At 34.9% G+C, this 70,713-nt stretch overlaps 1 protein-coding gene and 1 non-coding gene across 2 annotated transcripts; both read left to right on the top strand.

Moving 5' to 3' along the window:
- The first annotated feature begins 10,869 nt into the window (after positions 1-10,869).
- LOC123317457 lies at positions 10,870-16,057 on the top strand. The gene is made up of 2 exons (XM_044904009.1): positions 10,870-11,151; positions 15,733-16,057. Exons 1-2 carry the CDS (start codon positions 10,975-10,977, stop codon positions 15,946-15,948), a joined length of 393 nt encoding a protein of 130 aa, XP_044759944.1. The 5' UTR covers positions 10,870-10,974; the 3' UTR covers positions 15,949-16,057.
- A 21,242-nt stretch (positions 16,058-37,299) lies between these two features.
- Trnaq-uug lies at positions 37,300-37,371 on the top strand. Its single transcript has one exon. It is a non-coding gene; the product is annotated as a tRNA-Gln (tRNA).
- The last annotated feature ends 33,342 nt before the right edge of the window (positions 37,372-70,713 follow it).

The following is a 70,713-nucleotide window of genomic DNA, read 5'->3' as shown; positions in this document are numbered from 1 at the left end:
AACTATTATTAAAAAGGCTCATCGTTTGTGAAACAATATTAATCAATGAAAGCAATGAAACCAAATAAAACAAATCACCTATTAAACTTTTCAGACGGTGTAACCAACAAAAATTATTCAATTTCTTACATCCTAATAACAAAATCACGTTCAACCCTTTCACTCTTGAAATGTTCTGATGGCGGCCAAAATTAAGCCGCCACTAGTTGTGCCTTGTTACGAGTATGTCGGAAGCTACTTACAGGATGTTTTCTAATTGAATGTCAATATTTATGGGGGTGATTTTTGGGCCCATTTTAAGAAGAAAACTTTATATGAAAATATGTGCTGAACGTCTTACCTTCTAAGATATAGGGTGGTATTAGTTAGACAGTCAGTGGCACGCCACTGACTGTATTCAACTATGAGCAAATTTGATCTCTTGAATTTTTTCAGTCCGACTCACGGATTTCATCTAAAAAAATAAAATCGTCGTATGTCTCTGCATGGTGATAATGTCATATGTAGGTATGTATTAAGGATATTTTTATTATCATGCAGAGAAACGGTTTTTATTTTTTTAAGCGGAAACCGTGAATCGGATTGAAAAAAGTCAAGTGATCAACTTTGGTAAGAAATGATTGGGAATTTCAAAAATAATTTTTAATTCAGGAAAAATCTGTGGCGTACCATCAATGTCTGCCAAAATATGTAGGTCAAATTACGTATGAACGCCACTGGTGGGAATTAAGAAAAAAGTGATAAATTAAAAATGCCTCTTGATTCATAGTATACATGAATGGCAAATTTCATTGAAATATTTGAACTGGTATTGTAGATATTGATAATAAATGATTTATTTTTGAAAACTTTACCACCCTGTATCTCAAAAGGTAAGATGTTTAGGACATATGTTCATATAAAGTTTTTTTCCTAAAATGGGCCCAAAAATCACCCCCATAAATATTGACACTCAGTTGGAAAACACCCTGTATTTACGATACCGGTAGCGCGAAATTTGAATTGAAATATTTGAGGTATTATTGAAAATCAGATGAGATATTGCAGAAGGAATCTTCAAACAACAAACAATAGTGAATAAAGTATAATTTTCTCCTCTTATATTAGGGCCATTATTCACAGGGATAATTTTCAAAATGTGGTGGTTTAATAATATACTTATTCCACGCAAATGAAATTTTCTACTGTTTGTTCCCGACTGTTGGGCTCGTGAATAAAACAATGACGTTCTCTTCAAATTTGTACAACCATCAAGTATTTCCTTCTGAATCCAATTCGAGAAACTCCATCGACATTATCGGCGGAATGAGACTACAATCAGGCCCTCGTTTAATTATGTCTGAAGGAAGCCTATTCGAAAACAAATAGAAGAGATGAAAATTCCTCCGTTTCCCTTTTCTAATTACCCATTTTGTAAGTTCCGTCTACGTTGAAAAAATCTGGCACTGCAGTTGAATACAAAGTATCCATTTGCGTCGAATTGAAGTGGATTCCGAGTCCTAAATATTGCTTGGAATTGGAGTTTCCGCAGTCAGAGGCGTTGATGGGAGAAATGAAGATACCCCACTGGAAAAATAAAAGACGGACAAATTCTAAGTTAGTCTATCTTGGGCGAAAAGTCACTGAAGTTTCTGTTGGAGTTGAAGGAGAAGTCTTTAAATTTTAGAGCGTCGAAGGATGCTGATCCGAGATAAGTATTGTGAATTACATGTTCGAATAGCACAGAACCAACTGAATTTGTTGAACTTAGTATAAAACTTCATAAATCTAAGGATTACCGAGGATTTTCCAAACCGAAAGTGCGATTAGAATTCCTTAGGAGTCGAGAAAGCACTTTACATATTGAAGATTCAACTAATAAATGAGTTATAGAATTGAGTCTATTTATTTTAGAAGTCGCCTGATGTCTCAGTGAACATCAGTGTTGCAAACCGTATCTGCCTTGGAAACTTTCCCAAAACTAAGCAAAGTATACATATATTGAAAAATTCTTAGCCTACTATAGAACCAAATAAAATTTCAATGTGAAATTATTTTATAACTCAACATATTGTCCTCTTAAATGAATACATTTATTACCACTAACCTGCAACCTTTCAAAAAAATGTTTCTTCTTGCTCTGCAAACCAGACCTCCACAGCTTTTATTTCCCCACGTTGGAAGAAAATTTACTACCTTTTAAACTTTTTTTTAGTTGAGGAAAGGGATGACAGTCGAATGGAGCCAAATCTGGTGAATAAGGGGGGTGTTTTATTAATTTAAACCCTAAATCACGGATTTTTTGCATGGCAACATGAGATTTGTGTGCAGGGGCGTTGTCCTGCAAAAACAAAACACCTTTGGGTAGCTTTCCACGTCTTTTCTCTTAATTTTTTTCCAGTAGAGTGGTCAGTAATATTGAATAGTAATCTCTGGTTATTGTTCTACCCTTATCCAAAAAATCAATTATGATTACTCCATAGCAATCCCAAAAAACTGAAGCAAGAACTTTTCCAGCAGATTTTTGGACACGAAACGTCTTAGATTTTGGAGAACCAGAGTGTCGCCATTCCATCGATTGTTCCTTTGCTTCTGTAGGGTAGAAATGTACCCAAGTCTCATCCATAATAGTACCAATTCAGTTTAAGAAGTCTACATCGTTTTCAAGAGCACAAATCGAACGCGATGCATCTATCTACCTTTGCATGCTTTTGGTCAACATTCAAACATTTGGGGATCCATTTTGCAGCAATTGTTCTCATGTCCAAATTGACTAAATGATGATCGCGTTCCTATGAAATATTCAGTACTTCAGATATCCATTTTAGCCCAATTCGACGGTCTGATAAAATCATGTCATGAACTGCATCGATATCCGACTCAGAAACTGGCCTTCCCGATCGGTCATCATCTTCAATGGAAAATTTACCTCTTTTGAAGCTTTCAGTCCAATTTGTCACGGTCGCATAGAATGTACATTTATCACAAAGGGTATTAAGAATATCTTCGTAAATCTGCTTACCTCTTAACCCTTTTAAATACAGGTACTTGATGATGGCTCGATACTCCAATTTTTCGATGTTCACAATTTCGGTTGACATCTTCTTTCTTTTAATTTATTGCGTAACTCTGGTTTACTTTTTTGACCTCAAACTTAACACTGACACTTCTAGTGGGTTATTGTTTGTTGCTATGGTAACGCAATATTTTTTTATGCATGGAACTGGTCTGGGCTAACTAGATATCAATACATCCTCGTACCAGTTATTTTCCTAACAAGTACGGAAAGAGATAATTTTCCTCACGAAACTGTCGTAGAGCAATATTGTTTTTACAAGCGCTTGAAATATAGAAATATATCCATTTTATGAAACAGATCACATTTAATTTGAATAATTCATATAACAGGGCATCTATTCTTAAGGTGCCAAACTTCAAGTGAATAAGTGATAAGACTACAAAGAAAACTGATGTATAATTTATTTTATGGAAATACTTGCAATATTTCGTGAAATCAAGAAATATTAAATTAGAGAATAACCGTCAACATCACGACCATGTGACAAACGACCATATGACCTATCTCAAACGCGCCGCGGGTTTTACGGATTCGTTCGCCAACCAGAACCAAAGTTCACACTTTACGGATAATGAAGTCGGCAGAAATAAAGTTCGATCAAGATGACACAGAAATTCGGCGGTTTACCTCTGGGTGCATTCTTTACCCCGGGTTTACCCCGGGTTTACACACCAGCAGAGATTCCTACTAACAGTAGAGATGAACACTGACAGGTTAGGGGAAAAAAGCAGTCCACCCCTGAGCGCGTTCTGTTCCCCCTCAGGTTTTCACACCAGCAGAGAATCTTGTTAACAGTCGGAATCACTAACTGGAACTGGATTAATCGAAATTGAAATTACTGTACGATCGGAGTGCAAAACTTGGACAGAACACTCTGAGAGATCACTTAAAAATCAGAAGGAAATGATAGAATTCAAATCGCCTTTAGCTCCGCAATCACTACGGCCAAAAATCGGTAAAATTCGTGTCGATGAAAACGCCTTGACTCTGGCTTATCGGTACTAACTGACGAAACTAGGTTATGTCCCAATTCAGGATGTTTTTTACTATGCGACATCGTTCTTCCGAACTCAAAAAGGAATAAAAACGATCTGGAATGTTTACGGTTTCGAACGATGTGGGAATACTGAATTTGAATTAAAAGTATGCGAGTTGAAAATCGAAACAAGAAAATTATTCTGAAATGAGCGTTCATTTTTGTTGAAAAAAAAAATGAAACTTCATTAGAGTCAGGAAATTAACTTTTTGCGATTGAAAAAAGAGTTGAACGCGCACGCTTGTAGAAGAATATTTTTATCTTTTACCCTCAACTTCTTCTCTCTTTCGCCACTGACGAAATATGATATACTCTTTTTTTAATACTTTCTCTACTCCTCTGGCAGTCGATCCAATCTTGCACTATTCGCTAACTCAAAAATATTTGCAGGAAGTTCAAAATTTGGTTTTCTTATCTATGTCCTACATTGAAAAAATTGAATAAATCCATAATCAAGTAGCCATCATCAAGTAACTATTCAACCAAGCGCTTCCATGGGAACTTTTGGTCTCATTTTGAGGTTCTGACCCAACTCCAAATCTAGTTCTGGGACACTGTGCATTCAAGATTCGAACGTGAGCTGTTAAACATTCGTGATATTATTATTCAAATCTCCCTCGTGTTCGATAACAAAGTTTGATCACAGGAAATAATAAGCCGAAATATGACAGCTCCCCTCATGTAACTAGGAGTAAATTCAGCTCATCCACCCTCTAAATAAACGCGTACCTGGCGAAGCGCAACAACCCTTCAAAAAGCTATTCTCCCGTTTGACATCCCCAAAATCGATATCAAACTTTTATTCGCATATTGTATTGTCATGCGTTATTTAGGGATACGAGGGATGTTATTCTCGATATCCCATATTTCTTCATCCCCAACTTGCGAGAATCTCCAGGAGTGCGCCTAGCAACAGCAACCCGTCAAATTGGAACGCTCTTTCCCCGACCAGTTTCATGCGAAAACCGGCGCCTGAAAGGTTAATTCTACCGCAGGAAAAATTGGTAGACAGAACGGAAAATGATGCACTGGGGGGAAGGGGAAACTTTTGCTCCGTCGGAAAAATTTAAATTGCTCTAATTGGCAATTCGATGCGAAGAACGGAGGAGAAACCTCGTCAGCACACCAAATCCTTGGAAATAATAAGAGGAAATATGATATGTGGAGTGAACGATCCACTTTCCCTTGTATGGGGAATTTTTTGAGTTGTTTGAGGTTGAATGTAGCATTTTGTCATTTGGTCTTGTTCTACAGGATGAGTCGTTGACTCGTAGAAATATTTCAATAGTAGATTCTTGAGGTCGACAGAAATACTTTCTTCCTGTACCACTTATACCATTTATTACCTTCAGATTACCAAGATAAAGGAATAAACAGGGTGAGTCTTTGACACATATACATATTTTAACAGTAGATTCTTTAGGTCGAAAGAACACCCCCTTCCATACCAATTTTTCCGATTCGGCCCTGATAAAAAGATATAGCCATTTTTAGTTATCGTAATGAGCTGTGCCACCCCTAGAAAACAAAATTATTTTCAAATAACTAGCTAAAGCCCGTAATATTAATCGTAGTTTAAACTTCCGATTGAGAAATCTCCGATTAAAGTTAATCTATGGTTTAAACCGTTGTGTTAAGATCAACTACGAAATGAGAAGAGATTAACTTATCCTGTGCAGTTGTCAAAATAGTTGGCTATTTGAACTGATTGTGACTCATTGGTTGTCATTTCTTAGGTTTCTGTGTTAAGCAGGCCCTTCACGTACAGTTTTTCTTGACTCCCGATGCGACGCTCCTTCGCTCCATTCCAAAATTCGAACGTGAAGGGTATGTTCACTCCTGGATCGTCTCACATCTGACTCGGCGCGAGACGTTCCAACCAGTCTAAATTCCTGGAGCGAAGGACTCCAGGAGCCATCAAAAACCGAACATATAGGGACGACTCTTGCGCCGCTCCAATTCGAGCGAGAATAGTCATATCGTAAAACATCGAAAGAAACAAGGATAGAATTGCTTTCGTGGTTTTTTTCGCAGTTCGCAAGATATTTTTCAAAGATAGACGCCTTTTTTTTTAATGGCGGAAACTTTTCCACTGAATTCATTGGATTATATAAATTTTTCCATGCTTATAGAAAATTAAATGCAGTAGATATTCCAACAAAAATTTCAGGGAGTTTAAAATTGTTTAATTGATTTCTGCAAAAGCATTCAACTGGATGCATATAAGGCCGCTCCTCATGAAAATATCTGAATTAATGAATTTGGCGTGCTGTATTGGAATGCACGTGTAGTTTCATCTCTACACTTCGCTCCGGGAATCACGCGCCGGGAGCATCGCATCGGGAGTCAAGAAAAACTGTACGTGAAGGGCCCGCTTTAATCTTTGGATCAGTGCTTCTGTCAGACTGCAGCGATCAGTTTATTTATTTATTGTGTTCTGTTGTGATCTTTGTATCAGCATTATTATTGTTATATAATTGAGGTGTGAGGTAAAACCTATGGTTGATACATAGCATTCAGTGCTTCGTTTCTGAAAATATTTATATTTAGTATCTAACGAAAGCCAAATTTCGAAGTGGAAATTGCTTTTGAACATAGCAATTGAGAAGATGGATTGCAAGTAGCAAGTGAGACAAAATATGAAATTGAATGTTGATATTTCATCTTGAGGCTTTTTTTTTTCTCAATCTCACTCAAAATTGCTCTTGCAGAAATTTTGGAGATCGAATGAATTCGATATCATCCCACTTATCCCAATGATTTTCTCGATCACGGATAATATATGGTCTATCATGATACCTATTGAAATCATTCAACTCGTGCAAGATTTCAATATCTGTATCCGAATCACTATTATATTCCAATTCCATGTTCATTTTCAAACATTGAACTCAATAATTCTCTAACCGGGAACGCAAACCTAAACACAATTTCTTGAATCAAAACAAACAAGAAACTCCGAAAAACTTCGTAGAAAATAGTTTCATAGAATATATAGGGTTTAATCCCTTTCGGATGGTTTAAACCTACCGTCCCGAAGGTTTAAACTAATCGATAGTTTAAACCATCTTTGATGGATTAACTATATTTGATCTTAAGAAATAATCGTTATCCAAAGTTTAAACCCTCATTCTTGGTTTTAACTACCATTTATTACGGGCCTTAATCTGTAACACTACACATTTGTGTATCTTTTAAAAAGAGTTTTATTCGGTCAATGTACCCAAGTTTGGAATTTACAGATATTTTTAATTTTTGAACATAAAATTAGTCAAAAACGGTGCATTATAAGAGAAAATAAGAAGATGTTTATTGTACAAAACGTTCAAATATTCATTAGATAGCGTCCAACTTAGTTTCAAGTGTTGGATTCTTTGTATTTTTGGTATTTTTAATTTTAACACGTAATGATTGGTCATAATGAGAAAACTGGAAGACGTGCGTGGGTACTATCTTGTTTTCGAAAAAGATTCATTAAATAAATGAATAATTCGATAAAACCGTTTGTGGAGAAATAAAAGTAAAATTTTTTTAGGGTTTTTCAACAGCCTGTATCTTTTATACCGAGTCGATTCGAAAAAAAAATGGCAAGGGAAAAAAGAATCTACTGTTTAAATATTCATACGAGTCAAAGACTCACTCTGTGTGACAAAAACAAATCAGTTTTTTGAAGCTGGAAAATCAAGTTGAAGAATCGTTTTTTTCAACACATATTTATTAATCGTAAAATTTAATTTTGTACAAAAATTATAGTATAGAGAGTATATCGGGTTTGCATGTTTCACCCCCAAACCAAAAAAATTGAAAAGAATTCTTAGGTAGCCCTTTCAGTGGTGAAACATGCCCACAAAATGTCATTCCTTGAACTGTTTAGCAGTTCCACTGAAAAAATAATAATTCTCCATTATTTTTTTCCATGTTTAAGAAATATCTTTTGTATATTGAACAAGTTTATTTTCAAATTAAATAATTATAACATTGCTTTCGTTTCAGAACGATTCGTTCTTTTTTCAAAAAAGCTAAAATGAAAATTCTAAACAGTTTGGTCTTGTATATTGGAGTGCATCCCGCACTGCGAAAATTGATCCTTTCTTCGACCAAAAGGAAAATCCAGAAAGCCTTCTCCAAGATACCAGAAACTTTCATCTGAAATAGAGAGAAAACAAAAGCAGAGAAAGGTAAAATAAGAAGATTACATGTGTCAGATTGAACTAAATTTGACAACCCAATTAAAAAATGATTCGGAAACTGCATGTATAGCCCTTATAACAACCTGAAATTTATAAATCCGACAATGATTAAGCAGATGATTTATGGTTTCTTCTGGTTCCCCGCATTCACAACTAGGGCTTTCAACTGAATTCTACCTGGAAAGCATACTATTGCAACGTCTGTGACCTGTTCTTACACGATTCAGAATACACCATATTTTCCTGGGATCAAAACCTGGATCTCTATTCGAGGGATCAGTAACTAATTCTTTGTTGAAAATAGTGCACGTATTCCATTCAGACTACCAAAGGTCTTTGTCCCTTATATTCGAATTAAGAAAAGAGTTGGACCATGAAGGTTTACGCCACTTCAGTCTTGGAATCGAATTTTTTGGAATGTAGGAAAGAATTGGGAACGAGTCGGGATAGCATTGGAATTTATTCAAGGAATTCATAACCGCAGTCTGTCTACGAATATGAGGCGGTAAAATGTTTGAAAGAACTGGTAACCATTGAATAGGTGAAGATCTAATAGTTCCAGTTATGGTTCTCATGGAAAGATTCAGCTGTGCATATCAGCACTATTTAAACAAACGGGGCAATAATATGCAGCAGCCGAATAAACCAAAGCTAGGACTATCGTTCGAAGAGTATAGTAGTTGCATCAGCACCCCATGAAGTACCAGCTAGTTCATGAAGGATATTATTCCTAGTTTTCAACTACGCAAATTTTCCAAATGGGCCTTAAAATTCAGCGAGGAGTCCAGCTAACTCCTAGATATTCAGGATTGAAGTTGTGTTCCAAAAAAGAATTACCGAAAAGTACACTCAATTTTATATATTTTTATGATTAGAGTAGATTCGGGTGACTTGGGACGATTGTTGAATTCAACTTGTCATATTTTCAAAACGGTGACCTATTTTTATCTGAAAAATAGGTTCGAATATGCTTAATGACTCAGAATATATCATGCTTCAGAATTCGGATATAAATTTTGAAAAAAATAAAATATACTTGTCCCAAGTCACCTAACAATTGGGGAGGCTTCGGACACAAGATAAAACCTATTGATTTCTCAACTCTTAAATGAAATAGTTGACTTGGGACGGTGCATATATAGTTTTGAAAAATTAGAATTCGTGATTATATAGTTGAAATTCGGTAAGGAAATTAAATGATAAACCCCTATTACAACGAAAGTAAATATATTGCAACTCAAATGTAAAAAACTAAACAAAACAGGGCAACTTTGATTTTTTTCATTCTCTGGTGATTTATTTCTGGAAATAACATAAATAATAATATCCTGCGAAAAATCGGCATATTTTTTGCTGCCAATGCGCCGCTTGTATCTATTCGGCATTGTCCCAAGTTACCCTATGAAACAACAAAATAAATGAATGAGATCCGTGTTGCCGTTTGATTTGTAAACAACCTTGTTTCATGACATATCTAATATCCCACGTATCCAGAAAAAAAAAATCACACATGAACAAAGTGAAACACATGTACAGGACACTAGAAAGTATAAGGGCTATAAACAAAGAATTCGTTAATTCAAAAGCTCTGGTCACGGCAAACTCAAGAGGCATTAATTGTTAAACTAACCGAAAAGACGGTACACAATCTTATAAGTTTGTCCCTTCACTCATAAATGGTAAGAAACAAAGAACTCTGCAAGGGGGGTAATTGTCCCAAGTTACAGGACTGTTCCAAGTCACCCGAATCTACTGGTATTCAAATGGAAACACGAAACCTCGGTTTTATTTGGATTAGGACGTAAACTTTTAGGGTTGTATTCCTCTGTTGAATAAAAATAAGTTCGAAACCATTTTTCGAAGGAAATCCTGAAATATGGACAATATGGTTTGACCAGAACAATTAATACAGAAAAGTTTTTGATAAACATATCAAGGGGTGTGAAATGAATCATGAAAAATTGAATATAAATTCAGCTATTTCGCATAGTCAGAGTTTCATCTATCTCATCTTGAAAAAATTGAGTTCCCCTATTTTTCCTAAACTTGTTTTCCCATTCGCATCCCCAATTCGTATAAAATTTCTGCACCGTCAAAAGACACACCGAAAAAAAGGCGACAAAAAACTGTTTTCGAGGATTTATGTTTTCCTTCGTGGAATCAACGAACATAGTTCAACTCTCAACCCCCAACTGATGAAGACGAATTTCCTAAAAGATTTTCAGATCGCGGAGATCATCCTTCTTCAGCCATTTAGCCTCGCCTTTCATTGTCCGGACCCCGGAATGAAAAATTCATAATGCGTATTCGGGATGTTGAAATCAATCTCTCGCTTGGAAAAAAATCCTCTGAAACGAACCGGGGGAATGAACAAAGAACATCCCAATTTAGTAGATGAATAGCGCCCGATAGAACGGTGAGGGAGGCCTATGATGGTTGTTTTTTTAACAAAATTGAATATAGATAACTCAATCCCAATCGGAATGGGGTCTTTAGATCCAGAATGGACGCTAGCTGTTCTCGACCTTTTCGTTTTCGTGATTCCATGGTTATCACATTGAAGTTTTCCATGAAAATTTGACATCCATCAGAATATTCAATAGTTTTAAGTGTCAATCCAAACAATCAATAATTTAGGCTTCTACATTTGATTCTATAAAGTCGATTAAGTTTCGGACTACACGTTCAACATGAGTGGAATTATAATCAGAAGAAAAAGTTTCCCAACATACTCCTCTGTGAAATGCGAGTTTTCACCAAGTTCCACCAAGTATCTGGGTATAGATACTGTGAAGAAGCACAAGTTTCCGTACCCGCTTCCCCAAATTGCTATTAAGAAAACGAAGGATGGACAAATTGTGGATGGAGTAAGTTAAGAGATCTTTTCTTTGAGAAACTTTGATTTTCCGACACCCTTGCTGATACCAAATTCTGTTACTCATCTTGTCTAATGAGAAAAATTGCATGTTAATGAATTATAGATCTTACTGCAGGCTGAAAACAATATACACATAATGAATTATATGAATTAATTCGTGAAATACGCAATGCCACATTCAATGTCCTTCTCAAGCAATAAGAAAAATTTATTCTACAATAAATTACATGAATATGATACGAATGTGTCATAATATGACACGAATGTGTCATATTCATGTGTATGATAGGCGAGTAAAGCGGTGAACACATATGAGCGGCCGCGGCCACGATCACGATCACGATCGAGAAGCGTCCCATGCAAATGTCATATTCCGCTCATAATATCACGATCTGTTCAGCAATATAGCGGCGTTCAGTCGGGATGTCTCACGATCGTGATCGTGATCGCGGCCGCGGCCGCTCATATGTGTTCACCGCTTAAGGAAAAATATTGCAAATTATATATTTATAATAGAAAGTGATTGAATAGATTTTGCCTCGAATGGCATCACTAATCATTCTGCACTTTATTCTGTCCTCGCTAACATTCAAGTTATATTCATACAGCAAAAAGAGTTTACTAGAACCCTTTTATGCAAGTACATAAATTAGGTCTTTATGGACGAGTCCAAAAGTTTATGGCAGAGCGAGCAAAGCGAGCGAGTCCAATACTTGGGCAAGTCCATAAAGCCTAATTATGTACAAGTTGCATACAAAGCTTTATGTTCGAACGCAATGCAGAAATTTTATTTTCTGAAATGGCTTATTACTGAAAAACATTGAGTGCTTTTGATTTTCTTACCTTAGTAACCAGCGACCTTAGCAACCTTAGTAAACACAGCTGTTTACTTCCTTAATCAAAGATTATAGAGTAGAAAGATAGGAAACGCCCTTATATCGCTAGTACTAAAAACCGACTACATTTTGGCCAGTGAAAACACATTTGACAATGAGATGGCGCTGAAAACGTATTATCAATACAGAAAAACTGTTTAATAACAGTTTTCTCTTTTATAATTGAGGGGCGCGAAATTCGAATTCTATTCCTTGTATTCAATTTCAATATTGACCTTGTTGAGACCAGAAAACAAACATCTTGAGCGACAAAACGAAAGGATGGTTTTGTTTTGTGACCAGGATGTTAGTTTTCATCTGAACATTGTTTGGAATCGATTGGTATCAATGAAATACGCTGTTGGATGTGATAAATTTTTATTTGCAATCTATAAAAAATTTACAAAAATTTGAAATTATGGACAACGAATGGAGCTTTGACTAGGATACAAGAGTACATGGTTATCTGCTATAGTTACGTGAAAGGTGTTTTTTCTGTGAAAAAGTTTCGAATTTATAAACTGAGTTGAATTTTTACAATTTATATCAGAAATAGATATGAACCAATATTCAATTTACCGTCATAGGATACATATTTCCGTTACTTACATATTATTTACCAAATTTTCAGAACCACAATTGAAAAAAACCTTACAGAGGTATACAAGCCTTGTATTCAAGCCCGTCAGTATAATTTCTTCATGGTTTTTCATGATTTCTTCATAGTATGGTCTCTTTATAACACAATATACAAATTGATTGACGAATGAACACTCACAGAAGGTTTCATAAAACTTTGACTTTCCAAACAACAATTTGACAGTCACCCGATTCCCAAATCGAAATCCATAAAACTTTTGCATTTCTGAATATATTGAAGGCAATTGAGAATCTTTGAATGGACGTGTAAAAGTCATAATTTCCCCTAAATGAGCCCTTCATGTGAGGTATGCTTCCTGCATACAACAATTCACGTGGTTAAACAGTTCTCAATCGACTTGCAGTAAAATGTTCATTGCACATGGTGTAGTCAGTAGTGTTTGCAGGCCTTTACGCCCTGAAAATTTTATCCACTTCGTAGCACTGAAAACAAAAATCAATGAATGACCGAGTCACATGTTACCAGTTAATACTTACATTATCATTTTCCTTAGTAAAATTCGTTTTATTTGATCCACAGTTCTTCACCATACAATAATTTTCGAACGATATTCTGAGGTTTTCGCCAAGAAATTAGACAACAATTTCAATAATCAGCAACTAAAACGGGCTCGAAAAACAAAAGGCGATACGAGGTTGTCTATGGATACGAGAATCAAAACATTCAAAACCGGTTTGATCAAAATGGCCATCTGACTCTGACATCTTGCAAAATTTCATATGTCCCTCGAATTAAAATTTTAACCAGTCTCAGGGCCTTAAAAACACATTTGAAACACAGATGGCGCTCACATCACTCTAGTCGCTTCGTTTCCTATCTTTCTACTCTATAATCTTTGTCCTTAATTTTATGACAAACGTCATAATAATACAAAAAGTGGATAGTGCTGGAGAAGAAAGCGTAAAAAATTTAGCCGTAAGCGCCAAAGAATCTGTCTTACCCACTAAATTTAAAAGTGCTTATGAAAATATGGCCAACACGTGGTGTAAAACGAAGAAAATTGTAAAATCGACAGAAGAAAGTATTCTCGCTTATTTCAATAGTGAATTGAAAGCTCAGAAAATTTCTTCGCTATGGACTACATAGATGAATTGGAAAGTACTAGAATAAGTGTTGCCACCAGAATATTGGGCCAGAAAGTAGCTGATGCTACTAGCATCAAGAGTATTGCAGATCAAAAACTGTGCTTCCACTTCGAGCTCGACATCCTCAGGCATGCATTTTTACAATAACAAAGAATGTGTTTTTAATATTCACGACCACACTAAGTCTCAGAATAGTTATTCATAATTTTGTTTTTAGGTCGAAGTTCAATTCTTCTTCCTTGAATAAAGTGTTGTTTGCATCTTTTATATTTACTTGACAGAATTGAATTCCAATAAACTGGTGTCCAATAAAGTAGTCAATTATGGACACTAAACGATTTCATAAATAAAATGTTTATGATTCAGTCGAACATAAAATAGCATATTATCACGATTTCTCAATAAAAATTGAAGACAGTTTTTCACACATTTATTGAAATTACTCATCGGACAGATATTGTTTTCTCATATTAAGTTTCTTTAACAACGATATGAATGAAAATCAAAACGCGTATACTGGCTACAATATTTCAATCAAAATTTTAGGAAATGATATGAAATATTACTTCTGGTTTTGACAATGGCACCAATGCACTAACTCTGTGTGAAATAAGGTGAATTTCTAAAAAATTGTATAATTATCTTATTAGTATATGTCGTGCTCAAGAAAAAAAATGATGCTTTATACAGGGTGAGTCTGACTCGTACACATATTTTTACAGAAGATTCTTGAGTTCAAAAGAAACACTTTTTTCCTGCACCATTTTTTCCGAATCTGCTCGGTTTGAAAGATACAGGCTGTTGAAAAACCATTAAAAAATGTTATTTTCACAAACGGTTTAATCGAATGAAATGAATTTCAGATTATAGTTTTCCATTTATATGATGAATATTTTTCGAATGAAAGATATCACCCACGTCTTCCAGTTTCCTCATCACATGCAGTAGGTACCATAAAAATACCAAAATTCAAAACACCCAATTCTTGAAACTAAGGTGGACGCTTTATCTAATGAATATTTGAACGTTTTGTAAAATAAAAGTATTCCTCATATTTTCTCGTTTAATACGCGGTTTTCGTGTGATTTGATGTTCAAAAATTGAAAAGTCTGTGAAATTTGAAAAATTCAGTACTGAATACAACTCTATTTAAAAGAACCACAGATGTGTGATGTCACAGATTTAGCTGGTTATTCTGAAGGAAATTTTGATTTTCCAGGGGTGGCACAGCTTATTATGAAAATTTAAAATGGCTTTATCTTTTTACCACGGCCGAATCGAAAAAATGGTATCTAATGTTAAAATATTTGTAGGAGTCAAAGACTCAAGCTGTATAAAAGCTCTACATTGGGAATTGGGAATTGAAAGAAGTATAGACTTAATTAGTGTCCTGCAATCAATATGAGTTTGAGCAGTTGGTTCTTTTGAAATTTGGAACCTAAAAATTGTCGACCATTCGGATAATAAATGGTGCAGCCAACATTATCAAAGTTCACAAAGTCCACAAGACTGGCACGCTTAAGCGTGTATGCATGGTTTTAAGTAATTTTTGGAGTTGTTTTTTGTCCCCTTCAAGTGTCCTGGGTGTCAAACCATTCCTTGCATATCCTGATGATAACATATCAAAGTTGTCTCTGAAGACTATAGAGACTTAAGACGTCTATGAACATATTCGGCACGTAGCTTGAGAGTATGAATGTATTTATTGGATGAATAACTGTAGGTAATGAATTCAGTAGGAATTTTGTGCAAATCACAGTCTCCTTTCTATTTTTGGTGTATTATTCTTCAGAATTCACATAATTTAATTCTCAAGAATATCTGAAGAAATTTTACATTCACCGCTATTTTTTCCATGTTTTTGCTCCTTTCGTGTATGCTGAATACTTAAGAGTATAATACACGACTCGTGGAAATAATCGGATATTCTGATTTTTATTTCTTTTCAGCTTCAGATCGCCCTTTTCAATGGATCCTGGGATACTTCAGAGGGAATACCCAGCATTGTTGCTGAAATGCACGGAGCACCAAATTGGACTCTGGAGGGTGAAAAGGGAAAAAATGAAGAAAGTAGCACTGACGGGGATCATGGCAGCGACAGCTTTTCTTGGCTGTTGAACTATAAATTCACAAATCTAATACCAACGCCTGGTATAAAACAATGATGTTCCAAAGAATTGTTGTAGTGTCTTTTCAGTTATAAGAATTACCATTATATGCATTAAGTTCGAATTCGCTGTAAATACTACTGATATTAAATTTATATTGGGTAAACTCAATTATTTTAACTTTTTCACGCATTGTAAGGAGCACCTTCATTTCCTCCGATTATTAAAAGTCTGTTTCTATCCACACAAACCTCCCTGCTTCTCAAACCTTGACAACCCTAAACTAGTTGCTCTTCTATTTTTTTCACGCCTGACTTGAGTATTTATAAGAATTATTTATGTATGTAAATTTAGTAGGAAGTAATCAGTACCTATTTACAAAAAAAATCTTAACTCATTTATTACCTTTAGATTACCAAGATAAGGGAATAAACAAGGTGAGTCTTTGACACATGTAAATATTTCAACCGTAGATCAAAATAAACACCTCTTCAAAAACTAGCCTAATCTGTGATACTGCACATCTGTGGATCTTTTAAGCAGAGTTTTATTCAGCCAAATTACAGAAAATTTTTAATTTTTGAACATCAAATTATTCGAAAACGGCGCATTATACCAGGAAATATAAAGAATACTTTTATTTCACAAAACGTTCAAATATTCATGCGTCCAATTTAGTTTCAAGTCTTGGATTCTTTGAATTTTTAGTATTTTTATGGTACGTAATGGTAATAATGAGAAAACTGGAAGGCGAAGGTGATATCTCGTGTTCGTAAAAGATTCATCAAATAAATGAAAAACTATATTCCGTAATGCATTTTATTCGATGAACCCATGCGTGAGAGAGAGCTACAAATAATTTTTTTATGGTTTTTAAGAGCGTGTATCTTTAAAACCGTGCCGAATCGGAAAAAATAATAAAGGAAAAAAGTGTTTTTTTTTTACCTCAAGAATCTACTGCTGAAATATTTGTAGGAATCAAAGACTCACCCTGTATACATAATATGTGCTTTTATATTTTCGGAAAAAAACATGGGAAGACCCTATAGGTTGATAGGAGCAAGTAAATCGTCTGAATTGAATTTATTGTGATCATCTCATCTCATTTGTGAAATCACACAGAAAGTGAAAATGGACAATTTTAAATTCCCCATACGGATAAGAATCAACTGATGAATGAGGAGTATCCTTCCTCATACAACTAAGAGGTGGACGACCTGCATCAAACGATATCTCTTCAAAAAACATTATACTTTCATCGTCAGTTTGGTCAGGGGCAGGTATCATTTATATTCGGAATAGAATGAATTAGCCAATGCACCATAATGTGTTATATAATAGTTAATTCGAGTCCAGAGGTGAATAACCCTAGACGTCGGTCGTTTGTGAGAGTAATGTTCATAGTAGCATACCTTGTGCGTATTGCATTAGGTGTACGTAAAATATTTCGCAATTCTCCTCGAAGTTTAAATAATCGCCTACTGCTCATTTATTGTCATGAATATGGTCATTGTCCAAGTTTTCTGTTTTCTATAAAATCATCTGATATGCGGATATAACATCGAAAGAATAAATTTTATACTGAGGCTACTTGGAGATTTGGAAAAGAAGAATTTTAAAGAATCCTCAAAACTATGTTGTACTCAGATTTTTCGCGCTGACATATAATTCTTAGCCTACTATAGAACCAAACAAAATTTCAATGTCAAATTATTTTATTACTCAACATATTCTCCTCTTAATTGGATACATTTATTATAGCGACCCTGCAACATCTCTAGACCTTTCAGAAAAAATGTTTTTTTTTGCTCTGCAAACCAGACCTACACAGCGTTCATTACCTACTCGTTGAAAGAAAATTTACGACCTTTCAAAATTGCCAGGGGCAATTTTGTCAAGACCTGAAACAATTCAATTTATGAGAGTGATACTTTCGGCATTGTATAAAGACCACATTGTATAAAGGTGTTTATACAATGCTTTCGACACAGTCATCCCAATATTTGCCTCGCAAGCGGGTACTTCAGCCCTCCAAAGTTAACCATAAAGTTATAAGTGGGTGATACAACTTTGAAAGAATACAAAGAAAAAGAGTACTGTACAGTTCTCTGAGTGCCAAACAACAATTCCGAAACAATGACTAGCTCTCATTATTGGAACGAAAATGATTTCGGAATTGTTGTTTCCATTAATTTTTGTCTTTGAAACAGACTTTTGATTCTATAAAATGCCCCTTTATCTTGAAAATTTAATCTAACTAATCAGGTTTTAAAAGATAGCTTTCACTCTGAAGCCATTTAAGTTGTATTTGCAATTGGTAGCAACTCATTTTTTTGCGTTGGGAGCGAGGGAGACATGACCATGAGTTTGTTTATTTCCAATGACCACGATTGTCCACGTCAAGGTTTTCATCATCAAATGTATCAGCGTATGAAATACAAATTTTCCATTTCAGAGTCAGTCTCACTTATTTCCGAGATGTTTTTTACTTTTTTGAACTTTTGTATAATATATTTTTTTATATTTATTTTTATTATTCAATTTCATTTTTTTTGAAGCAAACTACTTTCTAAGCTCAATACGGGAATCAACCTAACTATAGGTTTCCCCCTCATGAGCTCACATTTTACATTCTGTGCATTGTAATCATTTTCAATTTGGACTGTGTTCTAGTATTCTGGATATGCTAACATTCAAACAGGCAGCAGCCACTCCTCTTCTTTTGATGATAATTCATGTTGCGTGCTAGTTTTTTCCCGGGTTTTTTCCTATTAGCATTTCTTTTAGTCTTTCCTTCATCTAATTCATTCTCAGCTTCGGTTAGTTTCAATTTAGCTTAGCCAAAACATATATCTGCACAACTAATTAAATATCTAGATAGCTCACGCTCTTTTTTCTGGTTGAACAATCGATTGTGAGCCTTATATCCCAATCTCTTGATTCTCATCAGCACCAGCCGCATCTCTTTTAAGTACACATCTAAACAATAAGGAAAAGTAGGTCTATGTTTTTTCTGCCGCCGTTCTCAACGAAGATCCCGACTTTATATCTTCATAAGCATGGGCATAAGTTGATAAACTGTACCGATCGTCATATTGTTTCTTTGGTGTACGCTTAGCATCTAAGAAATGCCTACAAAAATTCAATAAAAATATTGTTTCAACTGTACCCCACCCCCTTCTAGATATAAAACGGTTCAGAGTGAGAATGACAATGTATTTGAATGACAACCAGGATTATATAGAAATATAAAATCACGATTTTTCAAAAAGAAAACTTTGAATGTAGAGTAAAAGATCCGAAGTAAAAACGACAGAAAGAAAATGGATGAATTTCCTGCATTTCAATGCAGACGAGGTATTCTTGATGTTGAAAGTAGCATTTTTTAATGGACTTGGAGTTTCTAAAATGAACGAATAATCAGACTTGTTATTAGACGATACAAACTTATTACTCTTCAGCAGAAAATCCATAGGGAGTTTTCCTTGCGTTAATTGTTAACAGCCTGCATATTGAAAATTATACTGAACGTGGGCGACAAACTTGAAACCTGTTCAGAGTTCAAAGTTCAACAGGTTGTCTGGAGAATAAAATAAGTCCATTCTCAAATGGGATTAGAGCTTCAACGACTTGAGTTGTGGAAAGGAAGCCTAATCTGATTAAGAGCCGTCAAGGTGTACTAGGGTGAATCAGATTCATTGAGCCCATTAGCCTATCGATTTGTCACTTGAAAGAATCGAAAACATTGGAGCGTTACGAAACCTTTGAAAGAAAAGAGATCCTCTTGTTGTAAAGAAGAAGAATGCAGAATTATACTCCATTCACTTTTATAAAATCACTCGGTTGGCCATGAAATATATTTCTTAAGTTTTTCTAACTAGAACGGAGTAAGGTTGGCACTCATGAAGTGTCAACAGGACATTGCTACAGCAAATAAATTGATATAACAAAAGTGACGAGAAAGAGGGAAGACAGAGAGTATCAGTGCTATTTAGAATTGCTCATTTGAAGAATAAATACTAAAATACAGGCTGTTCTCAAAGGTCACGCTTTTTTTTTGACAGAAGAACGCATCAAAATAAGTCGTTTAACCAAAAATTGTCCCTATGAAATGTCCAAGGTGGCTGAGATACAACCCCTAGAAGTTCGGCTGACTCCGGCATCGCAAAAAAGAAACAAAACACAAACATATGGCTGGACAATGAATGGTTCAGTACCAAGTTCATCGGATAAGATGCATCAGGTCACTTTTGAAAGAATCATAATTGCTGAATCGTGCAATTTAGTGTGAAAAAAAATGTAGAAAAACGGGGCAGTTTCCTGAAAGCACTTATGTTAGTTATGTTGAAAAAGTGCAATGATGTACTGACGATTGTTGGAATGTTCGAACAAGAAGATTGTGTTGCCCAAAATTCGTAAATATTTTAGACGAATTTTACTAGTGAGATTTTGAAGTATTATTCTATTTTTTACACTTGTGTCATAAGTCTCTTCTGTCAGTTGGTATCGAAATGAGCTATTTCATAGAATCGTATAAGTTACTAAAAAATAATAAGAACAATTCGGCAATCCTAAGTTTCCATTTTCATTACCACGTAAATATCGAACGAGCCAAAATCCTAAAAGCAACTATATGGTCGAATCAGGAGATAAGTTTTTTCCCAGTGCTTTGCGATAATTTAGCTAACAATCGGTCTAGGGTCGCATAAGGATCTATTTCAGTAATCATTTTCAATTTTTTTTTCAACTTGTCATTTTGAAAGTTTTGTATAGATGAATTTTGGTGAAACGCTTCATTTTGACCAGTTCTACCTTCTGTTGAAAAAAAAGCCTCACCTTCAAATACACCCTGTATATCATACGGTATCGAACATATATTCAATGTAAGTAAATTCTTATTATGTTTCATCATAACTTAATTTAAGCGACTTATAGTTTAGCTGAATATTTCCAAAATAAGATAGATCTTGAATGAATTAAGAGGATGACAAAGAATTTCTTTTATTTGGATAGGTATACCCAAAAAGGTAGTGGCTAGAAAAGCTGCAACAGCAAATTTGAAAGAAGAACATTTCAGTATTGACACAGTACTTAATTATGCTAATGAATGTTGTATAATATACCCAGGAAACCATTCCCTACCACCTTCATCAGATACATTTCATCTTTTGGACTTTTAACCCACAATATTCTCATTCTATTCTATTCTATTCACTCTTCTCAAGCAGCTGCATATTATGTGTCAATAATTTAATTTTCTTCCATATCACAAATAAATATAATTCAAAACTGATCTCTAGTCCTTTCCATGCTAATAAATAGATTAGGAATCCTTTCAATCAGTTTGTATAAAAGTTAATTGTTCATCGCAGATTTGACAAGCGTCATAACCTCACTTCTCGTACTACACATCGTGGAATGTGTCAAATTTCCATGGCCAACTGAACGCGCAAATGCCTTCACGCGACGGGTAATATTCTGATACAAATTTATCGTCGCGCCAAACTTGCTAATCTATATGAAAATCGAAAAGTAGCGGTGTCGTAAAGCTGTCAAAAATTGATGGTATTTCGGTGGCAGGCTCCGAGAACGTCATTCGAGCAGAAGAATATGCCTCGAAACTTCAATTCCCTACAGAATCTCCTTCCCTTTCCGCTGTGGGTTACGTAGTAATGAAAGCCGGTTACGAACTTCACTTTTACGCCTTCAGATAAGTTGAGTCTCGTGTTGAAGTATACTTTCATTATCTCTCCCGCCAGATATCAATGACTTTATGGGCTTTCGAGCCATTTATTCGAATAAGGTCGGTATCATCATCAAAACCACGCAGCGTATTTTTCATGTTTTTCTTGAGTCCGTCAAGTAGGTATGTACTTGCAAAAAGGAAGTTATGAGTAGTAAGCCAAAACGCATCAAAAGTTTTTTTAGCTTTATTATTATAAAGGTGGAAGAGAACGATCCTAACGTACGAACGCCACTGGTTGAAATTAAGAAAATAGTGATACATTAAAAAATGCCCCTTGATTCATAGTATACATGTATGACAAATTTCATTGAAATATTTGAAGTGGTATTGTAGATATTGATAATAAAATGATATCCTACGATACTTCGTTTTTGAATTTGACAATTTCTTAAAGATCTCATTACTTTTTTGTCTTTGAAGTTACAAATCTGAAATTTGAACCTTCTACAGGCACTTCTTTACGTAGAAAAATGACGAGCTCAAAATATTTTTCATTTCGAACTTTCATTTTTTTAAATGCAAACTTTTATTGAATTTGTTATTTTTGAATGGGAAAAAATCTTTTGTCCCCCTTAATCATTCCAATACATAATCTGGATTCTGGTTATTCTAATGAGGAACCTTTTTTGACCTTTGAAGTTTGTATTTTATTGGTAATTCTTGGTGTGAGGTCTTGACATTTCTGGTATCTCCTAATAATGTTCTGGATGGTTTCGTGGTATAGATATAACGACAGCTATCGTCCACCACTGAAGCATTCTTGGCGATATAAACCTTATAGTTCCTTGCTGGATTCAGGATTCACTTGATTCTAGATGGCAATGATGAAGCCTTCCGTCTCGGGAAACAACCTTCCGGAAGTCACTCAGTAGTACGACGCAAAAATGCAAGTGTTTTTCATGCAAAGGTTAAACTGATTGGCAAATCAGTTTATCCATGTTTTTCTACGGTCCAGTCGTACACTTTCAGTTCAAGCTGAGTTTAAGTTTGAACCCAGATCAACTTCGACAATTCAATTCAATTTCGACAGGTTGAACTGGGTTCAATGTTGGACCCGGCTCTGTACCATGGTATCATGGCCTTAGTGATCCTGTTGCAGCTTTCAGGGCGTAGGACTATCAGCATCACAAATTATTTGATGAAGTTCATATGAAACAGCCCTGTTTAGGAAGTATTCTTTATAATTAGTACTAATAACTGATCTATACTGACTTAATTTGACAATCTGACTGATCAGGGCTAACTTGATATGTCGTCGAACACTCTTCCATATATACTCCATTCACTTTCATTTTAGCACTCGGTTGGTCATAAAATAATTTTCTCAAGTTTTTGTAACTAGAACCGGAGTAAGGTTGGCACTCATGAAATGTCGTTAATGTCATAACGCCGTTGCCAAAACTAATAACAATTAATATTACAAAAATGCCGAAATTGATTAAAAAAGAGAGAAGACAGGGTTTCAGGAAGTGCTATTTAGAATTCAGGTCCGCTCATTCAAATAGTTATACCTTGATATTCTAAAATCCACAATATATCAGACGGTAGCGAACATATTCAATATATGTAAGTGAATTAATGTAATGTTTTATCTGAATCTAAATGACCTATATTTTAGCTGAATGTTTCCACAATCAGAAAGATTGTGAATGAGGAGGATGATAAAGAATTTCCTTCTATTGGAAGACCCAAAATACTGATGGCATTTGAGAATTTCATTTTGGATGAACGAATGCGAAAAGATAATATAGGATTTTCGTTGAATGTCATCGTAGAAAAGTTCCAGAAAATTAATTTTTCTATTTTTCATTTGACTTGTCCTAAACATTGTGAATGCATTAAAGGATCAATAAATATCTATAATTATTATTATCATATCAAAGTATTGAAAATAAACAGCCATAAATACGAGCCAATTGTCCTGTTAATTATTAATTCATGTAAAATTTTTGTTTAAGGGTAATGAAGTACATACCTCTTGTCTTGAAATTTCCTCTGATTCTTCTGACTTCCATTGATGCAATATGATTTTGGTTGAAGAATTTAACATTTTTTTAATTATCTGTTCATTCTTTCGGGAGATACCCATTCTCAACCACTGCAACATATGCCTTTCATCTTTGGGATGATTTTTTTGAATACAACAACTAATGTAACGTCATCAACCTTTAGTCAAAGAAGATAACCAACATTAACTCTCCCCAAGCTACTGATTATTATGTGTCAATAACTCAATTTTCTTCCATAGCAAATCAAGCACTGCGTTTAGAGAAAGAAGAGATATTGTACGGCATGTTTCAAGTTACAAACATAAAAAATGGCTAATGCAGCTGCGTTTTTCGCCCTGATCAAATATTTCAGACATTCAAATTTTGAGGATAAAGAAGCTTCTCTAGCAACGCCTTAATTTCATTGTTCAGTGTAATGCACAACCATTGTATTTATATTATAATATTCTCGTTTTACTATTTCTCTGTTTTCAATAAATTATTCAATAATTATTTTTCAACACCATACGCATATACACCATAGCATATACAGGGTGAGTCTTTGACTCGTTCAAATATTTTACCTTAGATTCTTGAGGTCAAAAGAAATACTTTCTTCCTATACCACTTTTTTCCCTTACCACTTTTTTCGAATCGGCTCGGTTTAAAAGATACAGGTTGTTGAAAAATATAAAAAATGTAATTTTTATAGTTCTCCCAAAGGGTTTTATCGAAAGAAATGAATTTTGAAATATAGTTCCCGAGTAATTTGACGTTCAAAAATAAAAAATATGTATTAAATTCGGAAAATTTGGTACTTTGACCGAATGCAACTCTGTCTGAAAAATCCACAGATGTGTAGTATCACAGAATTAGCTAGTTATTCTGAAGGTTATTTTGTTTTATCAGGGGTGGCACTGCTCATTATGAAACCTAAAATGTCTATATCTTTTTATCAGGGCTAAATCGGAAAAAAAGGTACAGGAAAAAAGTGTTTCTTTTTACCTCAAGAATCTACTGTTAAAATATTTTTAGGTTTCAAAAACTTGCCCTGTATACAACGTGTCCCAAAATTCAACGATAAGCCGGCGCCGTAGGGTGTACATGGTCGTGACTACTTCAGAAAAAATAAGAAAAAAAAATCCAGCTCACTTTGTTATTTAATTACAAAATAACTTAGAAATTCTACGAAAATTAACACCCTTCATGACATTTTAAGTTACCACGGCCACAGTTTTTCAAAAATTTTTGTAATTTATGGGAAAAACATATTTTGATTATTTTTTGTGCAAAAACTATAAGTATTCTAGGAGAATAAGGAATCGTGGTGGGCAGCAGTACTACTTAAGTAGCCGACACAAAAAAATTTACAAAAATTTTTGAAAAATTGTGGCCGTGGTAACTTAAAATGTTGTTAATTTTCGTAGAATTTCTAAGTTATTTTGTAATTAAATAACAAAGTGAGCTGGATTTTTTTTCTTTTTTTTTCTGAAGTAGTTACGACCATGTACACCCTACGGCGCCGGCTTATCGTTGAATTTTGGGACACGTTGTATATGTATAAATATATACACATTCACCAGGTCCGTCCGTCATTGAACGGGGGATAATCTGGTCACCCTTCCCTACAGATTCCGCAATCAGATATGTATTTTCGCTAAACGAACCACAGAAATAGCAGAGACAAAAAATCGACTTTTAGGCCACGTAACGGATGACAGGTACATTAATACCGGCAGGGTATTTTAAACTCGTTCTACGGCATTCTGCGATATTTAAAAGCTACGTAATCCCCTAAGCCACCCAGCGATATCCTGTTGGGAATTAATCAATCTTTCATCCCCCAAATCAGTTCCGTAGAAATTTGGCGTACAAAGCCTCTCATAATTCAGGGGATGAACATTAAACGACAAATCTCAAACGCACCGGGCTCTGTTGCTATGCAATCAGGCCGAAGGGTTGAGAACGCCCGACCGGGGAGAAAGAAAGGGGTGTTCGATGTTGTTTCCGCGAGTTTCATTATCAACCATTCCAGCTGGGTGGGGCAGGGGGGTCGTAATTATGGAATAAATCGAGAACTGCGCTTACTTCGATGATTCCGTGGTGTGTTTTCTTATGTGAATCGGACTACCGTGGTGGCTTTTAGGCCTCGCTGTTTTGTCATGGGGCGAATCAATGGGACAATAGATTTGTTATTTATAGAACGTTGCAAAATTACACATTGGTCAGAATTGTTCGTTTATGGCATCAATATGAGGGGACACACATTAAATAAGGAAACTCTTTGTTCCATAAGTTTTTTGGTTATGCTACGCACAAAATCTGCTACCTCACAGATGGTGAAAATGAAGGCCTCTCATGTAGCACGACAGAAAGAGATGCTATATCTCGTGATATACAGATTACTAAAATTCAACGCCGAACATAGGGATGAAATGGGAAAGGCAACTGTACGAATGCATCAATCGCCCAATTCGAGAATAATTTCATTAAAGGTGATGAATTATTCAATACTTAACAGTAGAGGTGCATATAGATTACTCTGATGTGACGTGGGTCCACGTCATAATGCGCATGATTCAAAAATCTAACATAGGATTTTGCGCGGAAGCGTTCAAATTGTTCTGACGTGACATAGGAATGCAAGTCAAACGTCACGTCAGATCAATATGAACGCTTCCGCGCAAAATCCTATGTCAGATATTTTAATCATGCACATTATGACATGGGCCCACGTCACGTCAGAGTTATCTGTAGGCACCTATAAGCTTCATATTTGATCTGCGTCACTTTTTTTTAAGTGACCTGCGCTTATCTCATCGGCTACGTTGAAGGCGACGATGGGTGGTCATGGGGGGCCATCGCCCTCTTTTTTGAGAACCTGAGTGAAATATTTACTTCTAAAAGAGATTGCTCTTTCAGAATATGTATCGCATTTATATCTACGATGATTTTTCTGGAAGATTCTCGTGTCAAAAGTTGACCTCTGAAAATCTGCCAAGCTCGGTGAAATTTCGAGATTTACTAATAGAGGAGTTGCTCTTTTATAATATGTATCACATTCAGATATAGGATGATTTTTCTGGGAGATGCGCATGTCAAAAGTGGACCTTCGAAAAATTCCCATAAACATGGGTCGGTTAGAAAAAAGTTAAGACCGAAAGGTCGCACAGAGCTCGATGAAATTTCAAGATTTATGGTGGTATTCTGCTTTAATCTGTAAGACAATCTGTAACTTTCCATAAGCTCACAGGAAAATTGCAATTCTGGACGTTTCTAGTGATCTGTAGCTTAGAGGAATCCGTAACTATTTACGATAAGTAGTTCAAAAGTAAAGAAGATAGTTACAGAATTGCATTATTTTCGAATCTGTCAATCAGACACTGACAAATCGATCGTACGCTACAGATTTGTAACTTACAGATGAAAAGCAGAATACAACCATTATTACTAGAAGCGTAGCAAGAGAACTTGCCTTCGAAGTTGTTTTCTTTTCAATGTACAGGTTGACTCTTTGACTCGTTCAGATATTTTAACACTTGATTCTTGAGATCAAAACTAACACTTTTTTTCCTTGCCATTTATACAGAATCAGCACGATTTAAAAAATACAGGCTGTTGAAAAACCATAAAAAATTAATATTTCTAGTAATATCTCACAAACGGTTTTATTTAATGTAATGAATTTCAGCAGATAGTTATTCATTTAGTTGATGAATCTTTTTCGAACACAAGATATCACCCACGTCTTCCAGTTTTCTCATTATGACCATTACGTACCATAAAAATACCGGAAAAGAACCCAACTCTTGGAACCTAGTTGGACGTTATCTTATGAATATTTGAAAGTTTCTTAAAATATATGTATTCTTCATATTTTTTTAATGAGCTGTTTTCGAGTAATCTGATTATTGAATCAAAAAGTAGGTATTTGTGAAATTTGAAAATTGGCGAGTTTGAATACAACTATGTTTGAAAAAAATTTGTACTACAATACGATAGTACTACAGTACTATCGATCTGTAACTGTCTGATTTACAGATTCGTAAATAATGCATTTCTGGAAATGTTTCTGTAACAGCCGTGTGCACCGACTTATGTAAGGCGAGATTAACGTTAATACTCCAATATTTCTTTGATTTCTATAGCAGTTACCTTAGCAATCACCGAATTAACATTAATCCTGTCTTAAATTTTTTTAAGTTTAAGTATCTTATTTACAGTGTTACTTTTGAACTACTTATCGTAAATAGTTACCTATATCTGCAAGCTACAGATCACTGAAAAACGTCCAGAATGGCAATTTTCTTGCAAGCTTTTGAAAAGTTACGAATTGGCTTACAGATGAAGGCAGAATACCACCATTAGCTAGATATTCTGAAGGTTTTTTGTTTTTTCAGTGGTGGCACAGCTCATTTAAAAACTTAAAATGGCTATATCTTTTTGTCAGGACCGTATCGGAAAAAATGGTATACGCAGAGAGTGGTTCTTTTGACCTCAAGAATCTACTGTCAGCTTATATAACATTTTTATTGCATTTCTACAGTCCTCTTTTTCTCGTGGCAATCCCTATATTTGGAGTAGAATTTTCTGTATATTGTCCTTGAAAGCGAAAATTAGCATAGCCATAAAAAAACCATGTATAAATATTCTTTGACAAACGGGCTTCCCCAAGAAATCAACAGATTATTAATGTCAAAATGAACCTATTTTTGTCGTCTTTGAGGAGTGTGTTTGTTGATTTTAAGCATTTATGTGGGAACATTTTTGAATGTAGATTTCGTCTGTTTTTTCAGAAAGTCATTTGATCCCTGCTTTTGAATTGAAGAAGACACGTATAGTTGAGGATTCTAGATTGTTTAATGGTTTGCCTTAAAATCTGTATAAATATATCCTGGAAGAATGCGACCATATATATATACTTTGAAATATTATGAAGATCGAATTGTTCAAAGGAAACAAATGCACAAAAGGTACTCAAAAATAACTTCAATAAATTGCCGTGACCGCCAGGGTTGTGGATAAATCATCCTGTCGTTCGCATGGACCGGCGAAATAATGGAAAATATAAACTTTTTCAACGGATGCCTCGGACATTCAGGGGTTTCAAGGGGATTTCAGGCCACTGCATGACGTTATAAGGCCAGTATAAACTCTATCCAAGAGCCTCAGGCGGTATCAGATAAGTCTTGTTAGGGTTTATTTCCAGGGCATTCGTTATTTCGAACGTATATATTATTGTACCTTAGGGATTATACTGCCCCTGTCGATCTTGCTAATTTATATGTATACAGGGTGTTTTCACGAGGCAAATTTGATGGCATCGAAAAAATTCAGCAGGGCCGCAGCACATAATATGTTGTGGCAATGCGAATATTTGAGTCAGTCGTCAGTCATATATTCATCTCCTGAATGGTTATCAGATACTCATACGAGGATATATTGAAAAATTCTTACTCTACTATAGAACCAAACAAAATTTCAATGTCAAAATATTTTATTACTCAACATATTCTCCTCTTAATTGGATACATTTATTACAGCGAACCTGCAACGTCTCTAGACCTTTCAAAAAAAAAATCCTGCTCTGCAAACCAGACCTCCACAGCTTTCATTACCTCCTCGTTGGAATAAAATTTACGACCTTTCAAACTTTTTTTCACTTGAGGAAAGAGATGATAGTCGGATGGAGCCAAATCTGGTGAATAAGGGGGGTATTCTAGTAATTCAAACCCTAAATCACGAAGTTTTTGCATGACAACATGAGATTTGTGTGTATAGGCGTTGTTCTGCAAAAACAAAACACCTTTTGATAGCTTTCCGCGTCTTTTCTCTTTAATTTTTTTATGTGGTCAGTAATGTCGAAGAGTAATCTCCGGTTATTGTTCTACCCTTATCCAAAAAATCAATTATGATTACTCTATGGCAATCCCAAAAAACTGAAGCAAGAACTTTTCCAGCAAAATTTTTGGACACGAAAATTCTTAGGTCTTGGAGAACCAGAGTGTCACCATTCCATCGATTGTTGCTTTATTTCTGGATCATAGAAATCTACCCAAGTCTCATCCATAGTAACAATTCTGTTTAAGAAGTCTATATCCGTTTTAGCCCAATTCGACGGTCTGATCATGTCATGAACTGCATCGATATTTTCGGGGACTGACCCAGAAACTGGCCTTCCCGATCGTCTTTAATGGAAAATTTACCTCTTTTGAAGCTTGCAGTCCAATTTTTCACGGTCGCTTACGAAGGACATTGATCACCTAGGGTATTAAGCATATCTTCGTAAATATGCTTACCACTTAACCCTTTTAAATACAGGTACTTGATGATGGCTCGATACTCCAATTTTTCCATTTTCACAATTTCGGTGGACATCTTCTTTTTCTAATTTATTGCTTAACTCTGGTTTCGTTTTCTGACCCCCAACTTCTCACTGACACTTCTAATGAGTGATTGTTCGTTGCTATGGTAACGCGATATATTTTTTTATGCATGGAACTTGTCTAGGCTAACTAGATATCAATACATCTTCGTAATGTAATAATGCACCCCGTATCTTTATCTGATCAATGGAAGAGCTACTTTCCACTACACAAGGGGTGATTATTTGATGTTAATACTATTAACATCAAGTTAATACACAAAATATAAGGCTCTCTGAAGGAAAAAAATGTGGATTCAGCCGAAGGACAGGTCTTGAAGTTGATTTCTATATACTTCTGTGGAGAAAGTTAAAAATAAACTCATGTTTAAAATTTACAAACAAATGTATCGGAAAAATTAAGAACTTCTTTACATACACTCGCGTGGTCCATGACGACCAACCCAAATCTTCAATTTCTCAAAACTCATACAAGGAGCTCTATCAATAAACAATTTATTTTCATCAACAAAATCTTAGGTTAATTGCTACTTTCCAACATAGCGAGACACCAATAACGAAAATGTAAACTATGATTATTGTGTCCTCCACGGTTAAACCGAGAAACACTTAGAATATATTTGGCGACGTTTCGTAGATTTTCATCTACTGCATCAGGCCTGAAAACATTGAGAATGACTACACAACTATACACAACAATAGTATAAATATTACCTCTATAAATTAGAGTTTTCAAAAAGCATTGAACATAAATTAAAAGGTAACATCAGTAATCAATCATAAAATTCATCATATAAAAGCACATCCAAACCAAAAAACGTTAGAAAATTACAGAAAATATTAACCTCAAAGAGGCCCAGTCATGAACTGTCAGCTACCAATCACGGAACACCAATTCTTTATATTACAACCACAACGATTAACTCATCTCAAATTCGTGTATTTAGTCAGGATGGAATTGTACAATCTGCTTAGGTGTTCAGTATCAGAACTAAAATTCACAGAGTTATTGATGTTAATGTGTATCATCTTGATTCTTTTCTCAAAATGTAGCTCGTTATCTAACATTTTTACATTAGAAAAATCAAGTTTGAAATAATGGGAACACAAAGCTCTCACTATTCTTAATGTCTCTAATATTTGTGCTGTTTAATTCTACTCTGAAAATGTTGTCTGGTTTGGCCTACAACCTACAAATATCTTATCACAGTCTAGACAAGGAATCCCGTATATCACGCCTGATCTAAGTTCTTTATCAATAGGATCTTCAATTTTACTATACAAGGAAGCAACAGTTTTCATGTTATAAAAACTAATTCGTTATTTTATCTTTTAAGTGTTTTTTAATCTTTTGTGAAAGCTCTGGGATGCAAGGAACCTTGAAATATGATTTGAAAGGTTTGGCTGTGTTGCCTTTATTGTTTTTCATTTTTTGTAAAAGTTCCGGAATGATATTACGAAATAATAGATACCCTAAATCTTTTGTCAGCAAGATCATTCCGGAATTTTTACAAAAAATGAAAAACAATGAAGGCAACACAGCCAAACCTTCCAAATCATATTTCAAGGTTCCTTACATCCCAGAGCTTTCACAAAAGATTAAAAGAACACTTAAAAGAGAAAATAACGAATAAGTTTTTTATAACATGAAAACTGTTGCTTCATTGCGATGAAAAATGAAAAAAAAATGCCCTTTCTTTCTATAACGAATAATTGAAACTATCCTATTTCTCCCGAAATTTCCAATAAACAGAACTACTATGTGAAAAACGATTTCAACAAAAAAAGGGAAACTATTCCGAAACTTTTTTCTCATAACGTTACACTCTATTCACGGAAAATCGCTGTAAAATTATATACTTCCAGTCTAGTAAATAGGAATGGAAAAACGCCTCCTTGAGGCGCACTCAGTTCGTTTTTTATGGATGTAAATAATTTTCCACCCTGCTGAGCCTAATCCATTATCATTTTCGCTCCATTCACCGTAAATACAAAGTTGAAAGTATTCCTGGTGAGGCGATCGAAAAGCCATTTAAATATGCAGACGTTCCATCACATTAAACCGGAAATTTCTATGGAAATTGATGGGAGTAGAGCGTACAAAGTGGATATAGAAGGGATATTCTTCCATAGCATATATTTTCCAGAAAGTAGATAATGATAGGAAGTATTTGTGTTATTCATAGATCCCCTATGTATTTCTCTTGAATTGGACTGTTTTCGAGAGGTTGAAGTTTCTACTCTGTAAAGAATGAAGAAAAGAGTTTGTTTCAGAATTGTTCTATGCTGGAGAAGAAGATTTTCTGATAGATTTCATCTTCTGAACAGCGACAGGAACTGTTTTTTTTTTAGTTTATCTATGATCTTAACTATGTAGCTGTGCCTGATGCCCTGATGGTTTCACAAAGCTCGATCGAATACCTAATATATTGATGAATAATAAGCTTTTTTTGCTAATGGTATGGAGGGTACCCTATATAGAGCTGTTAGAAAAAGTGAGGCCAAATCGTTCACACACGCATGCGTGAATTAGAAATTCGTAAATGACCATCAAGATGATTTGGAATTAATCAAAAACTATGAACTCCAATCACCAAATTTCATCGTTGATTAAACTTAAACATCAAATGCTAGCAAATGAAAACAACTTACAACTTCTGCTGTGAAGAATGACAAAGTTGAACATTCTCAAAAACCTTGTCAGTAGGCCTTACTATATATACTACAGTAGGATAATTATGCCTATTGGATTTTTATATCCATAAATAATCGAAATAGGCTTATTTTATTGGGTAACCGAGACCGATATTTAATTATTAGGCTTAAATTATTTTTAATTCTCGAAAATAATTTAAAATTTCTTTGTTCAACACCCTTCAGGACACTTAAAATCAAGTACATCATTGTCGGACAAGCCAAAACGCACTACTCATGATATCACCTTCCACCTTTATCACCACTGTGAGTATAAATAGTTCAACAAAGAACCTACCCTAATATGTATCATGCAAATATTTGTTCCAAATGAGATCTATTTGTAACACATTAATGTGATATGAAAAAAAAAAAGGTTCTTGAGAACTCTTCAACAAAAACAAATCAAATTATGGAAATCAACATAAACTAATGCTATAAATCTACCTTTTCATAAATTTCAGATTACAAAATTGATGACAAAAGATTAGTGCACGAAGTAATAGATGATAGAAATAATATATTAGATCGTGCTGTTTTCCAAGAAAAATTTGAACAGGTGTTTGCACATTTCATGCATCCCATAAAAAGATTAATCAAAAATTCACTAATATATTGGCATAGGTAATGAAGCTTTTAGAAAAATTGTGCCTATGTTATGTGAGAGTAAATAGAATACTACCTATATATGAATATTTTTCTGAAAAAAATTCTACATTTCTACAAATCACTAGCAGCATGTGAAGAACCTTTTTAATCTTCACCAAGAAGCTCAGCATATATTCAAATACATAAACTGTTTATGTGCTGGATATACAGGGTGTATTTGAAGGTGAGGCTTTTTTTCAACAGAAGGTAGAATTGGTCAAAATGCAGCGTTTCACCAAAAATCCCCTATACAAAACTTTCAAAATGACAAAGTTGAAAAAAAAACTGAAAGGATTACTGAAATAGATCCTAATACGATTCTAGACCGCTTGTTAGCTGAATTATCGCAGAGCAGTGGGAAAAAATCTCCTGATTCGACCATATGGTTTCGTTTAGGATATTGGCTCGTTCGATATTTACGTGGTAATGAAAATGGAAACTAAGGATTGCCGAATATTTTTTAGTAACTTTACACGATTTTATGAAATGGCAATGGCCCATTTCGACACCAACTGACAGAAGATACTTGGGACAAGCGTAAAAAATATAATTCACGAATATTTTCACAATGGGCATCACAGTCTTCTTGTTCGAACATTCCAAAAATCGTCGTAAAAATGGGATGAAATGGGGAAACATCATAGCACTTTTTCAACATAACTAACATAAGCACTTTCAAGAAACTAACTCGATTTTCTACATTGTTTTCACCCTAAATGGCACGATACAACAATTATGACTCTCTCGAAAGTGACCTGATGTATCTAATCCGATGAACTTGGTACTGACCCATTCATTGTGCAGCCATATGTTTATGTTTTTTTTCGTTTTTGTAATGCCGGAGACACCTTCCACAGTCCCGTACTTGAAATTCGATGAAATTTTGTCGAACTTCTAGGGGTTGTGTCTCAGCCATCTTGGATATTTTATATGGACAATTTTTAGTTGAATGACTTATTTTGATGAGTTCTCCGTTCTGGCAGAAAAAAACCTCACCTTTGAAAACACCCTGTATTATAGAATCGAAGCCTATTATCTCTGATAGGATTGCTATGAAAACACAAGAAATGATTTATTGACCCACACACTTCGACATCCATAGCACTTCATTTTCAATGTTAACAATTTCAGTGAAAAATCTTTGTGACACACAAATAACTAACTAAACGTTCAATATTTGCACTCAACTTTCCGTAGTCTAATATTGAATTGAAAAAATGACTAGATAACTCAAAAAACTAGAAGACAATAAATACAAATCCACTAATAAAAACAATGGTGTAAATACCATTTCTCACAATCCTCCATATTTGTTTACCTCTAGCAGCGCCCTCGGCGGTAGTTAATAAAAAAGTTAATTGTGTCATACTCTCTCCATGATCTTAAACTGCTACATGGCAAATATAGAACGAAGTTACAAATATGTTATGGATATCGTAGAGCTGGGACAAGACATTTACAAAATGTGGATAAAATTTGGATACATCACAGGCACAACCCAAATATCGTATCAGACAATGGTTGCAGCATAATAATAACATATAACAAAGTTCTCTACTAGATCTCCCAAGAAAACATAACGCATATCAAATTATCAAAAGCCGTTATTGAACACTTTGGGAGTGACTTTACCTCTTTACTGGCTCATGCATAGATATCAGCTAAACCAAAGTATCAAGTCCATGTTCATTCTGAAGTAATGGTAAAGAAAAAATATCGTTTATCAAATAATCGAAACGCCGACACCGAAATGGATGTTATTGGACATCCCTTCCATCGTTATCTTCCTAATGCAATATTTTCACACATGTCCACCCCAATAAAGCCACATTTCGGCTGACAGAAGGAAACATGAAAAGCATCCATCCTCTTGGTGGCTCACAAAACAAACTCTGAAAATATCGGAACCTTTTAACGTCACTGCCAGGGTATTTTTTTTTACGTTGATATTAAGGCCATCTATTCGATGTTCCCCATCGAAGTCGACGTATTCGTATCCATCGGGGCGGAATGAATTGGACACGATACAAAAACAACGTGTATCTGCCCGGAGAAAAGGTTTATTTCTCCTCATGAATTTTCCTTGTTTACTCGTTCGATATACGAGATAGCAACCGACTTTTGATTAATAGAAACAGACCTAATTGTGATTTGATTCGATCTTCGTATTATAATATGGTATAATACAAATTTATACCCGATTTTTAATACAGGGTTCGGCATAAATCTGGAATGAAAATAATACTTCTTATTTTACAGAATTTCAAATATAATGCCTTTCTTCCTAAATCCCTTCTGGAACCGCCATTGCTTGAGTGTTGATGCAGTTCATTAAAACTCCGAGTAAAAAATATGTAATTTTGTTATTTGTCGATCTGAACAAAGAATTACAGTTTACGTATGTAGGTAGGTACTACTTTCCGAACAAAAAGTCGACTATTTTTGAACTTTTCGTCCCCATACACTTTTCGTCCTTATACACTTTTCGTCCGCTCTGTTCCTCGCTTAGTTACAGATGCGAGAGTGGCGATTTAACTAATTTCAAGAGCCAGGGTTTGATGAAGTAAATAAGTGCCTGTGAAAATAAAACTGTCATTTATTGCACTTGTTAAATTAATTTTTTACTAAATCTGCTACATTTTACGGGTCAATGAAGAACGTGATTTGAATATTGGTATTCATAATAATCAAGAATGGATAGTGATAGCGATATGGATATGAGTAATAATTCTTCAGAAATTAGGAAATTTGCAACTATGGCCAGGTTGGATTTGCAGCAGACAAGTAAGTACCTACTTACTTGCATAAAGGACCAGAAAATATATTATGCACCTCGTCAAGAACTGTCTATATTGTCTGGCCTGCTTGCTAACATAGGCTACACCTCGGCTATCAATTTGCAAGCTCGACTGAAACAGTTAGTTTTTAGTTGTTTCGGTAGATAAATAACTATTTTCTAATTCTTTGAAGTGTTTCTCGGTAGTTGTGTAAGTTTGCATGCATGTAGTTTCCATTTGAATTTTCTGTTCTCTAAGAGCATAATAAATTTCCTCAACGAAGAGTGTTTATACTTAGTTTTCATTTCCTATATCTTCTAATTCCCTTGCGTTGATGTTTGTAAGGAATGTTCTCAGCTTAACCCTTTCGTTCTTAGTGGTTTCACAATGAAACCACCTATAACAATATTTATTCCACGCTTCCCTATGGTTACATATCAAAACAGCTGCAAGAATGGTCAAAGGCTTCGAAAATTGTCTTACTTTGATTTGAATCGTTTATTACTCTTTACTTTTACTGTTTTCTTGCCTTCCTCAAGAAATAATCATTTTATAATAGTTACTTATATTATTATTTGAGTTCTTGTGGCATGTAGAAACCATCATCAAAAAAAATTGAATATAGATATTCAATGAAATCAGTGGAATATATTGAATCATGTTTTTTTTTTACCTGAAAATATGAATAAAGTTTATTTTGAATGAAATATTCTAATTTGGGTCTGAAAGTGGTACCTATGTTATTAGGGTTATTAGGGTATATTAAGGCTTATCATCTCAGTCAAAATTTTAAAATAAAGAACATTAATTGACACTACACAAGTAATTCAAGTAGATCCTTCTATTCCTTCTAATTGTAAAGAACTAAAAGTTGTCCCAACTTTGTTTTAGTATAATTAATTAAGTTACTGAACCCATTCAGGAAAGAACGTTGTTGAAAACAGTCAATAAAAGTAGAATATTCATAATCATTCATATAAAAAAATTGGTACATTAGCATCTGTATAAATCATCATTAATCTTCCATTTCTCAGAAAAATTCGTTATAACTAATGTCAGCAGTAAAAGCTTGGATTATTTTGGCTATCTGGCAGCGATGTTGTACTTCTGACATAATTTCATTCTTGAGATGGAGCAAGACTAGTTTTGAGCAAATTATTTAAATATGCGGGTTCCATGGTGTAATGGTTAGCACTCTGGACTTTGAATCCAGCGATCCGAGTTCAAATCTCGGTGGAACCTTGTCAAATACATTTTTTGGCACATTCATTCAGAAGATTGGAGAGAGCGGTATTTTACTAAATATGTAATTCCGATATCGTTTATGGATTACTTTGAACAATGTTTCGCAATCTACAACGTTTTTGTGGTCAGTTCAAAAAGCGAAAAAAATATCTTACGTCAGAAACCACTGATTCATATGGAGTTTTCATTTTAATTCAATTCAATCAGTTCGACATCTCGGAAAGTCAGAAATTTTTTTATTCGTTAACCGGAAAAGAAAAAATTAATTGAAAAACAAATATTCATTCATGTTAATCACTTTCCGAGGTGAAATGATTTTTTCAATGAATTTCCACATAAAAAAATTTCTCAAAAAGTCTCGCTATTGGCTACAATTCGAAACCTACTGAAATTGAAAAAAGCCGTTCGTAAAGTGCTGCCATCTTTACGACGAAACTGAAAACTATTGTAATATTCGTAACTTCTACTGATCGTTCAAGTGTTCTGCAACACCCCACATTCTAGTAGTCTTTCACTCCTCACAGTTTATACGGATGGCGAGAAAGTTCCGTGGTATTAACTAACCGAATCTATTCAGCTCTACTCCTGTCTGAAAAAAATTCAACTAATTGAAAATCGGATAGGTTTCTGAAGACGTCATACAAATGCTACTTCTTTTCCCCTTTCTAAGGTATTTTAATTCCCAGTAACTCTGCATAAACGCACCATTACATGTGTATTCATTGTTTTCTGCAGGGGTGTAACTCAGCTGATTATACAGATAAAGTTGTAAATATGTAGTCGAGCAGTTCAAATACTTGGGAAACTTCATAAATACTAGGGCTAACCTGGACACGGAAATACACAACCGTATCAATTCGACATCACGGGCATTCTGGAAGCTAAAGGACAGAGTGTTTCAAAATCACGATATCAATCTGAAGACAAAGAGAGAGGAGCTGTTTACAAAGCGGTAGTCCTCCCAACGCTTCTTTGCAGAAGCGAAAGCTGGACGCCCTACAGGCGACATATTAAACAGCTTGAAGAAACGCAACAACGTAATCTAAGACGAATAATGCACATCAGATGGTTCCACAAAATTTCAAATGCAGAAGTCTTGCAGCGCGCGAGTTGTATAACAATTGAGACTCAAGTAACGAGGGACCGACTCAGATGGAGCGGCCACATTCTGAGGATGCAAGACACAAGACTCCCCAAAATAGCTCTGTATGGCGAATTTACAGAGGGAGCTGGAAAACCAGGAGGCCAGTATAAGCGGTTTAAGAATATACTGCATTAATCCCTAAAATCAGTTAATGCCAATCATAACTGGGAACAAATAGCGTTAGACAGATTATGGTGGAGGTCTTTGGTCCACTGTTATAAAGGAGACTCGAGAAGAATACAGCGGCGGCCAGATCTGGTTGGTGACTATCCACAGGAGGACACACTCCCAAGTAGCCCTTAAAAATTATAAGTTCGATCGAACGGATAGCTTTGTTTCTGAGTCTTTTTGTAGATTTATTCTCGGTAGAGGGGTACAGCAATGATGATGATGATGATGATGAAATATGTAGTCCAATTGAGGAAAAGAAAAAAAATAGGTTTTGAGAGTAATTTTGATCGGTTGGAATAATATCAAAAAAAGTACATAAAATCCAGCCTTTTCGTTCCGCACTAACCACAACTTCATTGAATCGACAATACGGGAAGTGCTGAGCAGAGGACTTATGGAAACAAGACAAAATACGGATTCTGCTGAATTTGTCCATTAAATACAGTCGAAGATAGTAAAAGGATAGTAAAAACCCCAACAAATAACACAACTGTTGATCTGGAATGAGCAACAGTTGAGGACACAATACAAAACAATGCTTAATAATTAAGAAATAAAAATAAACATAAGAAGAAAAGAATATTCAAGGTAAAACTTATATGCATCATTATTCTTCTCCTCCCTTATGGATTTGTTGCCGTAGATTTTGAATCAGGTCCTACATTTTTGATAATTATTGTACAGGGTTAATTATTCTTACTTGAACCTTGAATTCATCATGAAAAAAATATTTGATAAGATATTGCGAAAAACCAACTGTTTACAATTTCTTTGAAACAAAAGTCGTTCACTCACAACTCCTTTCCGTCAACAACATACGTGCGTTGTAGATAGGTAACTAGCAGTTATATTATATGTTTCAAGAAATGGACTGTCACAACTCTCCTCGATCCCCTAGATTCTCTCAGCGCTCTGGCAACCCTTTGCATTTCTTCAAGAGAACAATGAAAAGACTCATTATTCATATTAGTGAAACAATTCCCAGTAAATCACGGTGATTTACTCCCCCCAGAATTCGAGTGCTTTAGCTGGCGAAAGACAGATGTTGGCCATTATATTTGTGAACAGGATACATAAACCAATGGGAAGACTTAAAAATAGCATGCCATAAACAAAGAACCACAAATTTGTCAGGTAGAGAGATGGCCTGTTTAGAAATTTAGCAGAAGCGCGTAAGAAGTTGAACCATCCGTCTTGGACCGGACAGCGCATCCGTATTTGCCGGGTGGGACGGGATAAAATTATGGCAATTAGGGGCAAATTTATTGCTTATCTCTGAAGAAATTTCTCTCGCTGTCAAAATTTTCCCCTTTGAACTCGGGCACCCCTTTCGTTGGGGATGCGAATCTGAATACCTAGTTCTTTTTCCGACTTTCCCGCAAAGGTATAAGTTTCACATTGCTTTTGAATGGGGTGTGACCACAAAAAGTTGACGAATATCGATTATTCAATAGGGTGTTTCCCAAAACCCTGTAAAACGCTACACATAGTTAGAATGTTGTATAATGTTACCGAAAATGTGAAAAATCCGGTACTGTATAGAATACTTAGGGAATGTATACAATAGAATATACAGGGTGTCTGTAAACAAATGCGAAGGACTTGGGAGATGATTCCTCGATGAAAATAAGCAGGGATAGTTCCTATAAAATTTTTTCGAAATCGACCTCCCTTCCAAGATACAGCCTATGGAAGGCGATGACGAATTGACAGTTTTGAATTTTCTTTACCGGTTCTAAAAAACACTGAGTCATAAAACTATACATAATATGAAGCACTAAGTAGATGTTACTCACACAATTTTTTTATATCTCATTACTTTATTGTTAGGGTTGAAAATAACAACCCCTTATGATTTCCCTTCAAAAATTGTTTTCGTGAGATAGATTTTCGAAAAATAGAATTTTCTTACTGTTTTCCAATCGGTTCTGAAGAAAAAAGTTTCGATACAGTCGATGCTTTTCTCGGAATAAATAAAAACTTACAAGCAGTATACGAAGGTCTAAGAGGCAGAGTTGATGCAGGTATTTTAGCGGGATGTAGTCATTCTATGGAACACTTATACGATGAAATGGAATGAGCAGTGATCAGAACTGCTTGTAAGTTTTTATTTATTCCAAGAAAAATATCGACTGTATCGAAATTTTGCTTTTGCTTCTTTTCACCAGAATTGATAAGAATAAGAGAATTTTATTTTTCGAAAATCTATCCCACGAAAACAATTTTTGAAGGAAATGTCACTATGGATGACACTTGGGTAGATTTCTACGATCCAGAAACAAAACAACAATCTATGGAATGGACCTAAGTTTCGTGCGCAAAAATCTGCTGGATAAGTTCTTGCTTCAATTTTTTGGGATTGCCATGGAGTTATCATGATTGATTTTTTGGATAAGGGTAGAACAACAACCGGAGATTACTCTTCGACATTACTGACCACTCTACGTAAAAAAATTAAAGGGAAAAGACGCGGAAAGCTATCAAAAGATGTTTTGTTTTTGCAGGACAACACCCCTGCACACAAATCTCATGTTGCCATGCAAAAAATTCGTGATTTAGGGTTTGGATTACTAGAACACCCCCCCTCATTCACCAGATTTGGCTCCATCCGACTAGCATCTCTTTCCTCAACTGAAAAAAGTTTAAAAGGTCGTAAATTTTCTTCCAACGAGAAGGTGATAAAAGCTGTGGAGGTCTGGTTTGCAGAGCATAAAGAAAATTTTTTTTAAAGGTCTAGAGACGTTGCAGGTTCGACGTATTTTTGGTAGTGGCTTCCGAACGCAGTTCAAATTGATCATTTTTGGAGAAAAATGGTACGCTACTTCTTTCACTCTGAAAAATAAATTTCTGGCTTTCTCAAGCATTTTCGAAGTGGTGAGTACATTTTTCATATTAGTTCGGCCAAAGTTTCTTAATAAAAGAAATACCTTAACAGGATTTCATTGAATTGCAATATGAAAAAATACCTATACTTCATTCAAGTTTATTTTAGCAGTCGGTTGGCCATGAAATAATTTTCTCAAGTTTTTGTAACTAGAACGAAGTTAGGTTGGCACTCATGAAATGTCGTTAATGTCATAACGCCGTTGCCACAACTAATATCAATTTTTATTACGAAAATGCCGAAAGTGATTGAAAAAAGAGACAGGGTTTCAGGAAGTGCTATTTAGAATTCAGGTCCGCTCATTCAAATAGTTATACCCTGATATTCTAAAATCCACAATACGTCAGACGGTAGCGAACATATTCAATGTAAGAGAATTTATATAATGTTTCATCTGAATCTAAACGACATATATTTCAGCTGGATATTTCCACAATCAGAAAGATTGTGAATGAAGGAATGACAAAGAATTTCCTTCTATTGGGAGACCCAAAAACAGTGGTGGCATTTGAGAATTTTATGTTTGAGTGAATTAATGCGGAAAGTTTACTACAGGATTTTCGATAAATGTCATCGGAGAATAAGTTCCCTACAATGGATTTTTCTATTTTTCATTTGACTTGTCCTACACAATGTAAATGTCTTGAGGTACTAATAAATACCTATAATTATTATTATTACATCAATGTATTAAGATAAATAGCCACAAATACGCGCAAGTTGCCCTGTTACTTGTTTATTCATGTGAAATTTTTGTTCAGAGGTGAAGTTCATCTTAATTTGAAACTTACTTCGATTCCTCTTACTTATATTGATGCAAGATGATTTTTGTTAGAAGAATTTAACATTCTTGTAATTACATATCTGTTAATTCATTCGAGAGATACCCATTCCCAACCACTGCATCAAATGCATTTCATCTTGGAGTTAATATTTTTGAAATCTACAATTAACTCTCCTCAAGCTAGTGCATATTATGATATTATACTGATCTCTTGTATTTTCCATGCAAATAACTGGATTTGGTATGACTTCAATCAGTTTGTATAAACTTCAATTATGTGCGTCACATATTTTCTGAAGAGATTCGACATTGTTCTAAAATACGTAATAACAGAAACTTTTACGTAGAACGGGCAACATAGCGTTGATTTAAAACCAAAAAATGTTTTGACAAGCTTCATAGCCCCACATTTTCGTACTATACAGAGTGAAATGTGTCAAATCTCCATGGCCAACCGACTGCTAAAATAAAAGTGAATGAAGTATATCTGGGCATAATATGGCGAATTTTAAATACCACAGATCTATGTGCAATTTATAAACCATCCCTCCAAAGCATTTAATTTCGAATAACAATTCAAGGGTGATTATGTATTTTCATAGAAATTTTTTTCGAACGGAACGTCAATATACATCAGCATTAGTCAGTAGAAAACAGTAGATTCGAAGGACATGAGGATATTCTCTCCATTAAAAATTGTTTATCATTCATTAGTTCGATATGTTGGTTTTTCTTGCAGAATAGTGAAAAAGCGCATCTATATAAGTACAGAATAGCCGAAAAATCAGAAAGTTTACGATAGTTTTCACTAGGCTAAAATACGAACATGATATTCATAGTTTTTAGCATTTCACCTGATTAAAGACCTGAACAGTAACTGATGAATCTGTCAAAAAATTGTCAACCGCATTTTTTAATGTAAATATTTATTATTCATGGTTCTATTCCTAAGGAGAAATTTGAAGTCTCATCCTCCATTATGGTGCGGGGAGAAATGCTCCTTTAAAGTGATTTCCACGCCACCTCGGCATATCTCTAGATGTAATAAATTCATACGTTAGAATAACAACCCCAGTTATTTGCCAGAGGAAGACGCAGCATGCGGGAAATGGCGGCTAGCAGTGGTATCTCAAATCCTACGAGCTGAATAATCAAATATCACCATGCCAAGGCTCTTTTATGGCTTTCCTCAGCTCAGTGTTGAAGGAAGAGGGCACATTTGTTATGAAGGTAATGTCATATGGAATCTTTCAGGGGTAGAAGCAGAAAGGAATTATGTCAGCTGATAAATTGGAAAGCTCAGTGTTTGAAACTTCAGAACTTGATTTCATTTGTGACACTTATAATAACATACAGACGTTAAGTTTTAGTGGTCATCTTCACTGAATACAGTAATCAATATTCATAATAATTAATATGAGAAGAAGAAGAAGAAAAAAGAAAAAAAAGAAAGAAAAAAACATCACAACACAAGTCGAAGTGAGTATTTCAAAGCTTAATCTTTGAAGCTATCAGGAAATTATATAGAAGTCTGTATGTTGTAACATCATTACAGAATATTGAGATACCTTATTATAGTGATGAAATACCTGCATAGAGAAATGTTCGGAGAAAATAGAAGCAATCAAGTAAAGAGGGACATAAAGATGAAACAGTAAAAATAAACCAGTAATAGTTTTTGGAACCACGATGTTTATGATCCGTCTACAATTCATATAATCTATTTCCTATGTTTTTTTGATTCGAATTTTTTCTGTGCTGAAATAGGACTCCATACTTATTGCAAAAGAATGATCTGAAAAACTGACGTAAATCCTGATGGAGATTTCTGATTAATTACTGTTCCCAAATAAAACGTGGCAAATATATAATTGCAGAAAGTGGCGATTAATCTACATATAATTACATATCTCTAGACCTGAACAATGATTAGGTTTCCAAGAAACCTATTAGATGAAACAGTGTATGCCCTCAAGGTATTCTAGCGATCATATGGGCGAGGAGTGGAAATTTCCACTCCATTATTGAGGAACTGTGGTCAGGTAGACTAGATGACGGTTCTGATGGATCCAACCAACTGGTCAACAAAATTGACCATAGTTATTTCGGAGAGTTCAACCTTTCTGAGTTATCTCTTATAATCCCATTGATAAAATCATCAAAAATACTCATGAACCAGGATATACAGGGTGTCTCACGGTGGATGTCCTATATTAGGAGTTTTCGACTATCACTTTCTGCCTAAAATATTTTTAGACCTACGAGCTTTCGGTCACACCGAAAACAGTCTAATACTTTATTGTATCGTGGGATAGCTGATTGGCTATTTCCATACGCCATACGGAGTGAAATTGGACGGTTTATGAGTTCTTAGTATAGTATACAGGGTGGGCAAAATTCGTTGTCTACTGAGGGCATCTCGAGAACTTTAGCAGCTGGAAGAAAACGGATGACACATTCTGACAGTCCTTTTTCATGTCTAATCCAAATCTGAAAACAGAGTCGGCCTATCATTTTTAGATTTCGAGTTATAAACAAAAAGTGAGATTTTGAAAAGTTATCATAAGTTTTTTGTCTTTGAAGTTACAGATCTGATACTTGAACCTTCTTAGGCACTCTCATACATAGAATCAACTGACAACATTTTTCTTTCCAATTCAAAAATATCAAATTCAATAAAAGTTTGCATAAAAAAAACGAAAGTTCGCCTAATGATTCGAAATGAAAAAATATTTTGAGCTCATCAGTGGATTCTACGTAAGGAAGTGCCTGTAGAAGGTTAAAGTATCAGATTTGTAACTTCAAAGACAAAACAGTTATGGGAACTTTACGAAATTGTCAAACTCAAAAACGAAGTATAGTAGGAGCCTGTGGTTTTCACCATTCTTTGTTTCTCCGAAAATGAGCTCAAACATGTGTCATCCGTTTTCTTCTAGCTGCTAAAGTTGTCGGTAGACAACGAATTTTGACACCTTGTACAGGGTGACAGGCTGTATTTGAAGGTGAGTAGAACTAGTCAAAATGAAACGTTTCACCAAAAATCACCTATATAAAACTTTCAAAATGACAGTTGACAAGTTGAAAAAAATTTTTAAATGATTACTGAAATAGATCCTAATACGACCCTAGACCATTTGTTAGCTGAATTATCGCAAAGCAATGGAAAAAGCTTATCTCCTGATTCGACCATGTGGTTTCGTTTAGGGATATTAGCTCCTTTGCTATTCACGTGGTAATGAACATGGAAACTTACGAATGCTGAATTGTTCTCATTATTATTTAGTAACTGGCACGATTTTATGAAATGGCTTATTTCGATACCAACTGACAGAAGAGACTTAGTAAAAAATAGAATAATAGGGGAGAGTGGGGTAATTGGGAACGGCGGGTAATTGGGAACAGCTAGTTAAAAAATACTTCCTCATGTGCGACACTGTCTTCAACATTTTCAACGGATGCATCTGGCCATTCTCAGGGCTTACTCAAAAGTTGCGTCGATAAGTTGCATATTTCTTGTCACGGTGAGTCAAAGAATGGATTTCGCATTTCTACTTTAATTTTTTCGTTTGTTATAATACTTGTAACTATCTCATTTTGAAGTTTAGAGGTGCCATATTTTGTTGATTCCATACTGGTACTATGTTTTTCCAAAACCTTCGTGATTTGAAGTTGAAAAAAAAATGGGTAAGTGAATGCCAGCCATTTTTTATTCTTTTGATAACTTGGGGTAATTAGGAACGATGTCAGGTGGGCAATTGGGAACGTACCTTAAATCCCTTGCGTTCCCAATTACTTCTGTGCTGCTCTGGTTGATGGTTAAAAAATATTTTAACGTTGAAATGTTTTGTACCTAGATGCCAAGAAATTATACAAAAAAGACCGAAACGAAATATGAAATTGAATATCCCTGCTGTGTGTTGGAAGATTTAAGAAACGAAAAGCTCACATTAGGCTAAGCTGGAAATACATACTCTGTTCCGAAAATTGAAACAAAATGAATTCAAGATATTATCGAGTTCACTAATAAAAAATCAACACGAAGAAAAGCAAAGAAAGCAAATACCTACAGAGAAATGTTAACAAGGAAATAAATATACATAAAGAACCTAAAACCAACATAAAGAGGGTACAAAAAGGCACGCCGAAAGCAAAGGACTGAGAAATTCAACCCAGGTTACACAGCAAAGAAGAATTTTTCTGCATAATTTGCTATGTAAGGTATGAAGCCCTACCAATGGATGATTGTATCATGTGAGATACCTGTAAACTCTGGGCACATGGAAAAATGTACTGCAAGAGAAACAAGACGTGGATACTTGTGTGATATGTGCCATTTCTAATTATTTTTATTTGCTTCGGGACGGTTCACAATTACCCCATAGGGTGTCGGGTAAATAGAAACGATAGTATTTTTTGATTTCGTTGATATTTTTTAGGAAACGTTGATTTTTTATAATTTTTTGTTTCCGATTAGTACATAAATGAGCAAAGTTCATTTTTCAATGGAAGTTTAATATTTTTAGTGATTTTTTGTATAATTTTTCAGCATTTGAAATTAAGTGTTCCCAATTCCCCCACTTTCCCCTACTTCAAAATCTCACCAATTAAATGCGTCTAAATTATTCACTAATTTTTTCACAATGGGCATCACAATCTTCTTGTTCGAACATTCAAACAATCGTCGTAAAAATGGGATAAAATGGGGAAACACCATAGCACTTTTTCAACATAACTAACATAAGCACTTTCAAGAAACTGCTTCGATCGATTCTCTACATTTTTTTTCACCCTAAATTGCACGATATAACCAATAATGATTCTCTCAAAAGTGATCTAATGCATCTAATCCGATGAACTTGGTACTGAACCATTCATTTTCCAGCCATATGGTTATGTTTTGTTTCGTTTTTGCGATGCCGTAGTCACCTTCCACAGATCCGTACTTGAAATTCAATGACATTTTGTCGAACTTCTAGGGGTTGTATCTCAGCCATCTTGGATATTCATGAAATGCATCAAAATCAAAAAATCGAATTTTAGCATCGACTAAATTTTAGAAATTTCATGAATTTGCTTTATCCAACGTGATGATCATCTCCTAAACACCCTGTACATTATAGGTCCAAACATTACTTATAATACAGTATGAGATTTTCTGTAAAGGCCATTCTTGAATGTAAAATTTTATATATAGAATATTCGATTACATTCCTTTAAATTTACCACTTCTTTCGTAGGATCCCAAATATTCAAGCTTTCGTATGGATTATCGTAAAATTGAAAATATCACATGTCATTTGATTGACAGTCCGAATCTAACATGAAAGACTCTTATAACCTTTTATAATCTTCTAGAAATCCATGCAGACAAATAACAGTCTTCCAGTTTTTGGAAGCCTACTACAACGCTCAACAGTTGTTGAGCTTAAATCTCTCTCAAATGCCTAGACCAGTTGTCTGACGCCTACAATGATAATCTCTCAGCTGATTCGGAATCCAGTAACCTATTCCAAGAAGACATGGAAGAGTGCACATGGATGTAACAATGGATGGCGAATAGTACCATATGATGATCAACAGCTGACTGTCAGCATATTTTACGTGCTCAGGAAGTAACAATTTGAAACGTTAGAAGTTCCATATTTATGCCCGAATTCCCTAACCTCCTGAGAGAGGCACCCGGCCGGTGGTGTGTCGAAATAATATATCATTACATCATTATGTTGCAACAGGCCAAAAAAACAGGTGTTAATGGTTGGAGCAGACTGTTGAAAAAAATTATGAAAAACTGTGGAAATTCAGTTGGTTCATGAACACTGCGCGTGTTATTTTCTACATGATTATTTCGTAGCGTATAAATATGGAGTTGCTTCTCAAAAAAATTCACTTGTTCCTCACCAACATACGTTCGAAAAAAATGGATAAAGTAACCGGTTATTTTATCCTATTTCATTATTTATAAAGACATGAGAAATTATTTTTACTTCTCTATCATATTATCCATCAATTTTCGATAGTAACTAGCAATTTGAGTTAGAAAATCTTGCTCGAAACTCACCTCTCTCAGTTTAGTTAGATAGATGGACTTTTTATTTCAGATGTGCTTTTCATACAGGAGACCATACAAGAAGACATGAAATGAAATAGTGTTACAATACATAAATTGAACAAAATATTCAGTTCAGATAATGAATAAGTAAGGTATGGCTCTGAGTTGATTGAGAACTTTTTGGTTTTGTACTTGAATTGTTCATAATTCTCTATTATTGCTATATTTCTGGGTTACTTTTCGAATATATGATATGATACGCATGCACATATTCACTTAAAGTGAATGGAGTAATATACAGGGTGTTTTCAAAGGTGAGGCTTTTTTTTACAGAAGGTAGAACTCATTAAAATAACTTGTTTAACCACAAATTGTCTCTATGAAACATATAAAATGGCTGAGATACAACCCCTAGAACTTCGACAAAATTTCATTGAATTTCAAGTACGGGACTGTCGAAGATGACTCGCAAAAACGAAACAAAACAACCATATGGCTGGATAATGAATGGTTCAGTACCAAGTTCATTGGATTAGATGCATGAGGTCACTTTTGAGAGAATCATAATTGTTGTATCGTGCAATTTAGGTTGAAAAAAATGAAGAAAATCGAAGCAGTTTTTTGAAAGTGCTTATGTTAGTTATGTTGAAAAAGTGCCATTTCATCCCATTTTCACGACGATTTTTGAAATGTTCGAACAAGATTGTGATGCATATTGTGAAAAAATTCGTGAAAAATTTGAACGAATTTTATTGGTGAGATTTTGAAGTATTATTCTATTTTTTAAACTTGTGTCCTAAATCTCTATTGTCAGTTGCTATCCAAATGAGCCATTTCATAAAATCGTCTAAGTTAATAAAAAGTAATGAGAACAATTCGGCAATCCTAAGTTTCCAATTTCATTACCACGTACCTAAATATCGAACGAGCCAATATTCTAAACGAGATCACATGGTCGAATCAGGACATAAGTTTTTTCCACTGCTGCGATAATTCAGCTAAAAAACGATCTATAGGGTGGTTTAAGGATCCAGTTCAGTAATCATTTTCGATTTATTTCAACTTTGTCATTTTGAAAGGTTTGTATAGGTGATTTTTGGTGAAACGCTTCATTTTGACCTCACCTTCAAATACACCCTGTATATGATGAGTTTCTCTCAATCATAGATAGTATCAGCTGTGGATAATTAATGTGTACAGATGTTGTGTAGGTATGGCATATTTGTTTTATTAACTAAAAATTTATTTTTGTTTTTATTTAGAAATAAGAGACTCATGGATATGTATATCCTCACTCTGTAGAGTGAGTTTTTGACTCGTACAAATATTTTGACAGTATATTCCGGAGGTAAAAAAAACACTTTTTCCTATACCATTTTTTCCGATTCGGGCCTGATAAAAAGATGTAGCCTTTTTAAATTCTCATAATGAGCTGTGCCACACCTGGAAAAATAAAATTACCTTCAGAATAACTTGATTAATCTGTGACACCACCACATCCGTGGACTTTTTTAAAAAAGTTGCATTCGGTCAATCACCTAATTTTCCGAATTTCACAGATATTTCTCATTTTTTAACATCAAATTACTCGGAAACGGCGCATTATACGGGAAAATATGAAGAATAATTTTCTTACAAAAAGTTCGAATATTCTTTAGAAAGCGTCCAACATAATTGCCAGAGTTGGTTTCTTCGAATTTTTGGTATTTTATGGTACGTAATAGTCCTAATGAAAAAACTGAAAGACGTGGATGATATCTTGTGATCGAAAAAGATTCATCAAATAAATGAAAAACTTCATTACGAAATTCTTTTCATACTATGAAACCGTTTGTGAAAATTACATTTTTTTATAGTTTTTCAACAGCCGATCCGGAAAAAATGCTAAAGGAAAAAGTATTTCTTTTGAACTCAAACATCTAGTGTTGAAATATTTTTACGAGTAAAAGACTCACACTTTATAAACCATAGATTGTAGGTATCCGCAACTCCTTAACTTTTCCTATACATGATTCTCTAAACATATTCATATTCAGTAGTAGTCTAATAACACGTTTTTGATTTTCCAAGACAGATTGCACAGATGAACTTACACCCCAAAATATTATTCCATATCTAATTATTGATTCATAGTTTGCAATAATTCATGTACATATATACATGTATATTCAATATGTGTTGACCATTTCAGAAACTCTTCAATGATAATTCCGAAGAACTTTGTATCTTCTGCTAATTTGAATGCTTGCCAATTCATATTAATCTCTGACGGTTTTGTCTGGATTTAACGAGCTTGAAATATAATTATATTAATTTTCTTCCCATTGATTCTCTAGTCATTTTGAGTGAACCATTCGTCAGCTGATGAATATAGTTGAGGTTGAAATCATTGAATTTTTGTGTTATTGGTGTCATTGTCTGAAACCAAGAAGTTAATATCATCAGTAAAATCTGTCAACTCTACGATGTATCTTGTCAGAAACATCGTCATGGTCATTATTCATTATTAGGAACAGTAATACCCCTAAAATACTTCCCTGGGGTATACCAAATTCACTTAGCAGCCACTCTGAAAAGGATGAATCATATTGAATTTCATAAACTTCATGAACAGTGGCAAATTTATGTGATAAATAGAAAAACTGCCCATCTCCAATATCTTCCAGAAAAGTTACACGCAAAATTCGTAATTTTCAATCATTAATATAGTCGGAGGGCGAGCAGGAAGTTCTCCACAATATTTCATCGACCTAATCAAACTTGAATACGTCTACGTTCTCCTGAAAATTTCATATTGAACTTAAAAAACTTCAAGAGGGGCCTCGCGAAGTTGTGTACTTATTTTTTCATTACTTTGATGAAGAAAGGGGTGGATCTTTGTTCACATATTTTTTAATAACTCCTCTGTCAGTTCCCTCGGGTTGAAAAACGTTTTGAGCTAATTAAGAGGCCTAAGGCGGGATCCTCCCCATTTCATTTCAGAAGGAGTTCTATTATGAAAATTGTACCTGCCTTAAATTTGTCTTTCCATCTTTATAGCTTCTAATTGATTTATAATACCTGTTTTCCTTCCTGACAGAATTTCCTGAAATATAAAACGTTGTCCTTATATTTCACCACTCACAGAATTACCCAACTAATTGCATTTCAACAATAAATAATTCCTGTTCAGTTTATTTAAACAGTAAGTTTCTCTGTTCAATGACAATACTTTTTCATTATCTGTTTTCCCTCGGCTTTTATCACGGTGAATCAGTGCATTACATTATTTTACAAAAACTGAGATTGTGAATTTTTTGTTTAGACGAATCAAATCAAGTGCTTTCACCCTGAATAATGTTTTGGCGTTAATATCAAAAATGATTGCAGGGATTTGAAATAATGTTATACAACTCTACTTTTTTGATGTATTTATATCTAGTTAGCCTAGACCAGTTCCATACATAAAAAAATATTGCATTACCATAGCAACGAACAATAATTCATAAGAAGTGTCAGTGTGAAGTTTGAGGTCGAAAAAGTAAACCAGAGTTACGCAATATATTAAAAGAAAGAAAATGTCCACCGAAATTGTGAAAATCGAGAAAATTGGAGTATCGAGCCATCATCAAGTACCTGTATTTAAAAGGGTTAAGAGGTAAGCAGATTTACGAAGATGTGCTTAATACCATAAGCAGATTTACGAAGATGTGCTTAATACCATAAGCAATCAATGTCCTTCGTACGCGACCGTGAAGAATTGAACTGCAAGCTTCAAAAGAGGTAAATTTTCCATTGAAGATGATGACCGATCGGGAAGGCCTGTTTCTGTGTCAGTCTCCGAAAATATCGATGCAGTTCATGACATGATTTTATCAGACCGTCGAATTGGACTAAAACAGATATCTGAAGCACTGAATATTTCATACGAACGCGTTCATCATATAGTTCACGTCAATTTGGACATGAGAAAAAATGCTGCAAAATGGATCCCCAAATGTTTCAATGTTGACTAAAAGCGTGCAAGGGTAGAAGCATCGCGATCGATCTGTGCTCGATTTGAAAACGATGTAGACTTCTTAAACCTAATTGTTATTATTGATGGGACTTGGGTACATTTCTACGATCCAGAAACAAAGCAACAATCGCTGGAATGGCGATACTCTGGTTCTCCAAGACCTAAGAAGTTTCGTGTCCAAAAATCTGATGGAATATTTTTTTTTTGAGATTGCCATTGAGTAGTCATGATTGATGTTTTGGATAAGGGTAGAACAATAACCGGAGATTACTATTCGACAATACTGACCAATCTACGGGAAAAAATTGAAGAGAAAAGACGCGGGAAGCTATCCAAAGGTGTTTTGTTTTCGCAAGACAACGCCCCTGCACACAAATCTCATGTTGTCATACTAAAAATTCGTGATTTAGGGTTTGAATTGATAGAACACCCCCCTTATTCACCAGATTTGGCTCCATCCGACTAACATCTCTTTCCTCAACTGAAAAAAAGTTAAAACGGTCGTAAATTTTCTTCTAACGAGGAGGTAATAAAAGCTATGGAGGTCTGGTTTGCAGAGCAAGAAGAAACATTTTGTTTGAAATGTCTAGAGACGTTGCAGGTTCGCTGTAATAAATGTATCCAATTAAGAGGGGTTGAGTAATAAAATATTTCGTTTGGTTCTATAGTAGGCTAAGAATTTTTCAATATATCCTCGTACAGAGGCTGCAAAAAGAAAGTCTGATCGAGGAAAAGTAGATGGTATTCATGGTTTCGATCTTGTTTGATCCCGTCAGGGCAAAACAACTCTCACCTCGATGAGGACAGTAATGGAATGCCCTGATTATATTAAATGTTTCGTCAGACCCTGACAGGGGTCCAACCACTAAACAGGCTTCTGGTGCCTGCAGGTCCCACTTGGTTCACCGATGACTCTGTGCTGTCCACGGAAAATTGAGTCGAAAATGCGGGACATTGTTTCAACCTGTGCATCCCTCTAGGGAAAGATTTTTACTTTGAGGGGGACAACTTTTAAGGTCAAATTCACAACTATATCGCTTCAACCCTGGTACTGTACGAAATTCAAAATTGAATATCTCGAAAACGAATGAATCAAATGAGAAAAAAATTGATACGCTGAATTCAGGATAAAAAGGCCTTTCAAATGAGGTATCACTTACCCTATCTTTCCTATTCAAAATTTGGGCGTTGGTGTTCTAACACTAAGGGTTGAAGCGATATAGTTGTGAATTTGACCTTAAAAGTTGTCCCCCTCGAAGTAAAAATCGACGTGTCCGAGCATTTTTTCGAAATAAATTTATTGCGCCCGTTATCTCGTCTGTTTCGTTTTAAAAAGCCCACCCTGTATTTAAAAACTGATCACTTGTATTTTTCATGCAAATAACTAGATTTGGTATGCATATCAGTTTGTATAAAAGTCAATTATGTTCGTCACATATTTTCGACTTCATATTTTCGGAAGTGATTTGACATTTTGATAAAATACATAATTACTGAGGCTTTCACGTAGAACGGACAACATAGCGCTGATTTAAAACGCAAAAATGTGTTGACAAGCTTCATAACCCCACATTTTGCTACTATACAGAGTGAGATGTGTCATATTTCTATGGCCAACCAAGTGCTAAAATAAAAGTGAATGGAGTATACATTTTATTCCAATGGAGGATTCAACAGAATTGGCAATTGGAATTTGTTTATTGTCAATTGCAATTGACTAATGCCAGATTGAAATTGATGTTGCCAATTTGATTTTGACTAATGTCATTTCAATTCTGATTAGCGCCAATTTGAACTTGAAAAGGTATAGAAGTATCAGGAACAGCCCAAATCAATCAATTTGTTATACCCTGTACATGCCCCACATTTCAAATTCCAAATAAGTCCGTAAATTGGCTGACGCTTGTTCTCTTCAAACCCATGAAACCATTATCGTAGTAGACACAAGGGTGCATTAGGATCGAACCCAACAGAGACCCGGCCAAACTATCAGACGACACGGAATCGTTGACTTTGCACTATCTGGACCGCTCCAACACATCCAGTTATCCGAAATTCATCCTATCCAAGCATGCCCCAGCGACCGACAAACCCCAGTCCGAAATATTGAAATATCCGAGTACGTGCCATTAATTATAAAACAAGTTATCGCATGGGCCAAATTTTCCGCCTGTTTCGGAACATTCTGGCTGGCTCCGTGCGTGATCCGGAGAATTTCCACCAGTCCACTTTTCTCGGAAACACGCTCTTGGGATTAATCCGGTTTGTCGAGCTTCCAGATCCGGATTATCCCCGAGCGTCAGAGGCGACAAAGTAAGTGAATAAATAGGGTGGGTATAAGGTTTCGTCTGCTTATCCGCGGGTCATATTCGTGAAAAATGTATCATGTGAGCGTCGTTATTCCAAGGCTTAGGGCCCCTTATTTTTAATTGAATTGCTCTTTTGATATGGGGCCTGGATGCTGCGCGAAGATAGGCGACGTCGTAAAAACTCGTCGCTGATCGTATTTCTTCATAATTTGATATTTCGGTAATGGGTACTGTCCAGTATTTCATCATAAAGGGTATCTCAACCGCAGCATGAGGATAAGACGATCTTTTAGGTTATCATTTCCGGACTCGGTATTTTGGGATTAAGACAGGAATAAAACCCCACAAATCTAAAACCAATTAATCATTTTTTTCAAAGTTTGCAGTTTCACAATTTACACTTTTCGGATTCTAAACTGAACGAAAAATATATAAACTTTGACAGATCTTCCATCATTATATCGAGTACAGGTGACATCTTTTCGCTTTTTAGCCTATAGTTTTTCCCATTCTTGATGGTAACTGTGACGTCACAGAACTTACTTCCAAGGGCATAATATAAAAATTCTAATCAAAGATTATAGAGTAGACTACTCTATAATCTTTGATTCTAATTTTTGGAAAATTTCATGGAAGAAGGTGACATTAGTCCAGCCTATAAAATTGACATTAGTTCGATGATTTATTTCATAAACGCTACCGTCCGCTTGTACATAGTTGGAGAGACTCAAACTCTGAGACACGCTGACAAAATACAGAGAGGAGTCCGTCTTACCATAGGAATTGTGCATAGGTGTTGTGTTTCCTAGGTGTGTCATCCTTAACTCTGCTGCAGATGAACAGAATATCTTCAACTGTTTCATCAGTGCTCCTGCTCCAGCGGCGAAAGAAACAGCCAGTCAGTCCCATTCCAGGAGTGATGTTGATTTTGAAATTGAAATTCTCTAAGGTGTTCATTGATATAAAATATGTAAATAGGTATATCTTTATGATTTCGATATATGCTATAAAGGGTGTTTTCAAAAAAAAGTCACTCCCAAAGTGTTCAATAATGGCTTTTGATAATTTGATATGCGTTGTTTTCTTGGGAGATCTAATAGAGAACTTTGTTATATGTTATTGTTATGCTGTAACCATTGTCTGATACGATATTTGGGTTGTGCCTGTGATGTATCCAAATCCAAATTATATCCACATTTTGTAAATGTCTTGTTCCCTCCCCACGATATCCATGTAACATATTTGTAACTTTGTTCTAGATTTGCCATGTATCAGTTTAAGATCATGGAGAGACTATGGCACAATTAACGTTTTTTTTTAACTACCGCCGAGGGCGCTGCTAGGGGTGAACAAATATGGAGGATTGTGAGAAATGCTTTTGACACCGTTGTTTTTATTAGTGGATTTGTATTTATTATCTTCTAGTTTTTTGAGTTATATAGACATTTTTCAGTGAAATTGTTAACATTGAGAAAGAAGTGCTATGGATATCGAAGTGTTTTGATCAATATAATAATATATAATATTATAATAATAATATATAATATTATAATAATATATAATAGAGTCATTCGGGGTAACTGAGCGCAGTGGGTAAGTGTGCGCAGTGCGTATATCTCGACTATGCAATGTATGAAAGAGGGGTTCATTTGGGTGAAGCAAGGGCGCAGAATCCCCAGATTAGTTTTTCATAGGAGTGCGCCGTGCCACGTTTCTTTAACTTTTTATTTGCAATCAATCAAATTCACTAGTTTTCTTGTTAATTTTCAGCATCTCTGCAAATTCTGCCAGGTCCAAGTTCCGAGTCCGACAGTGTTAAACAATATTTTATTCGATCATGGGCATATTAATCTAAATATATAATAAAAAATTTTAGGTTCTCTTAGCTACTCAACTCTATAAGAACATAAATTCAAATTTTGGCTTACAGGGGAAAGTGTGCGCGGGTAAGTGTGCGCATAGATTCATTATATGGGCATTAGTTCAGTGAGGAATAAATTATGACATTGTTGATTTTCTTGGTTGAGACTCGATCAATATTGTCCTATTTGTTCGGAAAAATATGAAGAGCCACCAACAGGGGAATGTATCAAGTGTTGTGTTCACCAGGAATTGTGGCGCGAACAATAATGCAGTGCTTATAAAAAGGCGCTTCTGTATTGACAATAAACAGCATTTCATTAATATTGTAACATTTTGATGACATTATTTTGTAATTTGTTTTGATTGTGTGGTTCACTAAGCACTGCGTTCACTTACCCCGTGAGGGTGCGCATGTGAACGCACTCCGACTTTCACCATTAAATTTCTTTTTGCGGAAAGAGAACGTTTTTGTTTGTTGGCTTTTTGATGTTTTTTTATAGATTAGAAAATTCTCTATCTTATGAATATGTTTTAATTTTCCTAGCTTCAACATTTGAAACAGGGTATGGCTTGAAGGGCAAAAGTGCGCAGAGTTGCCCCGAATGACTCTATATAATAAGTAACATTGATAAAACACAAGTAATGTTTTCATAGCACTCCTTTGAGAGATAATAGGCTTCGATTATATACTACAGGGTTTTTTCAAAGGTGGGGCTTTTTTTGACAGAAGGTAGAACTCATAAAAATAAGTCGTTTAACGAACAATTGTCTATATGAAATATCCGAAATGGCTGAGATACAATCCCTAGAAGTTCGACCAAATTTCATAGAATTTCAAGTACGGTACTGTGGAAGGTGACTCCAGCATCGCAAAACGAAACAGAACATAAACATATGGCTGGACAATGAATGGTTCAGTACCAGGTTTATCGGGTTAGATGCATCAGGTCACTTATTAGAAAATATTAATTGTTGAATAGTACAATTTAGGGTGAAAGAAAATGTAGGAAATCAAGGCAGCTTCTTGAAAGAGCTTATGTTAGTTATGTTGAAAAAGTGCTAGGATGTTTCACCATTTCATCCCATTTTCACAACGATTGTTGAAATGTTCGAACAAAAAGATTGTGATGCCTATTGTGAAAAAATTCGTGAATACTTTAGACGAATTTTATTGGTGAGATTTTGAAGTATTATTCTATTTTTTACACTTGTGTCCTAAGTCTCTTCTGTCAGTTGGTATCGAAATGAGCCATTTCATAAAATCATGTAAGTTACTAAGAAATAATGAGAACAATCTGGCAATCCCAAGTTTCCATTTTCATTACCACGTAAATATCGAACAAGCCAATATCCTAAACAAAACCACATCGTCGAATCAGGAGATAAGTTTTTTCCCACTGCTTTGCGATAATTCAGCTGACAAACGGTCTAGGGATCCATTTCAGTAATCATTTTCAATTTTTTTTCAACTTTGTCATTTTGAAAGTTTTGTATAGGTGATTTTTCGTGAAACGCTTCATTTTGACGAAATATCAAATTCAAATACAATCTATGTATTTGAAGGGAAACTACTTTGAAACTCGTACATATTTGAAGAGGGATATAATAGTTATTTGTGCAACCAGTTGGGAAAAGCATTAATTTTCGGAATGAACGAAAATATAGTGTTTCCCGACTTGTTTCACACAATATATTTTTTAATTTTGAATGGGATGTTGCTATGAATTCAAATTAAGAGCACCAAAAACGCCTTTAAAAGCTTCTCTCGGAGATCGTCTAGTGACGAAAATTATTCAATTTTTCACTCCGTTACTATGAAAGCAAGTATCGTTTCAGCATCTGTTGCGAAATATTTTTCTTTGCGTAAAGTTAACTGTTTCAAAACGTCAATGAGTTTTAAAAAGTGTCACTTTATATGTCAAAATTAGAAAAAAATGTTTATATTCGAAAAAATATTTCTCCTAAATCTCAAAAAGAGGGGGCCATGGCCCCCATAGCCCCGTCACTGGAACCGCCCTTGCAACAGATGCGACACGATTGCAACATTTAATGTCCGGTGTCGTAAATTCCAAACATTCGTCAGTTATTGCAGATGAAGGGCCGCATCAAGAGCAGTAATTCCGGCCCCGTGACCCTCCGAATTACGGAATGAAATGCGCCACAAAAAATTAATTCCGCAGCGTGGAGCGCCCCGTGGCGATGAGATCCTTGAGGGGTTCATTCCGACGCTTTGTTTGGACACAGTCAACACATAAAAATTTCGAATTTCAGATGTCGGCCACCTCCGAATTAACAATTTAGCCGTCGTAAAAAGCGAAATTACATTTTCTGTGCGAATAATTTAGGTGAGTTTCTGCGGTTTCTCGCCGCTCCGATCGTTTAATTTATTTCAGAGGGCCATTAATGGACATAATATTTCCCGACTGGCGCTGAGGGAAAGGGTAAAAATGTGCAGGCGTTTATTTGTTTTTAATTCACAGCCACATCTGTGTTCTGATTGGGGTTTTTTTCAATTATGAATTTTCGTATTTTCATTATGGTGCTGACGTGTATTAGGGGTTGATGGTACACAATTTGGATATGATTTTATGTATTACTTGCAGTTGGGGAGCTGACGACGCTAAATCGGGATTTACTCGCGCGTCGTGGTGACCTAGTGGATTTTGAAGATTAGGTGGTAGAAGGAAAAGAATGTTTTGTCTTGTATGCACTTTCAGCGGTGGGGAAAGCGTCTGCAGGTTCTCAAAGTGTAGAAAAAAACTCGTCATGTGTACCTGTACATAACACAGGCCAACAAAATGAAAAAAAAAATTTGGTGCCGGAAATCTAACATCTGATTTTAGATGTTTTTAATGTGCTGATTCCAAAAATGCCACCAGATTTTTTCTATCAGCTCTAGTTTTTGAGATACACGTTACAGGTTGAATGGTATATTTTTTTCTGATAAAGGACAACAAATGTGTTCTTTTACATAACGGTAACAAATATGGCTCAATTCCTATTGGTCATTCTACTACCATGAAGGAAGAATATGAAACAATAGCATTAGTTTTGAGAAAAATTAAATACGAAGAACATCAGTGGTCAATTTGTGTTGATTTAAAAATGATTAACTTCCTCCTTGGACAGCAGAGTGGATATACAGAATATCCTTGTTTTTTGTGCCTTTGGGACAGCACAGCTAAAAATGAGCACTGGGTTAACAAAAATTGGCCTTCAAGAGATGTCATGATTCAAGGAATACCAAACGTGATCAACGAACCTTTGGTTTCAAGAGAAAAAATATTACTTCCGCCCTTGCATATCAAGCTAGGCCTAATGAAGCAATTTGTGAAGGCTTTAAATCGAGATGGAAATTGTCTTGGGTATTTGTCACGTAAATTTCCTGGCATTAGCACGGAAAAACTAAAAGCTGGTATATTTGATGGTCCTCAAATAAGTCAACTTGTTAAAGATCCACAATTCACCGCATCAATGAACGAGACTGAATCTAACGCTTGGAGTTCATTTGTTCAAGTGGTACAAAATTTTCTTGGCAATCATAAAGCAGAGAATTACGTAGAATTAGTGGAAACTATGCTTTCAAATTTTGATATTCTCGGCTGTAACATGAGTATAAAAGTTCACTACCTCCACAGCCACCTAGATCGTTTTCCAGAAAACTTAGGTGATTGTAGTGAAGAACAGGGGGAAAGATTCCATCAGGATATTAAAACTATGGAAGATCGTTATCAAGGACGATGGGATAGCCACATGATGGCGGACTACTGCTGGAGCCTTCAGCGAGACTGCCCTAGTAAACTCCATTCTAACAATTTTCTTTAAAAATCTTAAAAACTAGATCTGATAGACAAAATCTGAGAACTTTTTTACATTCTGCATCCGAAAATTACTCAGGAACAGTTAAAAAATCGCAGGCACCAAAATGTGTGTTGGCCTGTGTAATATATTCATGTTAATCTGACAGTTTGCGTGGTGGGTCTGGCCGTACGGAAGAGTTAAAGATGGTAAACAAAATTTTTCGAGCGTGTCTGATTTTCATAGGATATGCTAATTGGACCCAGAGTAATAAGCTACTTTTGAAAGACTGACAAATCGGACGTGACGCAAGGTCACAGGGGTCCTTTGAAATTACCAAAAAAATCGTTACTTTTACATACTCGAACGTGTCAGATTTTGATTATGGTTAATCTCGGTGTTGAAGACGTGTTGACTCATTAATCTGGTACTAATCAAGGTGGTTTTCTTAATTTGACAGTTTAAAGATGCTAACAAGGCATTTCCTTGAAATATTTCCATTCCTGTACCTTTTATCGTTTCTATTTTCATTCTGAAAATTGAAGATAATAAAATTTTATACAACTTTTGTTTGAAGAAATTTTTCATAACCTTAACCGGTTTTCGAGCTAGAGGGTGATAAGAGCGACGAGATTAGCCACACATGCGAAGGGCCAAGTGGCACTTGTAGTGTTTATTTGTGAAAAATCGACATTTTGAGCTTCAAAACAACCATGACTGTGGCTTCCTTCCTCCAATCCACTGACATAGAAATCTTTAATCAAGATGTCGAACAAACAAAGCGTATTACGAAGGAGCTCAATCTTGCTCAAACTCAATCTAAATTATCTTCGATATAATTTGCAGTATTTCCAATAACATGCGGTAACACTTGATCGATAGAAATCTCCAAAAAGTCCAAATACGTACATATCTCTAATCAGATTACCAGGTAAGAAAATCAAATCATTAATGATGCCACAGAAATATTCCAGTCCCAATTCGTGAAACGATTTCCGACTTAATTATGAAGTGTTTTCTCAGTTGGCTTCAATAATGTTTTCATTTTGTTGATTATTGAATTCATATCTTTTTCAAAAAAATGAGAATCGATAATTTCTTATTTATTACGAACAGATCATTAAGTTGGCTTACTGATTAAAGATATGTACGTATTTGGACTTTTTGGAGATTTCTATCGATCAAGTGTTACCGCATGTTATTGGAAATACTGCAAATTATATCGAAAATAATTTAGATTGAGTTTCAGCAAGATTGAGCTCCTTCGCAATGCGCTTTATTTGTTCGACATCTTGATTAAAGATTTCTATGTCAGTGGATTGGAGGAAGGAAGCCACAGTCATGGTTGTTTTGAAGCTCAAAATGTCGATTTTTCACAAAAAAACACTACAAGTGCCATGAAAACACCACTTCATTTTCAAATACTTAGTTGAGAATATTTCGAGAACTAATGCATAAAATGAAAAAACAATTACTGTGCTGAAATCAGTATAAAAATACCTTTCAGATGAGGTATCACTCACCCCATCTTCCCTATTCAAAAATTGCGGGTGAGGGTTGTAGTAGCAAGGGTTGAAGCGCTATGCGTCCGTAACCTACATATTAAGTTGTCTCCCTCGAAACAGAAATCGATCTGTCCGAGCATTTCTATCGAAAAAATTTATTTCGTCAGTAATCTCGTCTGTTTCGTTTTCAAATGGCCACCCTGTATACTTTTCTACATGTAATTAACCACATATCTTAATCTGACACGCTCGAGTATCTACAATGAGCAATTTTTTTTTACTATTCTGACAGGCTGTCCTAGACAATTCCCCCTATTTACAGGACCAATTTTTGGTAGAGGTACTCTACAGGGTCCAAGATATCTCCCCTTATAGCAATCTGACCGAATTTCCTTCTTGAGCTCTCCAACTATAACAAAACATGAGAAAAAAATGCGATTTTGACAAGTCATGAATCACAAAGATGTCCTCTAATTGCGATTTTTACGAGCAACGCAGAAAATTCGAATTGTTTGGCCTGTTTCATAGAGGGTAGAGAGAGGTAGGAAAAACTTCTAGGATTTTTTGGTCAAAAAGTTGAAATAGGCCAGATGGTGCTGCCAAGCAATAAAAATGAACCATTGAATAATAGGTCCTTCCGACTGCTTCTCAGTGTAGTGTACAAATTGAAAAATGTGTTTTTGGGCAATATATCTAATGTATGTTTTTCTCATCATTCATTATTGGGACCAAACTCCAATTTTTTTGAATGCTACAACTGTAGGTAATCAACCTTTTCAATTTTTCGATAATATGTTAATCTGTATAGAAACAAATTGATGTCTTTTTTTCAAAATCGTGAGGCATATGCCAACGGAAACTTTAGTCATTTGAGATAAAACCTGAACAGAGGTTTTGGAGCTTCGGTCATCATATTTTCAACTTTGCTGAATAACTCTGAGGTTTTCTTCTTTAGTGGATCAGTCTCTTTTTTGTTTGAACATACCTCTTTCAAGTAAAATATCAATACATCGCGAAACAAAGATTGAAAATAATCTACAGCTCTATGAAGTCATTGAAACATTTATGAATAGAATTGATTCACTCTCCTTCTATTTTATTCCTTCTTCCCTGAAGTAGGATTCAATAGTAAATGCTTTTGCATGTAATTATGAATTGTTATACCGAAAAACTTAGGTATACCGGTTTACGAAACAGTTTATGTGATCCTTTCTGTTCAATCATGAAGTTTTATGATATTCACGCACATCTAGTTTTCTCGAGGTAGGTAGGTAATAGAAAAAAAAATCAATAAATAACGTACTGAAAAGTAAGACTGATTACATCATTAATTCGTATTTGAAGAATTGAATTAGGCATACAAGAAAGTAATTACATTGTTGATGTTTTGAATTTTTAAATATAAATCCTAATTGAAATCTGAAAGAAGACCTTATAAATTTAGGAAAAATTATACCATGATATCTACATTTCAACATGATCAAATCAGAATCTTCACATTGATCCTTGATGTGTTTGTTTTCAACTCAAACTCATTACCTGACGAATCTACATTCTGCTGAAAGTGAAATTTATAAGAATCGAATTGTTTTACTGAATAGTTACTGCTGAATTATTGAAAGAGAAGATTTTCATAAAGGGGCAAGTAGTTTTTGGAATCCAGGATGACCCACAAGTCACGAGTCAACGAAGCTTATTTTGAAATTACGGAATCTTTGAATTTGTTCTTCTTAATAAATTAACTGATTACTATGTGAACTGGAAAGTCCCCTTTATTAGACTTTATAATTGTTTAGTGTTTGCTGAATAAATTTGCTAACCTGCTGAGGTTTGACCTCTTACTTCTCGAATACCATCTGTTTCTAATTAATAAATGTTCTTCCAGTTTTGTGGCAAGAAACTCGAAAAAGATTATTGGTCCAGGACAAATATCCAAGAAATCCTTATGCCTTGAAAATAACAGTAGTAATGGTGCATATGAAGAATCAAAGGAGCATGAACAAATAACGTCATCAAATACCTAATATATTTCAACGCATTATGGTACGCTTTTCGGAAGTTGTGTAACAAAAACAAATTAACGTAAGGCATTTATGTGGGTTACAGAACCCTCAATAAGCGCATTTGGACATGGACATGGACCAAAAATTTCTAATTTTTACGATGAGAGAAGCAAAAGAATTGGAAAGAAAGTCTTGAATCCAAGAACTTGAAGCAAGTCAAGATGGAATAATCAAAAGTCTCAGATCAGAAAATTGACTGGACGACTGTAACAGGAACGTTGAAGATAAGACTCTGCAATTTCCCCTACTGCGGAAGTTATCTGTGCTGATCCTGCGATTAGGGGGTTTCGGTAAAGGATCTCATGGGAAAAGAAAAACTCCTCTGTTTTTGCTATCACGTCACACATAGTTTGCCACTAACCGCAAAAACGATCGATTGAGGATATCGAATTGAGTATGGTGTTGCTGTCAGATGATGCTCCTTGAAGTTTTGTTACAGAGATTATGATATCCAGTATAAAAAAATTTCCGAGTGAACTTGAGGTCTGACTGAAATCTGTGTAGAATGAACTTGCTTCGTCAAAGCATTGGTTCTAACATCTGCAACAGGAAACACCTGCGTCATTCGAAATAAAATTGCAACTCTTCAAAAAACAGCTTGAAACTGTCCTTGACTGATAGGGGTGTAAGTTTATCTAACCAATTTATTGAGATTCCGCAATGTTGCCGATTTCAGAAATTTGAATATTTCTATAGTTTTTAGGGAATATTATTCATTTTCCAATCTGTCTTAGAAGGAAACGACACTATTTGTCCTTGATGAACTACCGTAGTAGGAATCTTTTCAGTGAATGATATGTTTAGTACAAAATTTGTTACTATGACTATGGATGCAAGTTGAGCTGTCAATAGTTTGTTATTATGGTTCTTTCATTATAAGCTTACCATTGTAGAAACTTAAAGAATGATTACAGTTTGTTCCCGCGTATAAGCCATTCGAATTGTATATATTTTTTCAAACAAATAATTTTATTTCGAATTTTTTTTTTCATAATTCCCAACTCTTGTGGTTGAGAATGCTAGTGTTATTGTTCATTTCAAAGCCTGATGAAAACTTCAGATTGAAGTGGAAAATAGTTTGTATATACAGGTCAGTCTTTGACTCGTACGGATATTTCTACAGTACAATCTTGAGGTTAAGAAAAACACATTTTCCCCATGGCATTTTAAGTTTTGATAATGAACTATGCCATCCCTGGAAAAACAAAATTACCTTCAGAATAACTAGCTGAATCTACGACACTACACATCTGTGGATCTTTTAAAAAAGTTTTATTTGGTGAAAGTACCTACCCAATTTTTCTAATTTCACAGATATCTTTTATTTTTGAACATCAAATAACTCGAAAACAGCTCATTATACGAAAAAATATAAAGAATTCTTTTATTTTACAAAACGTTAAAATCTTCAAAATAGTCCAACTAGGTTTCAAGAGTTGGGTTCTTGATATTTTTTTGGTTGATTATAGTCATAATGAGAAAACTGGAAGATGTGGGCAATATCTTGTGTTCGAAAATAATTCATAAAATAAATACTATATTCCAAAATTCATTTTATTCGACAAAACCCTTTGTGCGTCATGACATAGAACTGAAATATTTTTGTAATGGTTTTTCGAGTGGTTTTTCAACAGCCTGTATCTTTCAAACCGAGCCAATTCGAAAAAAAAATGGTAAGGGAATAAAGTGTATTTGTACGAGTCAAAGACTCGCCCTGTATATATTTCAAAAGTAGGTTTTCGTGAACTTGAACCCTGACCCAACTACCTGTAAATATTTCATTTCATAATATCCAAGTTTCATTTTCGATAAATGAACCTTCAAAGAGAACGATACTGCACTACCTCCAACTACAAAACCATTCCCAAAATACATTGGGAAAATCCATTAACTATGTGAATCAATGTGCTTCCCTGAGTTCTATTTTGATCGTAATGCGAGGCAGCTAGCAGCTAATTTATCAGGTACAATGAAAACAGTGCTTTCAAATGATATTATACGAACGTTTTTTTGAATTTTTGTTGGGATGGAATATACTGGTTAATTATGAGGAATAATGAATATGTAATTATAAGAGACCTGTTATATTCATACATTTGAATTGAGAATGGATAAAGCTTTCAGAAAATATGAGCAGAATTAATAGTTGGGAATTGAAGCCGCTATATCATTTGATGATATGTCATTTCAGATGCATACCACCCGCTGATACTGTTACGATCTGAATTGAACTAGCCAAGTTGCCATCGTCAGGACAACTAAATGGAGAACGATCCATCGAAGAAGAGTAGATACTGACCATGGTTTCGGTCAGCAAATGGGGTGGCATCTGAATCAATTCTTATTATTGTATTCAATGCCTTCAGTTGGGGCGTTGTTCTTTCTCCATTATTTTACCGCTGGCATCAATTCTGCCAAGAACACGAGTAGCGTTTCAACCTTATCTTTTTTTACACGCCTATTGTCTGCAATATAAGCGGTCCAGCGTACTGAATTTGGAGAAAATATGGGATATATGCCATTGTATCCATCAGGGCACTGATCAGGGGCTCGATTCTCGAATCTGTAGGAATTGGATCCTATAGGAACATGATCCCATGGTGAATAGCATTGGAAGCAGTTCCTTTGAAATGTAAAGTAATATTTTGACATTCTATAGTTCGAGAATACAGAACTTGGAATTTTTAGGATGTCACTTTTTTTCCCATAGGATGACGTTCCTATGAATTCGAGAATCGAGTGCCTGGGGTCAGTTGAACTGGATCTCGTTGCCTAGATGGCGCTCGAGTACTTGATAATACTCAGAAGCTACTACTATTGAATTAGATACAGGCTGAAAAACCATACAAAATGCAATTTTTACATTTTTAGTTCTTTCTTTCTCACAAACGCTTTTATCGAATGAAAAAAAATTCGGAATATAGTTTTTCATTTATTCGATTAATCGCAAGATATCATCCACGTCTTCTAGTTTTCTCATTATGACCATAACCTACCACAGAAATACCAAAAATTCAATGAACCCAACTCTTGCAACTAAATTGGACGCTATTTAATATAATTGAACGTTTCGTCATATAAAAGAATTCTTCATATTTTCTCATGAAATGCGCCGTTTTGGAGTAATTTGATGTTCAAAATTTAAAAAGTATTTGTGAAATTTTAAGAATTGGGTACTTTGGCTGAATACAACTATGTTCAAAAGATCCGCAGATGGGTTGTATCACAGAATTAGCTTGTTATTCTGCAGGGAATTTTGTTTCTCCAGGGGTGGCATAGCTCCTAATGAAAACTCAAAATAGCTAGTGTTCCAGATATCGATTGAAATTTATTCTGGGAGGATTCTGCATTTCTTAATAAACTTTTTAGGGTTTTCACTCCCAATCTCTGAAACAAAATCAATTAAAAATGAAAAAAACGAATTGCTCCTGCGTAAATTCTTGCACTAATTTGTCAGAAGATTTTCGAAAATTGATTTTTGGTCTGATAAAAGAGTCTGATAATTCTGATATAGACTCCGAAATGTTACAACATAAAATTATAATTTCAACGTTCTTTATTTTCAGTTCATTGTCAGGCAAAAATTTTTTCTAGTTGATTTGCTCCTGACAAATTTGTGTATGAATTTACGCAGGAGCAAATCGTTTATTTCATTTTTAATTGATTTTGTTTCAGAGATTGGGAGTGAAAACCCTAAGAAGTTTATTAAGAAATAGCTAGTGTTTCTTTTGAAGAATGAAGAATCAACTGTTGAAATATTTGTGCGATATCGATTTAAATTCAATCTGGGAGGATTTTGCATTTTCTGAAACTTTTTAGGGTTTTCACTTTCAATCTCTAGAACAAAATCAATTAAAAAATTGAAATAACCGATTCGCTCAAGCGTAAATTCTTGCATCAATTTGTCAGGGGCGAATCAAGTAGAAAAAATTGTTGCCTGACAATGATCTGAAAAAAGGAACTCTGATATTATAATTATGTATAGTAACGTTTCGGAGTCTATATCAGACTCCTGCATCAGACGAAGGTCAATTTCTTAAAATCTCTTGAATTGTTGCCATTATTTGGCATTAATTTTCAATACATAGGAACAGAGACTGCATAAAAACGTTTATTCATTTAATTTTGAAATTACCGGATAACAGTTGCCTCTTCAGTAAATAATTCAAATATGTTCTATTCCTACCAAACAATTGGCCAAATTATAATTTGGCCAATTGTCAAAATAATATATTATTTTGATTCAACAAAATACACATGGATTCTTTAATCCGATTCTGTCATTAGAATTTAAGTGTTATTCCAATCTGTGATTTGTGATCTATTAATTTCGTTATTTTCAATATTTTTTTTATGTTCGCGTTTTCTTATTTCTAGAAGTGTAGACGTTTTACCTATATAAGTTTTACCACAAATGTAGGTAATGTTGTAAATACAATTTTTTGATTTTTGTTTTTCATTCAGAGATTAAATTTTTGTTAGTATATATCTTAAATCATTTTATGTTTTATAAACAGGTCTTATGTTGAACTTGAAACCGATTCTTCTCATTTTCTCTGAAAGGCCATTAACATAAGGAATTACGTTCAATGAATTTGGTTGTTCTTGACGGGGTTGTTCCTGATCATTATTATGATTATGGTTAGACATTTTTCTTTTTAAATTTAATATTGTTTTTTCAATAAAATCTGTCGGGTATTGATGATCCCTAAGATAATTCTTGAAGAAGTCAATTTCATTATTTCTAATTGTAGATGAAATCAAATTCCAGAGATCGGGGGTTAAAACCCTAAAAAGTTTTAGAAAATAAAACTACTGGCATTAGCGTCCTCCATATTAAACAATCCGGAAACAATATCAGGAAACAGGACTAAAAAATGAAAGAAACTATGGTTTCATGACAACCGTGGCGACGTTTCGCAAGATGTCTCCTGCTTCCTCAGGCCTACAATTTATTCGAGACATAGTTACAACGTATAGTACATCAACAATTTTTTACCAAAGATGTCTAAGAAAACCAATTCATCAATTGATGCAATAAAATACAAAGAATGGGCAACCATAAAGATATTCTTGCTAATCGGAAAAAAAGCAAAAGGGCAAAATTAGCATCTAGTCACATTCAATGATATCGAAAAATTGAGCACGACTCAGCAACATACGGTGACACAGAAGAACCGACAAAACACAAAACAACAACAACAACAACAACAACTTTACATCCAATATCAAAACAATTCTTTACAATTACATATTACAGTCTATTTTCAATAAATATCGTTAACAAATATCCCATAAGTGAAATAAATATCCTCAATGTATTATTATTATTTTTTTTGATTTCATATTATTTTGATATATTCTATATTATTATTTATTTATTTATTTTTTTTGTTTTGATACTGGGTGTAAAGTTGTTGTTGTTGTTGTTTTGTGTTCTGTCGGTTCTTATGTGTCACCGTATGTTGCTGAGTCGTGCTCAATTTTTCGATATCATTGATGTGACTAAATGCTAATTTTGCCCTTTTGCTTTTTTCCGATTAGCAAGAATATCTTTATAGTTCCCCATTTTCTGTATTTCATTGCATCAATTGATGAATTGGTTTTCTTAGACATCTTTGGTAAGAAATTGTTGATTTACTATACGTTGTAACTATGTCTCGAATAAATTGTAGGCCTGAGGAAGCAAGAGACATCTTGCGGAACGTCACCACGGTTGTCGTGAAACCATAGTTTCTTTCATTTTTTAGTCCTGTTTCCTGATATTGTTTCCGGATTGTTTTAGAAAATATTTGTACGAGCCAAAGACTCACCCTGTATAGTAGTCGTATACTTCAAATAAGGCAGTACAGTGAATGAAATGGATACATTGTGCACGTTTCGCCTAAAGAAACCCATCCTATTCACATTGCATCTCCCTTTCATTGTATTATTTTCTGCTGGTGTCTCCTTAGCGTCATACTCGTGACAGCTCAAGCCTGAACGCGGCTGGCGGGGTAATCGCTCTCCCAGATAATCCGCACAATTGACATTCGCTCGTCACGGAAATGTTCGAGGGAAGAATTCCTGCTATTTGCACCCCCCACTGATTTAAATGTCACGCCGAAATATTTTACCGACGAGGGGTGCCTCCTCGTGCATTTTTTTTCCTGTTCGAAGCATGATTATAACGAATAACTTCGAACGAATGGATGGAATTTTCTCAATTTTGCGTTTATCCAGGTTTCGTTCATATCCCGAATATTTATGTGCTTATTTTCGAACCCGAAAAGCTCATATTTCTGATGTTTCCGATGATGGAATTTCATTAGGAGGTGAAATCCATTTTTGGCAATCGATCTCATTTTTCAATTTCAACGTAGGTACATATTTGAGTGAATCATATGAAAAAGAAATAATTGGAAACAGGGGATGTGTCAATTTAAACTAAGCAGCAAATGTACAGAGCCATCCGAAAAATTCCCCAACTTAGACTTCAATAAGCTATAACTTTGAACTTACGTTAACTCTCTTAAATCTGAGCTTGGGTACATGGCAAGGTTTAGAGGTCCAAATCATGAACAAACATATTAGAGGCCCAACCTTTTGTCTATTCCATAAACTTAAAATCATATTTGAAACGTCTGTATCTATTGGAAAGTTCCCTGAAAGCTGTAAAAAGTTGTGAAAAGTATGTCCTGTCTTCAAGTCTGGATCTAGATCAATGGTGGAAAATTACAGGCCCATCTGCTTATTAGGTGATTTTTCCAAGGTTTTTGAGATTGTGTTATGT

The sequence above is a fragment of the Coccinella septempunctata genome, chromosome 7 (genome assembly GCF_907165205.1).
Source record: "Coccinella septempunctata chromosome 7, icCocSept1.1, whole genome shotgun sequence".
NCBI classification, from domain to species: domain Eukaryota; kingdom Metazoa; phylum Arthropoda; class Insecta; order Coleoptera; family Coccinellidae; genus Coccinella; species Coccinella septempunctata.
Note: the sequence above shows the minus strand (reverse complement) of the source record. Positions and strands in the feature narration are given on the sequence as shown.

What these genes read in the sequence shown, in the direction of transcription:
- LOC123317457 (XM_044904009.1), top strand. Translation starts at nt 10,975, where the DNA reads ATGAGTGGAATTATAATCAGAAGAAAAAGTTTCCCAACATACTCCTCT. An exon ending in ATGGACAAATTGTGGATGGA is followed by an intron (nt 11,152 to 15,732) that starts GTAAGTTAAGAG and finishes ATTTCTTTTCAG; the next exon opens with CTTCAGATCGCCCTTTTCAA.